At 50.6% G+C, this 70215-nt stretch overlaps 2 protein-coding genes across 2 annotated transcripts; both read right to left on the reverse strand.

Moving 5' to 3' along the window:
• Positions 1-8942: 8942 nt before the first annotated feature.
• LOC132080766 (hydrocephalus-inducing protein homolog) lies at positions 8943-34284 on the reverse strand. The gene is made up of 16 exons (XM_059484050.1): positions 34255-34284; positions 33749-33876; positions 32329-32497; positions 30690-30889; positions 28965-29089; positions 27487-27691; positions 26113-26302; positions 24927-25026; positions 23581-23699; positions 22258-22481; positions 20274-20407; positions 17874-18106; positions 16016-16116; positions 14634-14769; positions 14022-14186; positions 8943-9068 (listed from the first exon to the last, which is right to left on the reverse strand). The coding sequence occupies exons 1-16, from the start codon at positions 34282-34284 to the stop codon at positions 8943-8945; spliced, it is 2385 nt and encodes a 794-aa protein (XP_059340033.1).
• Positions 34285-59293: 25009 nt separating this feature from the next.
• LOC132080767 (PHD finger protein 7-like) lies at positions 59294-61136 on the reverse strand. Its single transcript, XM_059484051.1, has 7 exons — positions 61094-61136; positions 60678-60769; positions 60491-60592; positions 60061-60185; positions 59822-59984; positions 59626-59732; positions 59294-59411 (listed from the first exon to the last, which is right to left on the reverse strand). The coding sequence occupies exons 1-7, from the start codon at positions 61134-61136 to the stop codon at positions 59294-59296; spliced, it is 750 nt and encodes a 249-aa protein (XP_059340034.1).
• Between the last annotated feature and the right edge of the window lie 9079 nt (positions 61137-70215).

Here is a 70215-nt window from a genome sequence, read left to right on the forward strand (position 1 = left end):
TGAACCAAGGAGATTGAGAGAGGAAAGATGGGAGCCTTCTGCAACTGGAGGGGAAAAAACTGGAAAGTGTATCAGCCATTTTCACTAATAAAGTGTTGCCAACTGTTGCTAATGGTTGCTAACGGTTGACAACTGAGATTAAGACTGAGTGTGCTTGTGGTCTCTGCTTTATGTCATGACCGCCTCGACTGCGACAGAGCCTCAGTAAGGGTTTGCAGAATTTGTTGAAAACACGTCATTTACAAGGAAATAATTTTCATCTGCCTTCAAGCGGAGTTGTGAAGCAGGTAGAGATGGAGATGTCTCAGACACTGAGTGTGCTCCTTACTGACAAAATGACACTGATATTACCAAGTATTAGAAGTGAAAAACTTCCGTGATAACTCAGCCCTCCAACACAAAACACCCTCTCCCACACTGTCAGCACTTGTCTGAAATCATTCCCCTTGGCAGGAGGCCCTGCATGGCCTGGGGACTTCTGCACTTCAGAAATTATTCCCTGTGGAAAACCCAGAAGTATCTTTATTTCTTTGCTTTTTCTGCTTCTCCTCCACAAGCATCCAAAACTTCTTTTTGGTGTGGTCATCTATAATTTGCATTAATATGATTTCTGATGGGGGCTTTATTTACCCAGCACACAAAGACCTCACAGCTTAAATCCCCAGGGATTTAAATTTGGGGCTGAAATTAGATTTTAAAGAGAGGAGAGCCAGGTGTTCCTAACTGTCACTGCTCTTTTGGCTATTTCTGGGACCCACACTAAATGCAGTCCCTAACGTGCCCACTATGGCCATGACCATGGGGTGCAGATAAGCAGAGAGCACCAGCCATAAACCCCATCTTGCAGTAATCCCTTCCCTTTTCCTTTTATCTTTTGCATTTTAAATTATTTTTATGAGTTTTATAGCACACCATTTCCTGCTCAATTCACCTGAGTTACCCAACTTACATTTTTCTCCACTGACATAACCAACACGGCTCACGCTCTTAGCACTGAATTTTCATGACCACATACATGGCCACAAGAATTATGATGTTCTATTTAAGTAGGTCAGGCTGGCATTAATTGTAAAAGAGAGCTGTAATAAATTATTGCAGCCCAAAGCCAGAATCAAGTTTCACAAAGCTCAAACCTGCTTTTGCTTCTTTTCCTTCTGCTTTTCCCTCTTTTCCTTACAATAGTTGATGATATTAACTTTGTACTCCACAATGTCTGTTGCCCAAAAGAGTGTGGAGAAAGAAGCTGGTTCTGTGTAATTGCACTGGAAAACATAGTTCCAGGAAACAGATTTCATCTGTTTTGTTGCTTTGGGGTTTTTTACATTGAGCATTGTACAAAATATTAGACCATTTCTCCAAAACATGATATTAAGGTGAAGATGAGTCATTTCACTGTCACAACACACACAAAAGGGAGGGGAAACCAGAGTGAACAAAGCAGCAAATTCATTCAGCGGAAATTTGCACTCCATAACCCTCTGGTGATGAGGCTTTTAGGCCAGAGGAGCTCTGCTACTTAAGCAGACAAGGCAACACATTAAGCTGTTGCTTAGAGATATTGGAATATATTGCACAGAGCCTGCTCCCCGGTGAGATCCCTGAAGGGCTCCTGGTGTTTTTCCAAGGATGCATTATAGCCCTGTTGCAGTGCTGATGTTTGTAAAGACTCACAGCTTTTCCAAGCAGGTCAAGCAATGACAGAAAGGGTGACTTTTCACAAGTGAAAGTTCAGATGGCATTAAAAAAGTCAAAGTGACATCTCCTCTCACTTGGACGTGGCAGATACCAAGGGCTCTTAGCAGCTGTGTTACAACCAGCTTAATGGCAACTAAATAATGTATATTCATGCCAGGAATGCTGATGGATCACAGCCCTGCAGGACACCCTCATCTGCCAGCAGCACAGGAAGAACAGGGATCCAGGGAAGAGCTGATTCCTACATGCTGACTCATGCTAACTTTGGGCAAAAAATATCCTTTTATTTTGATTTTGTTCTCATCCTTTCAAACTAGGATCCCTCCTTATGTCTTAATCTTCAGCTGTGCTGAGGAACCCCCTTGCACACACTCTGTGCACATCTGATAAAGGCAACCAGCAGGAAACAGAGCCCTGTTAATAAATCCATGGCCAAGAGAACTCCAAAAGGAAGAAATCAGCTGTACCCCAGAGTACTGCAGCACCAGGTCCCATCACATCCAAGGCTTTTTCCTCACAGGTCCCACAGGCAAATTACACAAAAGCTGTCACTCACATGGGCGGATGGAAGAACTCTGAGATAGGGAAGCACAAAAGCTCCAAGTCCAGAGGACTAATCAACCCATAGATTGATGGAGCAGATTAGCTTCTCCTGCTTCCAGAGTTCAGAAGGATGAGGCAGCGCACCTCTGGCACAGTCAGAGCCATGAGACAGTTTTTGCCCACTCTCGTGGCAGCACTGACACAAGGGAAGCCCCAGCCACTGCCCTGAGCCCCTCACACCCCACAAAGGTGATGAGCAGCACTGGAAAAGGGGAGAGTCCATTTCCAGAAACCTCCATCTTCCAAAGGGCTCTGCTTTCAGCAGACTGAGCTGGTTCAGGGCAGCAAACCAACCAAAGTACACCCTCACTTCCAGCCCTGGAGAAAAGCAGGAATAAATGCTGGAGAGCAAAAGCATCCTGGAATGGAAGCAGATTTTAATTTCACTCTGGAGCAAGGCTGCTCAAACCCAGACCAGGGAGAGGAAATGAGGGTGTTAAAAGCAGCATTTCCTCTGCACTCAGATTCTCACAGTTATGTATTAATTGCAGCAAGACTGGCACCGTGTCCTTGCTCCCACTGTCACCAGTACTCTACCCGAGCTCCCTTCATTAACACATCTGCCAGCACAGCTCCTGCTGGCAGCCAGGCAGCCTCTTGCAATGCCACTTGCCCTTCACGACTGGTGGGGCTGGGGAAGGTGTGGTAAAAGTGCCAGGGTCTCCAAGAAGTGCTGGGAATGGGGGTAACCCATTGCAGGAGCCTCCCAACCTCTTTCCTGGCTGGCAGGGAGCAAACAGCTCCAGCCAGCCACCCACCAGCTCCCAGGGATGCAGCTTTTATTCCCCATCACAGCTGGTCTGAAGAAATTGCTGCACGGTTTGTGTGGATTGCTCCCCTGCAGAGCCAGACGGGGCAGTTATTGATATGTGCTTTCCCTGACAAAAACAGGCTGTTTATGGACTCCCATTTTCTTTAAATCACTTCCTGAACCCCTTTGCCTTCACTGCAGCTTTCAGGCGGGCAGGATGTGTCACCAGCCCCTGGATCCAGGAAAATTATCACTGTTCAAAAGCACTTTCTTTGCCACAATTCACCACTTTACCAATGGAGACATTTGCCCTGTAGCTCTTGCCTGGTTCCCTGAGGTGTCCGACAAGGTGAGCACCATCACCTGCCTAAGCCAGCCTGGCTCAATAAGGCCTGGAAGTTTTGGGGGGAAGCAGAAGGACATCCCAGCTTTGTGGGTGAGTGTTATCCTACAAATAGCCTGACCAGGCACACTGACCTTGCCAGAAGCAATTTCAGCCCATTTGATGTAATCAGTTCTGGACATTTCTCAGGACAGGAGGTCCTGTTGTGGCAGGACAAGGGGGAATGGCTTTAAACAGAAGTAGGGTGGATTTAAATTAGATATAAGAAAGAAGTTTCTTTACAATGAGGATGGTGAGGCACTACCACAGGTTACCCAGAGAGGTGGTAGATGCCCCATCCCTGGGAGCATTCAAGGTCAGGTGGGATGGTTGAGTTCTGAGCAATCTGATCTGGTTGATGATGTCCTTGCTCATTGCAGGGGGGTTGGACTAGATGACCTTTAAAGGTCCCTTCCAACCCAAACTACTCCCTGATTCTATTATTAACCTGCAATGCTTTTAAAAGCCTGAACACTTCATACAAATAAATCACCTTAATAACCAGTGACTGCAAGACAGCCAGCCGAGAACATTTTGTTTTGGTAAACAGGTTATTGATTGTATATCTGTGTCCTTGGGATGAACTTGACTCCTTGACAGCAGCAGGAGCCCAACAAAACAGGTTCTCCATAACTCCAAAATGGTGGATGGCCTTTGTCTGGAGCCAGCAGCACATCAGCTTTAGGGAGGCAATAAAGCAGCACTGATTTAGCATTGGCAGGGATTTCCCCTCCCTAAAACGCTGCCTTTTCTTTGTTTGCACAGCTGACCCAAGCTGCACAGTGTGAACATGGGCTTCAAGAGGCAAAGTCCATCTCCATGGCATGGATTTGCCAGGAATAAAATCTTTGTCCATGCTGCCCTGTGCTGATGATGGAGCTGTTGGCACAAAAGTAGGTCCAAGCAGCTCGTGCCCTTTGTAGCAGCATCTTCAAACCAGTGCTTGATTTCCAGGGCTTTATGCCGCTGCCATATTTATAATCAAGGGATGCTCAGCCAGAAAAGACAAGAAGAGTAAAACATTCTCTCCAAGCACTCCTCATCACTCCAATATAAATAGACCTGTTTCCCTTGTGCACAGCTTCTGGCCCTGGTCGAGCCCAGAGATGCACAGAAGAAATATTTTCTCTGTTGATAGAACAATTCCTACTGCAAAGCAATTTCCTACATGAATTTAGATCTGTTGGCAATTGTCCTCCCCAAAGCAAACAAGTTTTATTGGAGAACCAGGCAAGGAGCTCCAAAAGCAGGTGCCAGTAATTTGTTTGGGGCATATAAGCAAAAGCCCCTCTACCCACACCAGGCAATGAGTTTTAATTAGTCTCCATCTCATCTCTGACAGGTTATTTTAATCAAGCACATCCTAACCAAGGCACGGAGAGCATGTTCACTACGGATAATGAGGAGTAAGGCACAAGACAGAAGGGTAAAGCACAAGGGAGCATCATCAGCACCACAGCTCCTGCAGCCCCCTCAGCTCCCACCCCTCAAACACACAGCACCCAGGCACACAGAACCCGTGGCCATGGCAGCATGATGCCAATACCAAGATAATATAGTTTGGGAAGAGAAAGAACAGCTTTTAAACTATCCCAGAGACCAGAGATATACTTTATGCTAAAAAACAGAAAGCCTCTAAGGATTGTGAATGAAAAAAACTTTAAAACCCTTTTGTCCCAGGAGACAGTTTCAAATGAAATGCAATTGAAAAAAGCAGAAAATCGGGAAATTTAGTGTCTTCAAAAAATAGGCTGTGAGGAAATCAGCTGCATTGCAAAGGAACAAAACATTCCAGAACTAAGCTCACCGATGTTGCAAAAGCAGGGGAAAAAGTCAAGGAGGAAGACACAACTTAGGGGGGCAAGATATGAGACATGGCGTAAATATTTAAAACAAAAAAAAAAAAGAAAAAAAAAAAGAAAAAATCTTTCCCAAAGTAAAAGCCATCAAAATGCAGGCAGGCCATACGCCAGCAAGTGCAGGCACATGCAGCAAAGCTTGCAAAAATTGATCCCCACTGAAGGCCAAAACAGAAAAGAAGGACCTACAAACACGCTGGAATGGAGATCCATCAGAGGAATTGCAATTGGAGGAGAAAAAAAGAAAATTTGGGAAATTTAGTGACTCTAAGAAAATGGCCCGGGATTATATCAGGTGCAGTGCAAAGGAGCAAAACATGCCAGAACTAAGCTCACAGATGTTGCAAAAGCAGGGGAAAAAGTCAAGGACGAAGACACAACTTAGGGGGCAGGATATGAGGGACAAGGCATGGACACTTCAGAAAACATCCAAAAAAAGATAAAAATCTTTCCCAACGTCAAAGCCATCAAAAGGCATGGCATGCCATCAAGGGCAGGGACATGCACCAAAGATTCCTCTATTGGTCCCCATTGAAATCGCAAGATTCCTTTTCCCTTCCCAAAAGGAAAGGAAATTTCCTTTCGGGAAGGGAAAAGGAATCTTGCGAATCCCAAAAGAAAGGCTTACAAACACTCTGGAAAGGAGATAGGTTCAAATGAAATGCAATTGAAAAAAGCAGAAAATCGGGAATTTTAGAGTCTTCAAAAAATAGGCTGTGAGGAAATCAGCTGCATTGCAAAGGACCAAAAAATGCCAAAACTAAGCTCACAGATGTTGCAAAAGCAGGGGAAAAAGTCAAGGAGGAAGACACAACTTGGAGGGGAAGATATGAGAGACTTGGCATGGATACTTAAAAAATAAAAAACAATAAAAAAAGAAAAAAGCATTCCCAAAGTCAAAGCCTATAGTCTGGGATTTTCCCCATGAACAAATTTAGAACCCAGCTGAGGTGGGGAAATATCTGAAAGAGAAGTACCAGGATGAGCCTAAGGAGAGGAAATAATGAATCCTGAAATAAACATGTTCTTTCCACCTCTCTCAGAGGAATATTTTTCCCGGACCAGTTGCGGGGAGGGCTTGTGTGGGTTTTTCTTTCTGGAGGGGCCCTCCTTTGCAGATTCTTTAACAAGTTTGCCCTAAACCAGCACAAAATATTGGTGCCCAAATGTGGGGCTCGAGAGAGAATGGAAAAACCCTGTTTTGACTGCATTTTGGTTGCTATTACTCTGTGTTTGTTTAAATCAGCTAATAGCCATGCTTTTTGGATTCATAATGTCTGTTGGGGTGAAGGTTTGCATGCATTTCTGGTCCCTAGGGTTTTTTGAGATTTTAACACCCCAATGGTCCCTAGGTTTATTTTCTTATCCAGAAATAGCTTTAGTATTGTCCCTAATACGTAGTTCTTACATCAGAGGGGCAGTGACCAGAGTAGCTATCTTGCTGGGCTTGGTGGCAATGATGTGCAAGAAGTTTATAAACATGCTAGGGTCTGCTCCAGGTATGAATGGTTCATGGCTATGGTTATGCATCCAGTTTGTTGCAGGAGCAGCAGGAGGGAATGAGGTTTTTCAGCCTCTGCTTTCCTTCTTCTCCTCTGAATCAGTTGCATCACTAGTGAAGTTTCCCCTTCAATGTTAAAGAAACCATCTTTTTGGTATTCAATCTGGTAACCTTCTTCTATACAGCCTGCTGCTTCTCTAGAATGAGGGCTGAGATTTCTAGATGGGCTGATGAGACCCCTGACTCAGGAGTAGACCCCAGTGTGGAAAATCCTGAGTGGTGTGGGAAATGGGAGGATATGGGCCAAATCCTGAAGGTATTCTCTGACCCTATAGTCTGGGATTTTCCCCATGAACAAATTCAGAACCCAGCTGAGGTGGGGAAATATCTGAAAGAGAAGTACCAGGATGAGCCTAAGGAGAGGAAGGTCATTGCAGTGAGCTGGGCCCTGGCCTATGCTTATCTCACACTGCTACATATTGTTGGGCAGCAGACAGAGGCAGGGGGGCAGGGAGATAAATCAGCTATCCCAGTCACTCAGGCTGCAGCCAACACTCCAGGCTCGAAGCCAGCAGCCAAACCAGATAGTGAGCCTAAGCCAGCATCTAAACCCATGGCTATTGCTACCAGCACTAGAACTGGGAAATGCACCAACCAGACCAATCGACCAGTGGATGATGATGATGATGATGATGATGATGATGATGATGATGATGATGGAGGAGAAGGAACCTCAATGCCTCCTGACATAAAATCAGGATTCAAAGCAGCAGTTGCAAGATCAGATGCAAATATTGAGTCCTTTTCCCTGAAGGACCTTCGTGGCCTAAGGAAGGATAACACCTGATGACCCGATGAATCCATAATTAGTTGGTTGGTCCGTCTCTGGGATGCTGCAGGTGAGGCTACAATTCTGGATGGCACTGAAGCGAGGCATTTGGGATCCCTGTCACAGGATCCTGTCATCGATCAAGAAATGATGAGGGGGACTAATCCACACAGCCTCTGGGCACGGGTCTTGAACAGTGTTGCACGAAGATACCTGTGTGCAGATGATCTCTATATGCAACAAACTCAGTGGAAGACCATAGAGCAAGGGATCCAACGCCTGAGAGAAATGGCAGTGGCAGAGATTATCTTCTCAGATGATGTAACAACTAGGAACCCAGACTTAGTACCATGCATGTCTGTGACGTGGCGAAAACTTGAAAGACTTGGGCCACATGAATATGCTTCTGCTTTAGCCATAATGAGGAGGGATGAGAGGGATGTGACTGTGCTTGACAAGGAAGCTCCGAGCATATGCAGATGCTGTACATGGCCCGACACATGCCAGAATCGCAGCGGTAGAAACATGTCTGCAGAACTTAGAGGATAAGATAGAGGAAAATCATAAGAAGCTTAGAGAGGAGATTAAAGAAGACCTTGTCCAAATTTCAGCAGTACAGATTAGAGGTTCTGGTATTCAAGGCAGACATCTCCCAGATGGTGAGAGAAGGTACACCCCACAAACTGAGCTGTGGTTCTACCTGCGTGATTGTGGGCAAAACATGAGAAGGTGGGATAGGAAACCTACTGCTGTTCTGGCACAACGGGTGCGTGAACTGAAGGAAGCCACCAGGAGGAAAGCAGCTCCAGTTGCCCGTAGCCAAACCACCAGGTATGATGATGATGACATGTCTGATCCTCTCGAAGGAACATCCAAAATATATGCCCAGGGAAAGGATAACCAGGCTTAGAGGGGCCCTGCCTCTAGCCAGGTAGAGGCCGGGGAAAACAATGTTTTCTGGTCTGTGTGGATTCGTTGGCCTGGCACATCAGAGCCACAAGAGTACAAAGCTTTGGTTGATACTGGTGCGCAATGCACATTAATCTCATCAAGACATGTGGGGACAGAGTCTGTTTCTATTGCTGGTGTGACAGGGGGATCCCAGGATTTCACTTTGGTGGAAGCTGAGGTGAGCCTGACTGGAAATGAGTGGAAGAAACACTCTATTGTGACTGGCCCAGAGGCCCCATGTATTTTGGGCATAGACTACCTTCGAAGTGGGTATTTCAAAGACCCAAAAGGACTCAGATGGGCATTTGGAATAGCTGCTGTAGAGACAGAGGGCATCCAGCAATTGAACACCTTGCCTGGGTTATCTGAGATTATCTGCAGTAGGATGCCTGACGGGAGAAGAGCAACGAGTGCCAATTGCCACTTCCATAGTGCATCGACGACAGTATAGAACCACTCGAGATGCCGTGATCCCCATCCATAAGATGATCCGAGAGCTGGAGAGACAAGGGGTGCTCAGCAAGACCCATCACCCTTCAACAGCCCCATTTGGCCTGTGCGAAAATCTGAAGGAGAATGGAGATTGACAGTGGACTACCGTGCCTTGAATGAAGTGACTCCACCACTGAGTGCTGCTGTGCCTGACACATTAGAGCTCCAGTACGAGCTGGAGTCCAAGGCAGCAAGGTGGTACGCCACTATAGACATTGCCAATGCCTTTTTCTCCATTCCCCTGGCAGCAGAATGCAGGCCTCAGTTGCTTTCACATGGAGGGGAGTGCAGTACACCTGGAGCCGACTGCCCCAGGGGTGGAAGCACAGCCCCACTATCTGCCATGGACTGATCCAGGCTGCACTGGAAAAGGGTGAGGCTCCAGAACACCTACAATATATTGATGACATCATTGTGTGGGGGAAGACAGCAGCAGAGGTGTTCCAGAAAGAGGAAAATTTCATCCAGATTCTCCTAAAAGCTGGCTTTGCCATCAAGAAGAGCAAAGTCAAGGGACCTGCCTGAGAGACCCAGGTTCTAAGAGTGAAGTGGCAAGATCGACGGTGTCAGATTCCCAACCAATGTCATCAACAAGATCACAGCAATGTCTCCACCATCCAGCAAGAAAGAAACACAAGCTTTCCTAGGTGCCATAGGTTTTTGGAGGATGCACATTCCCGAATACAGTCGGATCGTGAGCCCTCTCTACCTGGTCACCCTTAAGAAGAACACTTTCCACTGGGGCCCTGAGCAGCAACAAGCCTTTGCACAGATCAAGCAGGAGATCGCTCATGGAGTGGCCCTTGGCCCAGTCAGGACAGGACCAGAGGTGAAGAACGTGCTCTACTCTGCAGCCGGGAACCATGGCTTGTCCTGGAGCCTTTGGCAGAAGGTGCCTGGGGAGACTCGAGGCCGACCACTGGGATTTTGGAGTCGAAGCTACAGAGGCTCTGAAGCCAACTACACTCCCACAGAGAAGGAAATCTTGGCTGCCTATGAAGGAGTCCAGGCTGCCTCAGAGGTAATAGGCCCTGAAGCACAACTCCTCCTGGCACCCCGACTACCAGTACTGGGGTGGATGTCCAAAGCAAAAGTTCCCTCTACGCACCATGCCACCAGTGCTACATGGAGCAAATGGATTGCTGTTATTACACAGCGCACCCGTATTGGAAAACTGAATCACCCTGGGATTCTGGAAATAATTACAAACTGGCCAGAGGGTGAAAACTTTGGTCTCGCTGATGAAGGGGAACAAGAAGCGACACGGGCTGAGGAAGCTCCACCATACAACCAACTGCCAGCAGAAGATCCACGATACGCTCTCTTTACTGATGGTTCGTGCTGCATTGTGGGAATGAACCGGAAGTGGAAAGCAGCCGTATGGAGCCCCACACGACAGGTGGCAGAGGCCACTGAAGGAGAAGGTGGATCAAGCCAACTTGCTGAACTCAAAGCTGTTCAACTGGCCCTGGACATTGCGGAGAGAGAGAAGTGGCCAAAGCTCTACCTCTACACTGATTCATGGATGGCAGCCAATGCTCTGTGGGGATGGCTGGAGAGCTGGAAACAGGCTAACTGGCAGCGTAGAAGAAAACCAATTTCAACTGCTGAAGAGTGGAAAGACATTGCTACCAGGGTAGGGAGGCTACCTGTGAAGGTCTGCCATGTGGATGCTCACGTTCCCAAAGAGTAGAGCCAATGAGGAGCACCAAAACAATGAGCAAGTAGACCAGGCTGCAAAGATAGAGGTGTCAAAGATAGACTTAGATTGGCAACATAAAAGAGTTATTCCCAGCTCGATGGGCCCACGATGCCTCAGGCCATCAGGGCAGGGATGCCACCTATAAGTGGGCACGAGACCCAGGGGTGGATTTAACCATGGACAGTATTGCTCTGGTTATCCATGACTGTGAGACGTGTGCTGCCATCAAGCAGGCCAAGCGAGTGAAGCCCCTCTGGTACGGTGGGCGGTGGTCCAAGTACAAGTATGGGGAGGCCTGGCAGATTGACTCCATCACACTGCCCCAGACACGCCAGGGCAAGCGCTACGTGCTGACCATGGTGGAAGCCACCGCTGGATGGTTGGAAACCTACCCTGTGTCTCATGCTACAGCCCGGAACACCATCCTGGGCCTGGAAAAGCAAGTTCTGTGGAGACGTGGTACCCCTGAGAGGATTGAGTCAGACAATGGGACTCATTTCAAGAACAGCCTTATCAACACCTGGGCTAGGGAACATGGCATTGAGCGGGTGTACCATATCCCCTACCATGCACCAGCTGCAGGAAAAGTAGAGAAGTACAACGGACTGTTAAAAACCACATTGAAAGCATTAGGTGGGGGATCTTTCAAAAACTGGGAGCAGCATCTGGCAAAAGCCACCTGGGTAGTTCACACCCAAGGCTCTACTAACCGAGTGGGCCCTGCCCAATCTGAGCCTTTGCACAGAGTAGATGGAGACAAAGTCCCAGTGGTACATGTCAAAGGTTTATTAGGGAAGACAGTTTGGATTAATCCTGCCTCGAATACAGACAAACCCATTCGTGGGGTTGTTTTTGCTCAGGGACCAGGTTGCACGTGGTGGATAATGCAAAAAGATGGAAGAACACGATGTGTACCTCAGGGAGATCTGAATGTTGGATAAAACCTCTGTAAATATCACTGTTTGCTGAATGTTATTACCATTGTCTGTGTATAGCTGTATAATGGATGTATCATGTATGTACTTGTAGAGTTAGAGTTTATATTAGTTTTAGTAGTGAGCAGATGATATGGGGATAAGGGGTGGAATGTCCTGGGTTGACCATATGATGCTTTTATCCCCAATCGTCTCATTCTGTTTATGTTGAATAATAAGTTTTGCACCTTTAACAGTGCTCCAGAGAGTGAAGGGGGGAGAGAAGAAGCGCGCAGTTTGTTTTCATACACTGCACTCCACTCCCCCACATTCCTGCTCCTGGACTGTTGTTGTCGCGGACAGACAGCGGGACCGAGCTCTTCTTTGGCTTTTTAGTTAGTGTTAGCTAGCTGAGGCAAAGAAGTTCCCTGGACTGTGTATTTTCTTTTCTTTGGACCTCTTGAAACCTGCTCTGGACTGAACCCCCAGGAGAGCACCTGCAGCTGCACCTGTGGCCCACCGGGCCGGGCCTGGCCTGCGACAATTCCAGCACCGGAGGGACTGATCAGAGACTGAGTGAGCTGCAACCCAGGGACGGGCTTTTCTCAGTTTGTCATCTTTTTTAGAGTGGCAAGGGGTCTCATTGTTTGATATTGTTTTGGTTTTATTGTTTAACAAACAGGTTTTTTTGCACCTTTCTCCAGGGAGGTATTTTTTCCTGCTGGACCAGTTGGGGGGAGGGGCCGATTGGATCTGCTTTTTTCCCACCGCAGCTTCTTCGGGGGATTCTTCCCCAGATTTGGTCTAAACCTGGACAGGGCTCTGGCTGCCTCCTCCTGCCCAGTCCTGAAGTGCCTCCATCGAGTTGCCGGGCAATCCAGACTGGTTCTCATCTCCTTTGGTGGCTGGGGTTTGAATTTAGGTGGGTGGAGCTCATCTCTGGAAAATAAATAACTATGAACAGGAACCTGCAGTGGGAGAGAGGGAGGGAGGGACACCTGCACGAGCAGCTCCTGGCCAGGATGCAGCCCCTGGCTGGGTGCTGGCTCGTTGGACTGAGAAATGGTTTGATCCAGCCCTTCCCAATCCAGGCTGGGGCAGGTCTGTTCTAAAGGCAGCCCAGGGATGGCACTGAGGTGCTGCAGCAGCTGCAACGGCTCGCATTGAGCAATTACAGAGGACAGGCATTTACACCTGGTGGGGATGCAAAAAGCACAGTGGGAGAGGAAAAGACAGAGAAGGCAGCAAAAAGGTGAGATTGGAGACACCGAGGGGCAGACCCAGCCAGTGCCCAGCCAGCACAGCCCACCCAGTGCCCAAGGCCAGAAACTCTGGTGACTCAGGTCGCATTCCCCATCCATCCATCCTTCCATCCATACATACACAGGCTGTGGTGCTGGGATCCTGCCAAGCTCTGCCAGCCTTGGGCTTGGGGAGATTTCTGCCAGCCGTCCTGAGCTCTGTAATTGTGCTCTCTGTTCCAGGAAGCAAGCAAGAAAGATTTTAAAAAACCCAAAACAAACCACAACAGATAAGCCTAAAAAACCTTCAACAGCTCAACCCTGCTCAAGTTATTTCTTTAGGGACAGCTACCACTCTCCAGCTGAAATGCTGGGCTTTTGGGGATAAAGAAAATTACATGTTCACCTCCAAATTGAAAAGGATTAAGCTAAGAGAACCTTTCAAACTAAAACTTACTGTCCGAAAGCTTTTATCTTTGCAAGAAATCTCTAGGTAAGACCAGCCTGACAGTTAAACAACTGGTTCTTCTGGTGGGGAGAAACCCTCCTCTTTAAGGGAAGCAGCCTGATAGCCAAAAGCAACTGTTTGCTCAAACTTCAGGCTCCCTGGCACAGCCTGCATTGCCTTTCCTTCCTGTTCGCTGATTTACAGGCAGTGCCACGATGGCCCGGGTTCAGATGTTTGGTGCCATCCAGGGAATTTGGCATTGCCATTTCCATATGTTTTAATCGAAGTTTCAGTCCTTGCAACCACTCTTCAAATGCCAGCTTTCCTTTCTTTTACACAAAGCTCAAGGTTCCCAGAAGACTTCTGACATCGTCTCTTGCGCTCAGAGAGATGACATTTTCAAACAGATGTTTCCAAAGTTACCAGCATTTGAAAGAATAATGACCTCAAATGCCCCTGGATTCCAGCTTAGCCCAACTCCATTCTGTGTCAGACACTGAGATTCCCCCCTCTAAGGCAGGAGCTGTTTGTGCCCCCGTCCCTCCTGTCCTTCTCCCCAGCAGCCTGTGCCTGTTTTCCCCGGCAGAATCCCTGTCCCTGTGCACCCTGCCAGGAGCAGCTGCACACAGGCTCACATCTCCCCTTGCCCTCACCAGGGGGTTTCTCTCATCCCCGAACACGCCGATGAGAACGTTGGTGCGATGAGTGCCCAGGGCCTGCACTGCCACCACAACTGGGATCTCTGCTGTGCTCTGGGGCTGCACAATCCCACAGGGCTTGGGGCTGGAGTAGAGCACAGCAGAGTCCTCCTTGCGCTTCTGGAAGGGACACAATGAAACGCAGATTCAGAGGGACCTCTCAAGAAACTGTAGGCTCCTTAACATCCACCACAACAGCAGCTTACACACACCTTTAAAGCTCCCCAGGACAAAGGTCAAAGGCACAAACAAGATGCAAGAATTGTAGGGTTAGCACTCCCAGGGGATCCTGCAAGGAGGCTGCCAGCACAGGCACTGGTGTCTGTGGGTGCAGCAGCTTTTCACAACCCTCTAAGATCTCCCACAGGAAAACACCCTGAGGACTAGAGCATCAACTGTTTCCTCAGGAGCTTAAACTGCCTCCTCAAGTTTACAGTTGGGTAGGATCCTGTTCTCAGCAGATCTTTAAGACTGAATAGAAACCAGCAAACTCTTATCCAAACCCTTTGTTCCCCTAATAATCTCCTCAGGAATATTTGACAGGAGGAGGTGGATGTGATGCCAAACCTGGGGAATAAGCCCGTAGCAGCCAGGAAGGTGGCTGGGATTCCTAATGAGGATCTTTCTCTCGTAGGGCACCTTCAGGTGGCACTCATCACACAGCACCACTGGGGAGGACACTTGGAGCTCAGGAACGAGACATCTGGGCAAAGAGATGAGCCCAGGACAATCAGAGATACTGAGAGAATGGAGAATGCCTACCCCCAAAGACTGTGAAATGGAGCAGAACACATTGGTCACTGTCAAATGCACATTGAAGAGCCCTACAGGGATAAATTGCCTTCTACCTCTTCCCACTCCCACATGTCTTGTCAAGGAGGGGCAAACCCTGAGAGGCAGCACCCAGAGGCTGCCAAGTGCCCCAGGCAGAGCACTTTGCCCCACAGCTGCCTCAGCCCTTCCTTTACCCAGGAGGGCTGGCAAGGACTCCTGCAACAGTGCCAGTGACCCACGAGCTCTGGGGGAGCCTTCCCAACAAGGATCAGTGCTCCCTAAGGCTCAAGGAACACACAGCTCCAGGGTCTCAATAAAACTGACTCCCTTCTCTGCCATGGTGCTGTTGCCCTGCCTGAGAACTCAGCTCTTTGCCCCAGCCCTGGAGGGCACGAGACAGCAGCTGCCCCACAGAGGGGCTGATCAGCCCCTGCCAGGCCCTGCAGCTCCCTGGCTCCTTCACTGCACAGCTCCAGGCACTGCCTGGCCCCAGCTCCACCTGCTGTACACAGTGGCAGCCCAGGCACTGCCTGGATGGCTCTGCCTGGCACAGGGAACAGCACCAGGGAGCTGCATCCCTCTGGGCATCACACTGACACCCACAGCAGCACAGCAGCATGGAATTCTGCTGCAGCAACAACGACTTTTGCTCTCAACTCTGACAACATTAAAGCTCAAAATGGGAAGCAGAGGGAAGGACAAAAACTGGAGCTGATCTGCCACATCAAGGGCTGCTTTCCCCTTGTCACACCTTGCCCTCCCCACTCTTGCTGGGAGCCACTTCCCCTCTGCCATGTGCCCTCATGGACAGAGGCAGAGCCTGACTCTCAGCAGCTGCTTGGTGTGGCCCAAACCAGTGCACGGTGCTCACAGCCAGCACAACTCCACCTCTTGCAGCCTGAAGGAGAGGAGGCCCTCAGGAAATTTGTTCCACCTCAAGCACCAAAAACAAGGCCAATTAATGATATCATTCCTGGTGCCTTTAGAAGAGGGCCCAGGACCGTGCTGGGCTGCGAGCAAACGTGCTTTTCACCACAGGCTGCTGCCCAAGCACTGCTGTTCTCGTGTCCAGCTGGCACAACATGAGGGCATTCAGCAGCACTTCTTCTTGGCAGCTGCAGCCAGCACAGCCTGGGCAAGGCAGTGCCTGGGGGAGGCCAGGCAAGGGCTGGTACCTGGCTGTGATGATCAGGGATGCCACTCCCTTGCCAATACCCTCCAGGTCCACCAGCAATCTCCGGTAGAACTCCATCACCGTGTTGGAGCACAGGGTCACCTGGTGGAAGAGAAGAACAGTCAATTCTTCCTTCCCAAAGCTCATTACCCACGGGTGATATCCTCCAGTTCCTGAGGGAGGATTTGCCCTTCATTCTTCTGCTGCTCCATGTGTACAGCACAGTCTCAGAGTAACAGAAGCCTTCTGGCAATACCACATTTGTTAAACACACCTTGCTATCAGGGCACAGGTCAGTTACATTAAAACATTAGACTACAGCTCCATGCACCTCTGCATTCAAATTAAGGGGCCAATTTCTCATCTGACTACAAAGACATCCATGCCGAGGAAATCTGACTTGAGCACAATGAGTTCAGCTTTACAGCAGGAGGCTGAGGGCAAAGTGTGGCCCAGCAGGTGCTGGGCAGTTCATGGCTGCCCTGGGACCCCGAGCCCGGGCTGGCTCTGAGAACTCCGGCCCCACGCCAGGAGTGGGGAACTGCCCCAGGCTGGGCATTGACCACAGGCAGAACCCTCAGAACTGCCCCAGGGTGGGCAATGACCAGAGGCAGAACCCTCAGAACTGCCCCAGGGTGGGCATTGACCACAGGCAGAACCCTCAGAACTGCCCTAGGGTGGGCATTGACCACAGGCAGAACCCTCAGAACTGCCCCAGGGTGGGCAATGACCAGAGGCAGAACCCTCAGAACTGCCCCAGGGTGGGCATTGACCACAGGCAGAACCCTCAGAACTGCCCCAAGGTGGGCAATGACCAGAGGCAGAACCCTCAGAACTGCCCCAGGGTGGGCATTGACCACAGGCAGAACCCTCAGAGCCTCTTGCTCTACACTGCAAGAGACAAGCCACCAACGGGACCAGGCACAGGAGAAAGGAGGAGGATCTGTGTCTTGAAATTACACAAGAAAGGTTTATTCCAAGCAAAAGGATCAGAGCCAAAAGAGCCCTGGACACTCCTGTGCAAGGGCTTTTGTACAGACACAAATCAGGGGGTGGATACAAACAGCAAACCAAAAGGGAATCCTCAGGGAAGCACTGAGGGGATTACATCAAGTGTCTGGGGCCACTTTGGGTAGGAGGGTGGGGAGGATGGCTCACTTGGGCCAATGGGACCTCCAGGCACAGGGGAATTCCAAAAGGGGCGTTGCAGACAGGGATTGGCTCCAGGTTAAATTGGCAAAGAAAGTTGGGGAACAAAAGGGGCTGGGTTTGACAGGCAGGGAAAGAGCTGGAACACGGGGCAGGGAATGGCATGAGGGACAGCTTTGAGGGAGGCTAAAACCCAGGGGTAAACTAACTCGGGGACAACACGGGGTACAACAGAACAAACCACTTAACAAGGAATCAGTACAATAACTTTGAACCGCTACACATGGCTGCAGATTTTTTTGTCTCCACTGGAGCTTCCTGCAGTGAACACAAATCATTCTGCTCCCCAGGAGGGGGGAAATGACACCAAGAAGAAAAGCTCACTGCTTGATACAATGACATCTCTCTAACAGCCACCTTCTGCCCTCATCCTTGCTCTGCCCCGTTGCAATCAAATCAATTGCTCTCAAAAACACAAGAATGGTTTCAGGCCTTGACCATAAGGTCTGTGAGCTCAGCATATGATTTTGGAAAGCAAACAGTGCTCCTTGAGGAACATCCCAACTAAGCCAGCCAGCAGAGGCCTCCCAGCAGTGCAGATCTCTCCGTGCCAGGATGCTCCAAGCTGGCACCAGAGCTGAAGCCCTCCCACCCTGCAGTGCAGCTCCAGCCCTGGTGCTGCAGCGGCTGTGGCTGGGCTCTTGCCGTACCTCGATGTCCCGGTGTCCCTGGGGGAGGATGGTGCCTCCGCTGGGATTGATGGTGAACTCCCTGGGCTCCACACGGAAATGGATTCCCTTGCTCCAGGCCGGGTCGGTGTCCCTGCGGATCTGATCCACGCTGTCCACAGCCGGCTGCGTGCCATCGTCCGACATGCGGAGCTGGAACGTCAGGGGCACCGCGGAGCTGTTGGTGAGGCGGCAGCGCTGCGTGTAGGGAAAGCCTGGGCAAGGACACAAATATCCATTCAGGCACCCAGCAGGCCATGATCCTGGGGGCAAGACCCTGGCAGGATCCAAGTGGCATTGGAGTGGAGCTCTTTTTTTTCTGAACTACAGCTCACCCAGAAGCTGCATGAGGAATTAATCGTGACTTAGTTCCCTTTGACACAGATTCCAGACTGCAGCCTTGAAAATGCCCACTCCTAGCCCTGCTGAACACTGCAAGCTTCTCTCTTTGTGATGGGGCCAAGCTCCCTCACCTGCCCCAAACCAGCACCAGTTCTCTCTCAGTGATGAGTGTGCACCCAGACCCAGCATTTACTCTGAGAATTCAAGCTGTCCAATTCCCTGCTCAGCCTGCCAACACTCCCACCTTTTTCAAGACATATAAAGAGTGAGTTGTCAGTGAGAAGAAGCTACAGCAAAAGAAAGTGAGGATGGGATCAGCAACTAGAACGTGATGCAATGCTCCCTAATGCAGCTTCTCTCTGCAGGATCCTTAAGGCATCTCTTGCTTTGGGCCAAACAGACTGAGCACGTGACAGCTCAGAGCCCACTCAGCTGGGGGCACAGCCGAGCCTTGCTTTGAGATTAGCAATCAGGAACCAGGTCCCACCTCAGCCCACAAACAGGGACATCACAGCCGTGCTGCTCACTGAGAGTGCTGCCTGCAAGGGTTTACCTCACTTTGGCTCTGAGATTTGCTTTCCATCCTGCAAAGCCAGAGATACAGCCACTCATGGTGGGGATGTCCTGCAGAGCGCGCAGAGCAGCCACAGCCTGCTCTGCACTGCACATCTGGCTGGGCGGGCCAGCTCTGTGGGGAGGAGATTTCTCCCCAGGCCTGCTCACCAAGAGTCAATGGGACACAGATGGGGAGGAAAAACAACTGCAGCTGCAGCCCAGAGCTTCTCTGTGCCCATCCAAGTGACCACTGCCAGCTCCAGCAGGGACTCCAGCAGGGAGGCAAGAGAGGCACAAAAAGGACAAACCCAGACGTCAAAACCTCCAACGAGACTGAGGCCAGCACATGCAGACAGCAGTCAACAGTTACAAAGAAGCAAAGATACAACAGCTGCCTTCAGCCGAAGAGCCCTTAGGCATGAAATTGGATTCAGCAGGATCAGTCTCCTGCTTCACACCCATATTTCCATCTGTTGCCTTTCTTCTTTCATTCCTTCCAAAGTCAACTTGACAAGCGCCTCCGTGGTGATGCAGGCTGGGGAAGAAGCAGCTCAAGAAAGGCAATGAGTTTCCTTCAGAAGTTCATGAACTTCATTGTTCTGGCTTTAGGCTTGGCAGCGAACGTTGCCCTGGGTCTGGGAAGGGGGACAGGGGTTCTGGGGGGTTTGGGGCGGTTTTGGCCCTGGGCTGGGCTTTTCCCTTGGGGGTTTTTGGGAGTTGTGGCGTGATGCCGTGGGCGGCTGTGCAGTGGGAGCTGAGGCTGGGCAGGGAGCGGAGCTTCCCTTCCTCCCGCTCGGGGGTCGCAGCTCGGCCGCTGCTGCTGCGGGAGGTTTGTGCTTGGCCCGGGGCTGCCCTGGCTGCAGCTCAGCGCTGGCACCGACCCTGCCTGCCTGCCCCGCTGCTGCTGCTGCTGCTGCTGCTGGGCACTGCCCGCATCCCCCTGCCCTCTGGGGCTTTGCAAAAGGAGCATTTCCTCCTTCCCTTCCCTTCCCGCACCGGCTGGGGGGGATCCCTGCCCTGCCAGAGCCCACAGCTCCTCCTGCTGTCACCAGAACTCCACCAAAGGGGAAAAACAGGACCTGGCATCTGGGAAATGTCTGTCCTTGCCTTCTTGTCTGTGCTCTCCTGTGACAGTCTAGCAAAGAACTGTTATTCCTTTTCCCACAGTTTTGCCTGGGAGCCCTGTCATTTCAAAGCGATAATCATTTGGAGGGAGGGGCTCATCTTTCCTTTCCAGCAAGATTCCCACCTTCCTTGGCAGACATCTGTCTTTTTAAGCAGCACAGAGACACCAGAAAATTCTGCCTTTCTATTCCTTGCTTCCATTGGATCTCACAATGGCAAAATGCCCCCTGAGGCAGCAGCAGCAGCAGCCCTGCAGTTCACAGCCTGAAGAGGCTGCTGGGGCAGGGCAGGAGTGAGGGATGCTTTTCTGTTGGAAAGCACACATCCCTGAGGCTGTGTCCCAGCCCAGGGAACACTCACCAAAGGAGATGTCCCCGAAGTCGAGCTCAGCGAGGTCGAAGTGTAAACTCGGTGCAGTGACGCTGCCCCTGCAGGCCGAGGACAGAGCAGGCAATGGCTCGGTTAAAGGCATTGCAAAGGTGCGGCTGTCGTGGCTCGGGGGCACAAAACCCGGGCTCAGGGCACCCTGGGTTTCCAGCCAACACAGCCCCGTGTGCTCAGCACAGGGCCCTGGGCACAGGAGGCAGCTCCAGCCAAGGGGCAGCAGCCAACAGCCCCTGATGGGCTCTGGGCACAGGGCAGGCAGGAGAAGCCCCCGGGTTGCTGGGGGTCCCATGAAGGACCCTGAACACACACCCAGACATGGCTCCGTGCCTCAGTTTCCCCATCTGCAATGGCATGGACATCAAGGTGTCCCCACTAACTTCTGTAAGCAGCCCTTCCAGCCACAGCTTCCCTGCTTTGCTCCTTCTGAGCTGCAACTGCTGTTCCCATGGAGGAGCTTTCTCAAGAGAGTTTGACCCACACAATCATTACAGACACTGTTCTGAGACACGAATCCAGGGCATTGCCAAACATCCTCTGAAAAGAGCAGCAACAGTTCTACCCAGGGCACAGATGAATCCTAGAGGAAAGGACCAGCTTGTCAGCAGTGCACCAGCTGGCACAGCCAAGAGCAAGAGCTTCAACAACCAAACTTGGCTGTCCTGAATCTAGCACAGCACCTCACCTGCCCTTGAACTCAGCAGACACACTCCAAAAGCCACCAACATCCACTGAAATCAGCACTTGAAGCTGCACAACATTCACCAGTTGATTTCATGGTTGATACCAATCAGTGCCCACTCTGCCTTTTGGTTCAAAATCAAGAACCAGTGAGCTGTGTCCTCTATTGTACTCACAGGACTGCCCCTGGCTCTGCTCTGCACATCTCAACAAGAGACACCTGCCCCTGCTCAAGGAGAAAGCTGCTTATGCACAAACACCCCATGGCCATTCTGGGGGAGGGACAGAGGAGAATCAATTATTTGATGGTGAAAGGTTCCCTCTGGATTTCCAAATGAAAAAAGCAGCACTTTTCCTCCAAAAACAAAGGCAGCATCATTGTTTCTCCACTATGGGCGCACCTGCTCACCACTTTTCTCTTGCTAAGGAATAACTTCCTTGTTCTTCTTTACCCGTCTCCCTTATCTCATTGGTATCATCCAGTGCAGATTGCTTTCATTTCTTCACTGCCTTGAGCCAGTGCTGCCCAAGAGCAGCAGCCCAGCTCCAAAGCTGCAGAGCAGCCAGCATCAGCTCTCCTGCTTCCACTCCATTATCCTGCAGCACATGGCTCAGGCTGGCAGGGACAAGGCCTCACGCTGCTGTGGTGCTGAGCACTGAGCTCTGCCTCCCCTATGATCCGCCCTTCTCCCTGTGGCTGGGCCAGGATTGTCTCTTGCCATGGCACCAGCCCACGGGATGGTGCCCAAGTCCTTGGCACAGTTCCTGACTCCCACATCAGTGCTTTGCTGGCTGTGCAAAGGAGGCACCAGAGCCCTCTGGGCACAGGAGCTGGGGGCACAGCTTGTGCCCCACAGCATGGCCATGAGAGGTGAGCTGAGGCTGCTGCTGCCCATCTGGCAGGGATTATTCACACAAGGTTTTACAAACACTGCTGCTGCTGCTGCAGAATCAGCCAGGCTGGCCCATCTGCAAAGCCCTGGGGGCCTTGCTGGGTGTTCAGGTGGGACATCCCAGAGCAGCTGCTGCCCAAAGCTGATCCATCCCACTGCCTGCCATGGCCCAAGGCACAGGGAGATCCCTGCAGGGACGAGTCATTCCAGCTCCCGGCTACCACACAGGGCAGGAGGCAGCCTGACACTAAAGCAATGCCAGCGGCAGAGCAGAGATTCAGACCTCAGGAAACACCTTTCTCCTCTGCTCCACCCCAAAAGGAGGCAGGTGGGGGATGTCACAGAGACAGCTACAGATGTGCCCACCCAGCTCCCAGGGTCCTTACTTGATGGTCAGGATGGCAGGCACAGGAGATCCAGCCACACTGAACCGGAACTCCTCCTCAAAGCTCCCCAGCACGGTGGCACTGAAGGAGATCTGCACAGCCTGGCTCCCACCTGCTGCAATGATGCCCTCCTCGGGGGCAAACTTGAAACACAAACCCAGGTTGGTGGCTGAAGGGAGACAGGTGAAGGGAGCATCAATAGCTCCTTGGTTCATCAGTTTCACCTGCAGCAGCAAGAAAGCAAAATGGAAATACGTGTGGAATCTTCCCTTCTTGTGAGTTATTGTCTAATGATGCAATGAACACCCAGAAAAGGCAGAAGATGCTTTGTGCTGCTGAATGGCACAAGTCCAAAGATACAACAGGACAAGTTCTGCCTTTGGGTTTTCATGCAGAGCAGTGGCAACTCCACAGAACTGCAGTCACCCTGGGCTTATCCCATGGGCACAGAGCAGTGCCCCTCTGCCCAGCAGCACCAAGCACATTGAGAGCTGGCGCTGAGAGCAACGTGGGCTGATTGCAGCTGCCTAGGAAATCACCCCAGAGCTGCTGCTGCCCCAGTGAGCACAGCTCCAACAGCACCATCTGCTCATTCACCTTTTCCCAGACCATGAAAACAATACCTTGAGAATGAGGCATCAGCATCAAAACGTGCAGACAGCACCATCTTTTGGTGACAAAACTCAGCGTGTCTTTCCCATCCACAGCCAAGCTTTTCAAAGTGTCTGCCATGATGCAGTGCCTCATGAAGTTTTGCAAGCTTGACTCTACTGGGGGAGAGGCAAATAGGTAGAAAACCCCTTTGCTTTATTCCCAGGAACACTTTTCTCTTTCTAGAGCCAGAGATGCACCGAGGCTGAAGTGTGGTGAGGGACTGGTCAGCAAGGGAGAGAACTCCCAAGGATTTCCTGTGATTGCAGCAATAAGCAGAAGACACTTGGCTGGCAGCTGTTGGCAGTGGGCTGAAGCTCAAAGGCAGCCACTTTGGTGCAGCTGCTTCTGCAGAGCCCAGTCCAAAGGTGCCTTGTGTCTGGCACTGCCACAAAAGCCTCTGAACATGCAGCTTTGGGAGCCAGTGTTGGTTTCATGTGCCAAGGGGTTGTTTTGCAGGAAGCCTCCCAGCTGATCCCTAAGGAAGGCTGCCCAAAAGCAGGGACTGGGGCTTCAGGAACAACTGACACACCTTTGTGACCCCCCAGATTTGAGCAGTCCATCAAATATTCCCTGCTCACAGCTGCCCAGGTTGGCAGCAAGTCCACAGCTGCACCAGGCTTGCTGCTGCCTCAGGAGCCATCAGGATCCATCCCAAGCCCTGCTGCTCACCTCACAGACATGGGGGGTGTTGACGAAAACGTTCCCAAGGTTCAGAGTAGGAGAGCTGAGTTCAACCAAGGGTCCTTGGCCTTCCCCTCTGAGCTGCAGGGGCAGCCTGCTCTCACAGCCTGGGGAGAGATGTCCATTGCAGTACAATCATTCCCTCTGCTCCACTGGATTTTCCAGGCTGCCTCAGTGCTAGACCTTGACTCTGAGCTGGATGCAACCAGCTCCTGATGCTGCAGGAGAAGATATGGACCCTTCTCTTCCCTCAGGACATATCCCCGGAGGCTGACTTGCAATTTCTAACCCATTCCCTGGGCTGCTTTCCAATTTGAGCCACCAGTTTGCTGAGTTTAAAACATCTCTGGTGCCTGTAGTGACAGGTCAAGGAGTAATGGGTAGAAATGGAGAGAAAGGAGATTTAGGTGAGATATTCGGGAAGAAATTTTTCCTGTGAGGGTGGTGGGGCACTGGAGCAGGTTCCCCAGGGATGTTGTGGAGGTTCCAGCCCTGAAAGTGTTCCAAGCCAGGCTGGATGGGGCTTGGAGCTCTCTGCTCTAGGGGGCAGTGTCCCAGCCCATGGCAGGGGCCTTGGCACTAGATGATCTTTAAGGTCCATTCCATCCTTACCATACTGTGATTCTGTGGTTTCCTTCCCATGCACCTAGAGGAGCTTTGAAATCCATTCAGTGCAGGCACAAAGCTCCAACAGGGTTTGGCAATTGCCAAACTCCCTGGCCCAGGAGCACAGGACTTTGTTGCCCAAGTGCTCCCCTTGTGACACTCAGCACTGTCTTCTATTGCCACAGACTGAGAGCTGCAAGGTGACAACTGCCACACAGGGAGAGAAGCAGCTGCTGGCCAAGGCTGCTCCCTCTACCAACAGCCCGGGCTCAGTGGGCTCAGCCCCCTCTGCTCTGCTGCTGTCTGGGCACTGGGAGGTGGTCCAGGCTCAGGGAGCCCATTTCTAACTCAGCTCCTGCTTCCTGATGATGGATCCATGGCAAATGGAGCCATCCTGGAGGCCAGGGGCCTGCAGGGGCTGAGTGCTTGTTCACTGAAGCTGTTCTGCTCTGGAGCTCTCTGGCCTTTGAGGGAATGCTGGCAAAGCCACGGCATGAAAACCTCTCCCTGCACTGCCTGGGCTGTTCTGGGATCACTCAGGCACACACAGCATTCTGAGCCCTGGCCTGGCACGGGAGACTCCCTGGGAGCTGCAGGGCCAGGGGGGATGTGCCAGCACTGCCCTGCTGACCAGGGACCCTTCCCAGCACTTCCATGGGAGCCCAGTGGGCTCAGGCTGGCACCATGGCTTCACTGAGGGGGAGAGAGGCAGGGCAAAGGAGCTGCACCTGAGATGCTGCAGTAAGCCACACTTCCATACTCCAGTGCTTCCAGGGGTTTGAAGGTCACCTTGATTTCAGCTGAACAATTCGTCCCGATTTCTCCCTCCTGCAGCAGAAAGAGACAGCAAAACATTGCTGTGCAAACTTCACATTGCTTGTTTTCACCACCCTCCTGTAAGCCTTTGTTTAGAGCATCAGTGATGAGTGAACAGCACAAGGAGCCAAGGAAACACTCCAAACCCAGCCCAACACAGCTCTCAATGCTCAGCTGATCAGCTCCCACTCTCCACAATATTCCTGCTGCTCTGACACAAGCTCTTGGGCACATCATGCTGCTGTCAGCTACAGTGGGATGCAACTGCCACTGTGCCCTGCTGGCTCTTGGCCTTAGATGGGCCATAGCTGTAACCAAGAAGAGAACATGATCCCCTTCCTTGGAAATAAAAATATTAGTTTAACCTCTACTGAAAGAAAGCAGAGGCTGGGATTATTCTAGGGTTTACTCCAAGATGAGAAGGATGTTCCACTGTGCAGACACCAGGCATTCATCATCTCTCACAATGCCAGTACTCAGAATCAAGGCTCTGGTTGATGGGAGCATGTGGCAGTTTGCTTGCACCACCAGAAAAGGAAAAGGTTTTCTGTCCCTGTGTGCAGGACAACTCCAAAGGCCCATTTCAACCTTCCACCCTGGTGTCCAGGCTCACAGATGACACTGGAAGGGACACTCAGAAATAGTGCAAGGCATGGTTACCGGAGGGCATTTCTGTCATGAACCTTGGGCTGAATTTGGCCTCCTTTTGCCAGGGAACAATTGCAAGCTTCAGGTCAGTGTGTGAGCTGGCAGTGCTCCAGCAGCCTCTGCTGAGCCCCACGTGTGGGGGGAGCCCCTGCCTACAAGAACTGCTCCCTGGGACACTGACAGGGCATGCAGGCAGTGCCTTGAGCTCGAGCCTGGCAGCAGAGCTGGGCTTTGTCAGGCTCCCAGCCCTGCCTGGAGCCTGCAGGGCACAAATGCTTTCAGCAGCAAGCCCTGCACCCTCACCAGAAACTCCATGTCCTCCCTGCCAGCACATGGGGCCAGCTGAGGATCTGCCCAGTGACCGCAGCCGGGGAAGGGGTGGGTGTAGGGAGTAGGGTGGATGGGAGGAGGAGGAGGAGGAGGAAGAGAATGTTCTCAGCTATCACTTACCATTGGCTCAAGGAAAAAAATGTCATCAGAGAACAGCATGGGGTCTTCTTGCACCTTTACCATCTTCTCCTGGTCCATGCTGCTCAGGAGGGCACTGTGATCCCCACATAAGCCCTTCACCTTCTCTGTTTCTTTCTCCTCTGGGAAGTTTTCCTGGGACACCTCTTTGGGCGGCCGCAGCAAACACTGCCTGCAGCCCCAGGGAGAGACAAGGCCAGCAGATGGTTTCATGAGCCACAGATTTGCAGAGAGAAGTGTGAGCACAGGAGAGCAAAGCACTTGAGGAGGAGCAGCAGCAGCAGCTCCCCAGCAAAGGCTGAGCCCAAGCCACGAGGGTCCCACAGGGATCAGAGGACAACTTGCTGTTCCCTGGCCCAGCAGGGAGTTTCACTCCACCCTTGCAAGCTCAGCAGAGGTTTGCAAAGCCAGCATCCCTCCAGAGAGCCTCCTGCCTCAAAGCCTCTGCCACAGCTGAGGGAGAATCAACCAGCCATTTCTAGTGGCTTTTCCTCCCACTGAGCTGCTCAGGGGGGCACAGAAAGATCACAGAGCACCCACTGCAGCATTTCCCTGGCAAGGGGAGACAAAGCTGGCTTGCAGCTACGTGTTACCAGCATCACTCTTTGTTTCTTCCAGTTTGGACCTGCCCCGTTCCCTACTCTGCCTTTCACAAGAGCATCCCAGAGCACTTCCACAGGAAATTGATGAATTCAGGCACCGATTCCTTTCGGGGACATTCAAGTTTTTATATGCAATATGCATGAAAACAGAGGCTCTGAGAGGGGAAGGAACTTTGCTGTGCAGGAGGGAGACAGCAAACTCCTGGAGAGACCTTTTCATGAGCCAGAGCTTTTTGGATCCCATCCCAGTGCATGGCACTAGAATGTCCTGAGAGGGAAAGGATCCTGCACTATCTTCTCTCACAAAAAATCCTCTCTGCTCTGAGAGCTCAAAACCTCTCTGACAGCAGCACAGGGACACACTACCAGCCCGCATGGGCAAGGAGCTTTTGAAGGAACTAAAGGGAAAAAAGAGGGTGTATCACCTTTGGAAAGAGGGACTGGCAACTCAGGAAATGTCTAAGGATGTTGCCAGGTCATGTAGAAAGAAGGTTAGAGAGACAAGAGCCCAATTAGAAGGTGAGGAAATCCAGTCATCCCAATCAACCTTTCCTTCCCAAAATGCCATCCCTGGTTGGAGTATAAATGAACTGGAATGCTGAGTGCTGAGCTCCTGAAGCCCAGGGACACACACCCCAGTGCCGGGCATGGTTCACTTGGCCTAAACCATTCAAAAGCACCAACATCCCCTGAGGCCACACGTTAGTTTCAGTCTTGGGCCTGTATCTCACTGAAATGCATCTTTCAAACCAACCTCCTCTTCGCTTCATTCTCTTCTTCCTCAGTAGCAAAAGCCTTCCACTGGAAGTGGGCTGTGATGTTACTCCTGTTTTCAATGAACAGAGTTCTGTGGCTTGACATGGTGGTGAAAGTCTTGTCAAGCTCCACGGAATTTGTGCTCAGCCCAACGTTGACATCTACAGCTTCTCCCTGGAGCTTTGTGTGGATTCTTTCTTCACCTGGAACAAAGCAAAGGGGAGTCTTTGCTCAGCTCACTGGCTGATGGAAGCACAAGGGACAGAGCAAAGCACAGGGCACAGAACAAAGTGTCCCAGTTTTGCGCTGAAGGAGCACTTCTGTGGACCACCCCATTGATCACATCCTTCAGCTCTGTGTGTACAGCGTGAGGATGTCCTGGGCACCTCCTAAAACATCTTATTTCTGAGGGTGTTTGTAGAGATTTGGCCCCAAGGGGACAGGATGGAGAGGGAGATTGGTCCATGTGCTCCGGTGACCCACTCAGATCACCAGGATTTCTGCATCCAAGTCCTTCAGGTGACAGGGCTGAGGAGCCCTGCTCAGTCCCGCCTTGCCCAGGCTCTCCCCGGGCATCCCAGGAGACTCCTGTCTCTCCTGATCCCTTGGATCCCTTCTTGCTGACCAGCAAATATGCCTGGGGGCAGGTGGGCAGCAAAAGGAGGCCCAGAGGAACAAGTGAAGTGACAGCCCACAGCAGGAGGGGACACAGGTGAGGAAACACAACCAGCCTGGCTCTGCAATGTGACAAACCACTACAGAATGAGCACCGTGAAAATCATCTCCCTGTCCAAACCCACAGGCACATCAGTCTTTAAATATTTTATATTGTTCTGATCTGAAAAACCAAGCTGGAGCATTTCAAATCAAATAAGAAAGGGACAAAAGGAAAGATTAGTGAGTACAGAGCAGTTTCTACATTCTACTGAATGGGATCCCTCAGTCTAGAAATCAAATGGGAGATAGATGTGAGAGGTTTGCAACAGCTTGAACAGCCTGGGAAATGGGGACAGGGAAAAACTCATTTTGATTTGTCACAAAAAAGGAACTTGAGGGCCTGAAAATGTTGTTAGGCAGAAACTACATCTATGTGTAAGGGCCACACAGAAAAAGGGCCTGTGACAAGCCAATGGAGAAGCAGCATATGGGACAGAGGTGTGCAAGAAATCCATTGCATTGGAGAGAGTCTGATGGAGACCTCACCTACAGCACTGCCCAGGAATCAAATAAAACTTCACCCAGGCATAGCCACATGGTGGTGGAGAATCAGAGTTCCTCCTTCCTCCACTCAGCAAGTCCCAGCAAAACAGCAGTCAAAAATCTTTGCCTTTCTCAAGCCCCTAAACACCAAGGAGTTCTCAGTTTGCTTTGGGGTAAGGCTGAACAGGGGAGGCACCTCTGGAGGCAATGCAGGGGATGGGACAGCAGGGAGCCATGTGCAGAACTGTCCTGTGCCCTGCAGGGCCCAGCACTCACCTGAGCTGCAGCACACGGCCAGGGAGCCGCAATGGGCACCGCTGGCCAGCGGGTGAAATGCCACTGTCACCTGCACGGTGTCACCAGCGCCCAGAGCTCCTGTGGCCGGCACCACGGAGAAAGGACTGCAACACAGAGAGAGGGGTCAGGCCTGGGGACGCCTGGCCATGAGATTCCTGCTGCACTGCAGCTCCCTGCAGCTCCCTTGGGCAAGCAGGGAGCAAACCAAGCACAGGCAGCACAAGAGACAGAACAGACAGGATCACAAACAGCCACTGAGCCACTGCTGACAAGATCCAGCCCTCACAAGACCCTGGGGGTAAAATGGCCTCAGCTCCCCATACTCTGCATCCAGCTCTCTGCAATGAGGCTCAAGGCTCCCACTGCCAGCAATCCCATCAGAGATTGGTTTGTGAAAAGCACAGAGAGGGTTCAGAGCTATTTGCATGCACAACTTGACACTGACTGCCTCAGGAATTTCTCTTTTCCTGCTGCCTACAAATCCCATCTCAAGAGATGCAAATGGTAGGGCACTCCCTGTCCTGGGAGATTACAGCCTAGGAATCAGACAGGGAGAAGGAACTTTTCTCTGAAGACCAAGGAATAGTTCCTGTTGAATTTGCAGTGTGCTTCTTTGGTTTATTTTACCTTGAAAACACTGTGATTTAGCCTAAAAAGGGCAACTTTTGAAGGCATTTCAATGAAAGCTGCTCTAAGAAAAGGAGTAATCAAAACTCTGAAAGAGTGCAAATGCAGATTAGAGCAATACAGTGACATGGAAACCCAAAAGGATGATGCCATTTACAGTCTGAAGGGTCCAATCCCAGCTAAATGAAGCACCACGAGCAGCAGCACATCAAGGAGGCAGAACCGGAGGTTTCTGTGTGTTTACCAGCAATGCAGTCTGGGACTCTGGGCTGTCATGCAGGCTGGTAACTGTTTGCTTGGCCCAGCAGAGAAACTCTGTGCAATGTGTTGGAAATAATGATGCAGATGCGTTGGTGCACTTTGGATTTAACAGGAGCAATCAGGATTTAGTCACCAGGTAAACAGCTCTTGCCTGATAAACACAAGACTCTGTGCTTTGATGCTCAGGGACAGCTCAGGGGAAATGTGCTTCTGCCCAGCAGCTGCTGGGCTTTGTGCCCTTCTACAGCCCCAGTGAGGAAACCAAAGTTCCTGGCCTTGGTGCTTTGTTGCTGGTCAATCTGTCACTTCAAATGTGTTCTGGGGACTTTGCTGATGAATGCATCACACACAAAAGCAAAGAGAACATCTGGCAAGCTGAACTTTGTTCATGTCAGTAGTAACAGCTGATGAACTCGCTTCAGGTTCTGCTCATTAAGGACCTCTTGCTGTAATTATGGGCTGATCTGTTCCCATTGCCACTGGTGAGGACATCACTGCTGGCTGATGGAGAAGCCTTGGGCCAGCAATGTTCATGTGCTGGACGTGAGACTTTGGAGGGAGGGGAGGAAAGACAAGGCCCCAGCAGCCCCAGAGCCAGATCAGTGCTCGTGCTCCTGCATCTGCCCCCTGCTGTCCAGGGAATCTGGGACACAGAAAGCTCCAAGGCCACTGAAAGCAAGAGCAGATGCCTTCCATCCTGCTCACTTCCAGCCAGGCTGCAGGGCAGCAGATCCGGTGCTTGGTTCCTTCTGTAGCTCTTTCCCAACTCTGCTCTCACCCAAAGCTGTTTGCACAGGGACAGATGAGCTGCCTCACCTCTGCGTGCTCAGCTGGTACCGAGCTGCCCGGGCACCGACATTGTGCACCAGCAGAGTCTGCTGGGTGCTGACCTTGACTGGACACTTGGAGAAGTCCAGCTGGGCAGGGAAGTCCAGCACAGCTCGGGCACCAATGGCCCGAATTGGCACAACGATCCTTTCCCTTGCAGTGAGGCACACCAGCTCGTGGCAATAATCCTGCAGGAAAAGAAACTGGCTCAGCACAGGACATTTAGTGCCATCCCCATGGCAGAAGAAAAACCATTTCCTATACCCCTTCAAGGGCATCCATTTACCTATTGCACCCTCACATGAACACTAAGTTCTACTACTATGTCACATTTTAAAGGCACCTGCGCACTTTGCAAAATCCGTCTCAGTGGCATTCAGCTCTTGTTTCACTTGGGTCATACAGATAACAGCCCTAGGCCACCATCATTTTTACTCTAAACTGTAATGATGTTAAAGAATTCCTAAGCTCCTTCTAAGCAACATGGAGCTGGGGAACACAGGACATTGCTCTTTACGGTTCTATATTCCCACTGTCTGAGAATAGGACAAAGTATTCAACTGACTCTAAGCAGCAAAAGGAAGAGGAGAAAACAGCTGCACCCAAAGACATCCTGCACCTCTGGCCTGGTGCAGAAACATCAGTTGGCTCACAACTCCCCTCTAACTTTGCCTGTCCAACCAAGTCAGGAGAAGAACGGTGCTAAGAGGTAGCAGGATGCTGTTGGAAAGGGCCTCTCTTTGTTTCCCTGCAAGGCTTCCTCCCTTCCATGCCATGCCCTCAACCCTTCTGTATGAACAAGCCTCCAGATCAGAACATTGACCATCCAGATCCCAGCACTGAGATCAGACTTGCCAGGGCCTCAGCACTGCTGTGCAAACCTCCCCACAAAAGCACCTTTGGCACGGAATGGGTGCCAGCTGACAGAGCAAGCACAGGGACAGGCATGAAGACAGAGCCCCAGCAGTGTCACTGCCACGGGCTCTGGGCTCACAGCTCTGCCTGCAGCTTGTACCTGCCCTACACCAGCTCCTTCAGGCAGGTGTCCAAGTGCCCTGCAGCTCAGCAACCTCCTGCTGACCAAGGGCACCCAGGGCCCAGTGTGCCTGTGCCAGGCCGGGCTCATGGGCACAGCACATCCTCTGCCCTGGCCCTGCAGCTGTGCCATGCTCACTTGTGCTCTGGGACAGCACAGCTGACAGGCTGCACAACAGAGGGGGTGAAAAAGCACTGGCTGTGCTCCAGCCCAGGGGCAGGCAGGGAAGCTGTTGGCAGTCCAGGAAGGAGGAAAGCTCTCTGACCTCTTTGTTCCTCCGGTGTTTTCCATCAGAATGAAACCCCTTCCACTGGACCTAGAGATGGCCCAACATCTATCAACAGCCCTCTGTCATTTTCATCCTGTTTCCCATGCATCTTCCCTTGGCAATGCTCAGCAGTGTGCAGGGAGGGCAAGCAGAGCCTGTCAGGCCTGGCTGCAGTGCCTGCCAGCAGTGCCAAGGTGTGACTGGCTGCAGGCTGCCTGCCCACGCCTGGAGCCCAGCTCACAGCATGCAATGGGCTGGAGCCAGAGTGCAGGGAAAACAATGGCTGTGGAGATCATTGTGTGCTTTGGCTCCTCCAGCCTCACCTTGTTCTTGCTGGGGGTGAAGCGGATGCGCACAGGGGCAGAGGCGCCCGGCGGCACGGCACGGTACGCATCGCTGGAGCTCACCAGCTGGAAGTAAGGTGAGCTCTCCATGGAGACCTTCACCACGTGAAGAAACTGCAGCAAAGACATGAAATTATGATTTTGCCACCTGTGGAAACAGGACGAGGGGAGACCTGTCCATGCCCTGCTAACATCCCTCCCCTGCCCCTTTTCCAAAGCACTTCCAGCTGAGCAGGCACAGGCACATCATTCACAAGGCTGAACTTGAATCCCTTCTCTCTGGCTCCAGCATTTTGGCCAGGGGCAGTAGGGCAGCGCCTGCTGGGAAGGAAGGGCCGAGCAGGTCAGCACCAGCAGGATGGAGACACAGCACCTGAACCAAGTCACCTGCATATTCAACAAGGCCAAAAAACCTGCTGGCTTCTGCCTGCGCACAGCCATGAAGTGGTCATGTTCCTGAGGGGGAATGTGCTACCTAAAAGCAAACCAGCCCATTTCTGTGGGGGAAGGAAGAAATTCCCTTCTAGCAGATCAGGTTTGGGTAGGGACCTTCTGGGGATACAGTCAGGCAGGCAGAGCAGCAAGACAGGAGACCAAACACTGTGGTCTTACTGGGAATAAAAGCAAACCTGAAAAGCAAAAGAAGGAATGAACACAGCAAGACAATCCCTAAAACAAGGAGATGGCAAAGAGAATTTAAATGGCCAGCAAAGCAGCAAGGAAGAATCATAAAACCATGAGAGCAACCAGCTTGCCAAAAGTGACAGAAACACAGACAGGCGGTGTCTATTGACCGTGGGGCTTCAGAGGCATTTTCTGCCTGGAGAAACAGGACCGGCACTGACTGACAGTGTGGTTCCAGTATGCAAAGCCAATCTTGGCTCTCCGGGGCTTCCTGCTGCCTGTGCAGGCAAGCTGGGCTGCTGGGCATTCCTGCCTGCAACCAGCAGGCCAGGTTCGGCCCTCTGGGGTACACAGACACAGCACACATGCATTTTCTAGCACACTGATATCATCAACCCCTGAGCACCAAAATGCTCTCCAAAAGTCTAAACCAGATGATTTGGACTCCCTCCTCTCTCCTCCTGCCAGCCCACTCTTGGCACAAGCCTCACTTGAGAAAATGTTTCCCAGACTGAAATTCAAATGGTCTCAAGTTTTCCTCTTTACAGTGGAACACAATTGACGTTTTTCAACTTTTTCCCTCTCAGCTCTCTTGGGAAACTGCAAAACAATCCCAGTTTCTTCAGGTGAAGGTGGAAACCTCCAGGAGCACATGGCTTTGGATGTGCTGTGCTTCTGCAAAGGGAAAGCAGAGCACCGTGTTGCTTCTGGAAAAGCTGAGCAGAGCTGGATGAAGCTGAGCAGGAGCCTCAAGTGGCACCTAAAGGCCTCTCACTGCTTCTGCTCCATCACTCTGATTGCAGGGCTCTTGCAGAACACGGTTCCTGCAGGGCCAATGCCATTAATGAGAAGTGATTCCAGCATAAAGTGCAGAAGGCTCAGCCCCTGAGCTTTGCCTGTGAGCTGCACAAAGGGAGCCAAACTGGCTGAGAGAGGCAGAGATTCCTACCAGGAGCCAAGATTAACCAAGGACACACAGGGTGTGCTATAGACCCAAGACAAAGCATGAGAGCAGGTAAGAACTGTACAGCCCTCAACATTCCAGTCAATCCAGAGCTTTCAAGAGAAGGAAACTCCTTTGGGATAGACACCATCAACGCCTGGCCAAAATCTGGGGACAATTCCCAGCACAGGAAGATTTCCACCATCTTGCAGAAGAAGGTGCTGAGACATTTGCTTCTGCATGTGCTGCAGCAGATAACTTGCTTTGCTGTACACTGAGGGAATGAGAGCACTCTCCTCTTCCAGCACAGCGTTAAAGCTCTGCGTGCCAGCACTTACCTTGTCCTTATTCATGAGAGACAGCACCATTTCCGACACCTGCCGAGCGACGAAGTTCTGAAATACCAGCTCTGGTGGGGAAACCCCAAACCAGCTCTGTTTCGGGGCAGCTGACGGCAGCTGGAGAGGAGAGAGAGCAGGGAGAGCTTCAGCTGCTGTGAGGAAGGTTCATGCAGGAGAATCTTCCACTGATCCCCAGTGAAGTACAGACTCTGGGGGAGCACGTCAGCCCAGCCCACACTGGGCAAACAGTGGCTCACCCACCTCTGCTCTGAGCTCATCCACAGCTGCTGGGCCACACAGAGCAGGCTCAAGCCAAGCTTCTCTTTTGGCATGGATTTCTCCAGGTTTCTTTCTCCAGAATGCCAGGCAGCACTTTCCTAAAACACAGCCCTGTGCCCATGCGGTCACAGAGCTCTGGGGCACTGACTGAGCCCTCATGGAGTAAGTAAACCCATGAATTTACAGGAGACTCCATGGGAAAGGATTTGGGATGTCTTTTACTCTGAGACAGGGAAACCGAGGCCCACACAACTGCAAATATCTTTTTTGCTCTAGAACTTAGACTTCAGTAAGAAGAGCACAGGACCAGAGCAGGTGTGAGAGATGAGGTGACATTTGGCTGAAGCCAAAAGGTTATTAAGCAAAAGAATGGAATTTGTTGGTTCTGTGTGTTATTTGTGGTTTGTATTTGTTCAGGTTGGTTTGTTGAGTGTCACAGTGAGAGGGACAGGGTTGAAGACCTGACCAAAAGGAAGGAGGACGAGAAGGGAGCGGACAGAAAAGTTGGTGCTCAGTAGAGAATGGAAGCTCCTGAGTACCCATCCAATGGCAAAGGGCACAGGGACCGCCCCAGCCGGGTACAAAGGGGATACAAAGATTGCCATTTTCTCAGAGGGTGTGTGTGTGCCCTTGGCTCTCAGGGAGGGAGACATCCCCAGCTCAGCTGAATCCTTACTAAGAAACACTTTTCTTTTGCTTTGATGATTTTGTTCCTTGTCATTGTATTTAAAAGTTAGTGTGTTCCAAAGAGAGGAAAAGGCAAAAATAAAAAGACAAATGAGCTGAAAATAAAAAGACAAGTGAGGTGAATGCTGAATGAGGATAAGTTTCAGTTATTTTCTCAGCAACTTGGGTAAAAGCAGAGTTGGTATCTCCTTTTTCAATGGCCTGTAAATGGGTGCTTTCTTGTCATTACTGCAACCTTATTTCATGCCATTGTAGAGGCACGTCTGGAATGACACAACAACAGCAAATGCTTCTGGAGCAGAGACATTGCTTGGAGAAAACTCTGCCCTGCTTTGTCTGCCTTCTCCAGCCACACTGCTGTCACCGCAGAGACACAAGCAGGTCTCCCCCTCTGTGACTTCACAGCAGACACATTCCGCTGAAGCCACTGAAGGGAGTGGCTGCAGCACACTGTCCCTTAGCTGTGCCCTTCCCTGAGGTGTTCCCAAGGCCCCTCTCCAGGACAATCCTTAACCTGGATTGTGTTCTGTGTCTCTTGCTGCCAATTTCCTGCTCAACAGCCCACCTCAGTCACCTACCCGTTTGGACTGTGCTTTATACCGAGCTAGTCCTGCCAGAAAAGCAGCTTTAAACACACCTCTGAGTAGGCACTGATCCAGACAAAGGACATCCACTCCCCTCTGCCCAGGGCCAGTCCCCTGTACATCTGGCAGCCTGCAAAATCTAACACCCCGTCAGGCTCCAACACATTGTTCCAGCCCAAAGCACTAATGCAATTTGTTTTGTTCCATCTGAAGGAATTCCTGCAGATCCTTGGCCTTCAAAGGCCAACGCTGCCGCTCTGCAGGGAATCCTGTGACCCCGAGCATTTGATGGTGACCACACCAAAGCAAGAGGTGGCTCCTTCAGCAGGAGAATGGCAAAGGGTAATTTTGGGCCTCTGTGTCCCCAGCCTTCCTCCCATTGTTTTAGCAATGGCAGCTGCACTCCAGCACACCCCAGCAGCTTCAGCAGAGGGTATTTGTGTTGGCTTAGTGCAGATCAGGACTCCCAGTCCACCACTCCCAGCCCCTTGCAATGACAGCAGGACCTGGACACTGAGGTATTTTGCTGGAGGCAAGCCTGTCACAAGCACACACCCTCTTCAAACTTCATGTGAAACAGAAAGGAAAAGAGCAGGAAAAGGCTACCTTTGGGCGAGTCTCACTCCTGTCTAGAAATGGGCCAATTCTGGGCAGAATACTCCCCCCAGTGCTGGCCTCCTTCTTCCTGCTGAGAAACTTCTCCCTCTGGAACTTAGAGGGAAGCAGCTGAAAGGCAAAAATAAACCAGCTAAAGCCTCAGAGTTGTGCTTGTTCAGAAAGGCTTTTCTTGAACAAGTGGCACTGGTGAATAACTTGTGATCACAGCCACTAGGACATTCCTGGAAGCCCTGGGAGTTTCCTGCTGAAATACTTAGCATCAGTGAATTAATAATACAGAGTGGAACACACATACTCCAGCCATATGGCTCTGTCCCATTGGCTTCTCCATGACTGGATGGGACATGGTTGGGGACTTCTGCTCTTTGGGCATTTGTTTCCTCTTACGTTTCATTGGATTGAGGCAGTGACCTTTCCAGAGAATGGGGAGGAGCTCTCAGAACTGCCTGAACTCCATCCCTGCACAACACCCAGAACTCACAGCAAGGAGATATTGCTGCTGGATGAGTCCAAGAGATGCAAGAAAGGAACGCTGTACCAAGAGTGAGGTGCACAGCAATGTCTCTAGGTTTTAGTTCTCCCTGTGAATTGTTTTCTCTGTCTGGGCTGACAGAGCCCTCCACAGAAGAAAACAGAGGCATCTCCTTGACAGAGCCTCAGCAATGGGGCATCTTCAGCCAAGTGAGCTGCAGACAGCAAGGGACCTTTGTGGCCCTGGCTCCAGCACTGCCTGCAGGCCTGCATCTGTGCCCACACAGGAGCTGGGAGAGAGCAGCTGCTTTGGAAGCTCTTCCAGCTGGGACCAGCCGTGGCTCTCAAGGCTTTGGGCAGAGTTTGAGCTTCCCCCCACCAACACGCCCAGGTGCCCAAGGGCAGCATGGTCAGAGCAGCACAGGTGAGTGCTGCCCAGCCTGACAGAAGGAATTCCTGTGGCACAGGGAAAGGGACAGAACACATGCTCAGGCCTTCAGCTGTACATTGGTTTCACTTGGCTCTGCTGGCACAGCCAGGCAAGACACAGCTGAAGCATCCCACAGTGTTCCCTATTGCACCAGGACAGCCCCAGCAACAGCAGCACAGCACAAAGGGCTGGGCAGGGGCTCTGCAGCTTCACAGCACTGCTGGACAACAGGGGCAGGGAGAGCAGGGACACCAGGGCAGTGCCAGCCTTAACACAGCCCCAGGGGGTACTCACAGTATTAGGCTTCAGCCCTTCCCTGGACAAAAGACGAGGGGTCGGTGTCTTCTTTGGCAATCCAGACGCCATTTCCAAGGGACAGTGTCGCAGGTGAGCGACAATGCCTCAACAAAACTGGAAGGAGCAACAATGGAACTCTGAAAATCCACAACCCAATTCATGGCAGATTCAAGGCATATTCTGGTGCTAAAAATCTTACATTACTTGAAAGTAGCTAAGTGCTTGTTTGGTGTAAGCAGCTAGTATAGTTAGGCCTCTAGTTGGACTTTTTTTGAACACTATGTCTACCTTGTGCAATTCAAAGTTAGATCATACTGAGATCTGGAGCTAAAAATCTGAACATTAATAACAGTTCGAACAGACAAAGCTGTAGCTTAAATATTACTCAAAAATTGCTAGAGTGGGCCTCCTCTTCTTTAGGCTAAAGCACCCTTGCTCTCTCAGCTGCTCCTCACAGCTGAGAGACTAATGAGAGACTGGAATGTTATGGCTAATGGCTTAAATATCATTCTAAAGGACTTTCTGCCCATTGTGACAAAACTCTATAAAGAAGCTGCGACCACCCAAGCCCACCCCTCCCTGAAAATGCCTCCTGACTGGAACTTGGCACTGTGAGTTAAGCTGCCTAAGGGAACTTGAGACAAGATCAAGGTGACACTATTGTCCCATTAGCTCAGGTCTGGGGAGAAGTGAACAAGGCTGAGGAGAAAAACCTATCCACAACAAAGCCAAACCCAGCAGCTGTCCTGAAAATCAGCTCTGTCTGGGTTCAGGCTGGGGAAGTCAGAGCTACAGACTCTTCTGCTGAGGCCAGGTTTGCACACAAACCTCCCAGCAAAGACCTCCACAGTGCCTCCAGACCCATTCCTGAAGCCTCGCACCAGACGACTGCAGGGCATGCAAGCTAACAGAACAAATCTGAAAATCCAGAACCCAACTCATGGCAGACTCAAAGGATATACAGGTGCTAAAGATTTTATATTATTTGAAAGTAGCAAGAGACACAGTCCAACTTGCCCCACTCCTGGGAGGTACCTGGGCAAGGTATCACCTTGCCCAAATCTGCATTAATCCATTGGAGTCTTACATTTTGCCAGACCTCACCACACAGAAGACCAGAAGAGGATTTAATGGTAGGCCAATGGGATCCAGGGAATGGTGATATTTTCTACTAAACCTCTCTCTGTCACTCTCTTTCTCCTCCCCCCCTTCCCAACCTCCATCCCCCTCCCACTTTTTCTTTTCTTTCTCTCTCTTTCTCCCTCACATTTACTGTTCCATAAAATCCAGACCATTGACTTTGGCATATGGTCTCCTTTGCACCTCAATACAGAGGCATCTCCCTAAAAATTTTAAAACCCAGATGATAAAAACCCACTGAAACTTGAACAGAACTCATTCACCTTTAAGCAGTTTAAGCACTTACCATAGGAAAAAAAAAATGTATAGACTACTATCTTTAGAAAATGTTGCATTTCTTCAGTAAAAAAAAGCACAATCAGTAGTCCATTTATTGTTCATCCTCTCAGGTGTACATGTCACTGAACTACTGTGCCAGAAGATCACATCCTCTATTTCCCTTTGGCATTCTGTTTCAGAGCACAGATGAAACAAAACCAAAAAGTTCAACTTTAGTCGGTCTTTACCTTCAAGTGAAATTCAGGACTCCCCAGCAGACACCAGTGTTCTGCACGCTGCGGAGCTTTTCGCAGAGGCCAATGCTCTGCACCTTTAGCAATTCTCTACGCCGACAATTCACCCGGCGAATGGCCCGGTGCAGCCGCCTGCAGGAGCCCAGGCTGCGCACACCCAGCCAGGGCCGCGCTCTCAGGCAGCTGAGGCCGCGCCGCTGTCACAGGCGCTGAGGGCCCGGGCGCGGTTACCGGGCAACCGCGGCGCCGAGTGCGGGGCCGGGCCGGGCCGCAGGGCTTTGCAAAGGACATTGTCACTGCAGCGACTGACTGCAGTTTGGGGCTTCCCAAGAGTCTTTCTGTAACCAATGAAAGGTTAAAATGTGGTGACAAAGGCACCTATGCCAGGTCTGTACATTGCTCTTTGCAGCACTAGTATCCGACCCTGGCTGGAACAGCAGGAGGGGCTGAGGCAGCAGGGAAGGGGGCTCAGCCTGGAGAAAAGGAGGCTCAGGGGGGACCTTCTGGCTCTGCACAACTCCCTGACAGGAGGGGACAAGCGGCTGCTGCAAGCTCAGGCAGCGCCGGAGCCGCCTGGCTCCCCCTCTCCTCCCCCGTTCCGCCTCTTCCTCCCTCCCTCCTCCTCGTCCTCCTCCGCTCCCGCAGCCCTCGCAGCCCCCGGCAGGGGCGGGGATGGAGCCGGGACAGGTCGGAACGCAGAGAGGCCTGGGGGGATGCCAGGACTGGGAGTGACTGGGCTGTACTGGGATCATCCTGGGAGCAGCTCCTGGGTGACTCAGTTCTACTGGGATCATCCTGGGATCACACTGGCAGTGAGGAGGAGCAGCGCGATGGCTCCAGCGCTGGGGCTGAGGGCGCTCCTGGGGGGCCAGGGGCGAGTGGGACCCCCGGCACCGGGACCCTGAACCGCCACTGCCAGCACCGGGACCCCCCTGCTCCCCTTAGCCTGCACAGGGACCCCCTGAATCCCCCTGTTCTGGACATCAGGACCCTCTGCTCCCCTTTTCCCGGGCATCCCATGGCTCCCAGCCTCCAGACTTGGCGTAGGCCTGACTCTGGGACAACCTGGAAGGCCTTGGTCTCCCATTCTTGCCTTTCCCAGGCACACCTTTCTGCAAAGGCAGAGACAGCCTGAACTCCCCCTTTCCGAACATCCCGGGTGTCCCCACTCTGGTCCCCCCTTTTTGGGAAACCCTGGACTCCCCTTTCCTGGGCTCAAGGAGCTCCTGGAACTCCCTTCTACCTCTCCACGTCCCTGCCCACCCCCCCCATTCCCATGACCCTGAGACCCCCCTGGCACCTCCATTCCTGAGAACCCAGATGCCATTTTACCCCTTTGCTCAGTACTGAGACCCCCCCCTTTATCTGGCACCAACTCAACCTTTTCCCAGCCCCTTCTTCGTTTTTTGAAGCACAAGACTACTCTTTCTCTGTTCGAACTTCTCATGGAATTACAGCTATTTTAACGTCTGCTTACTTTAACATAGAAGCCTTTATTTGATATCAATTTGAATACTTTAATCTCCTTATAGTTTTATGCGTTATGAAGAAAAGGAGTATTTTCTTGTTGTTAGGAAAATTAATCCAGAAACACCAGAGGTTTATGTTCACAAAGAAGACAGAGGAGTCCTTTCTGGCTTTATTCCAAGAAAGGGAGAGGCCATGGGGCATTCCCCTGGGATCTCTTGAATTTTTGGAGGATGCAGCCTTCTTTTTATCCTAATTTCCTGGCCACATTTCCCTTCTCTCTTTCCCCTTGGCTGAGGTGCTTGAGAGGTACAGATGCCCTGATACGCCTGACACCGAAGATTTCCCTCTAATGTATAACCCTCCCTTTTAGTTTTTAATTCTTACGGAGTTTAGGGGTTTTTCTTCCCCATTGTTTCTTTCATTTCTCAATGGCTTATTTCGTTTATCTGCAAACCTAAAGTGTATTTGTAAAAGCAAATATCTTTTTCCATTCATCGATCAGTGGAATCCTTCCCATTGTTTCTTTTATCTTCCAGAGCTAGTTTTATCTACGAGCAGACCCACAGATTGTTAGTAAAAACAGATCCACTATTCCTCTCCTTTACAGCTTACAAGAAGATTTCAGCTCTAAAAACAAAGCATCTTCTCAGCCCTCTCATCTAAGACTGAACTTCTTCTTTATTGACTTGAGTGTCTTCATATTGTTTTTTATATACTTGCATTTTGTTTTTTTCTCTCACTCAGAAGAAGACTGAAGTACTGAAAAACTTAACATCACGCATGAGGCCTACCTAACCCACCAATAACTTGTAACAGAAAGCTGTGGCTCAGTTGTGTTCAGATCAGCTTTATAGTTAGTGTTTAGTTTTCTGCACCAGCCACAGAAGTCTCTGGTCTCAGCCACGCTAAGAAGAAGAAGCAGCAGCCTGACAGCGAGATCTTCACAGCCACAGCCAGCCCTGCTCTGGCTAAAGCTCCGCAGCCTCCCCTGTCTCCTTGCCCGGCAGCTGCTGAAGCCCAGCCCGGCCAAACCAGAGCCCATGGAGAGAGAAGCCAGCAAGCAGCCCAGAAAATAGAAAAGAAGCCCCGCCTGCAGCAAGACTGCCAGCCCAGCCCAACCCAGCCCAGCCCGGCCCAGCCCAGCCCAGCCCAGCCCAGCCCAGACACAGAGCAGAAGCCAAACCCAGCAGCTCCCTGCCAACCAACAAAGAAAAAAAGTTTCTGAATTTTTTGGTCTTTACCATGTGGGTTTCACACAAGCACGTCTAGCTTTTCAGCAGCTCAACAGACTGTCAGATACACAAAAAACTTTGCATCACTTCCCTAAATTTCCTCCCATTCCAAAACATAACACAGGGGCCACTGGGAGCAACTGGGATCAGACTGGGAGGAAATGGGAGCAACCAAGACCATACTAGGAGCAACTAGGATCATCATGGCATCAGAGTAGGATCATACTGGGAGGGACTGGGTCTGTGCTAGAGGCAACTGGGATCACACTGGGAGGAAATGGAACTATGCTGGGACAAATGGGATCATACTGGGAGCAACTGGCACCACACTGAGGGTGACTGGGATCCTTCTGGAATCATACTGGAAGTGACTAGGAGCAGGCTGAGGGCAATTTGGACCATGGTGGAGCAACTGGGATATACAGGGAGTGACTGTAATCATGCTGGAGGTGACTGGGAGTGGCTGTGAGCAAATGGAATCATACCGGAAGCTACTGGGAGCAACTGGGAGTGAGTGGAAACACATTAGGGACAACTGGGATGTGACCAGGAGTGACTGGAATCACAAAAGAATCATAAAGGAAGTCACTGGAATAATACTGGGAGTATCTGGGATTGACTGGAATCCTACTGGACATGACTGGAATCCTACTGGGTGACTTGGAGTGACTGGGACCATACTGGGGGCAAACGGCACCGTACTGAGAGTGACTGGGTTCATCCTGGAATCATACTGGGAAGGACTGGAACCATACTGGGAGTGCCTGGAACTATAGTAGGGGTGAATGGAAACACCTGGGATCATACTGGGATCATGCTGAGAGTGACTGGGATGATACTGGGAACATCCTGAGTGTAACTGGAAGTGACTGGGACCATCCTGGGGGTGACTGGGAGCTACAGGGCCCATGCTGGGAGTGACATGGGGGGAACTGGGGGAACTGGCCCAGCTGGGGCTCAGGGTTGTTCTCCCCCAGGGCTGCCCTGGCTCCTGCTGCTGTCCCTGGCCCCACAGAGCCGAGGGACAGGGGACAACTGAGGGACAGGAGACAGGGGCAGGGATGTGGAGAGGTAAAAGGGAGTTCCAGGGGGTCCTTGAGCCCAGGAAAGGGGAGTCCAGTGTTTCTCAAAAAGGGGAGACCAGGGTGGGGACACCGGGGATGTTTGAGAATGAGGAGTTCAGGGGGTCTCTGGTTTTGCACAAAGCTGGGGCTGGGGGCTGGAAAAGGCAGGAATGGGGGACCAAGGCATTCCAGGACATCCCAGGGTCAAGCCAATGGCCAGTCTGGAGGCTGGGAGCCATGGGATGGCCAGGAAAAGGGGAGCAGGGAGCCCTGATGTCCAGAAATGTGGCGTGAAAAATGCCTGTATTTTATGATTGGCTTTTCCAAATATTAAAATGAATATTATGTGTTGTATTAGAAAGCAATGCTGTATTAATTTTCTTAAGTACTGTGTTAAATGTAGTTTTAGGTTATAAAAATTGTTAAAATAGAAACTATGCTATGTAAGATGCTTTGTTTAAAAGAAAGGGCTTGCAGCGAGATAACAGCCACAGGACACCTAGATCTTTCAGAGAAAAAGAATTTATGGCCTTCTTATCAGAAGAAACGAACTTCTTCCCACCTTGGAGGCACTATTAGGATTAGAGGGAAGAAGTTGACACTGATCAGACAGAATCCTGTGTTTGAATGGAATTTATGCATCATGTATGAAGTATATGAATATGCAACGGGCTATTGTTTTTAAGGGTTAATCCTTTGTTACCGGGAGTCCTTTTTCAGGCTCGTGCTGCCCAGAAAAGGTACCCGAACGTCTGTAACTCTTTGTTTTTATTGTCTCATATTGTCTTAATTCAATTTGTCCAAATTGTTATTACTCTAATTGTGTTACTATATAACCATCTTATTAAACATTAAAATGTTTAAAAACAAGTGATTGGCGTTTTTCACAATTTGGTAGCAGAGGATGGTTGCTAACACCTCGCTGCCGGTGCTTTAGGAGAGTCAGAGTGGGGAAGGCGCGCCCTGCCCTCTTTGGCAGCCTCGCTCTGCTTCCCCTGAAGTGACCGACAGACGCAGGTTACGATCTGTGGACAAAAGGAGACAATAAAACAAAGAGAACGGGAAAAGGCTCCCTACAACTGCTGTAATTTGCCCCCTAAGAGTAGTAGTGCGCACGAAGAACCCGGGAAGGAAAAGGATTGGTAAGTACTTCTGGGGGGGACAGGCACGGGGGATGAATGCGTGTGAATGAGAGGAGGGCTGCTTGTCCCAGACCTGCACAGTGAGTGCGGAGTCTCCCATGCTGCGTTTCCGACTTTTCGCTGGAAAAGCGGCCAGTAAAGAGACAAAGCGACTCATAAGAGAGTGAAAGAATCCCCCGGAGTAACTGGGACTGGGTCTCAGGGAGGGGTTGGACCCCTCGGAGGTGGGGAGCAAGGTTTCCTAGCCCAATCCACTAGGAAACAGGACCTGCTGGGTTGAGGGACTTATATTCCAAGAGCATCCAAGAGCAGGGTTGAGCAGAATTCTGTCAGAGTGAGGATATGCCCGAGAACACTCAGGGTGGGACAACACCGCTAGATTGGGGGATAAAAAAATGCCCAAGAACATCCAGGGTTGGACAACACAGCAGAACAAATTAAATGCCAAAGAGCATCTGTAGTTGTACCACACCGCTGGGTTGAGGGACAGAAAATGCCCAAGAGCATCTGGGGTTGAACAACACAGCTGAATTGAAGGAAAATTACCCGAGACCATCTGGAGTTGGACAACACAGCAGGATTGAGGGAAAAATTGCCCAAGAGCATTTGAGGTTGGATAACACAGCTGGGTTGAGGGATATCCAATAGCACCGGGACTGGCCAGTAACACCTAAACTTGTAATAGGTGATGTGAAAGTAAAAGGTACCTTATTGCTGTTTTGTGGTGTGTGAGAGTGAGACACACACAGAGTCAGCCTCAACTTCCCGGGCGGGTGGGAAGGGGGAGGCAGCGGAAAGAGGAGTGAGTGACCTGCACACCAGGCTGTAGCTCCCGGGTGGGTGGGGGCTTCTGGGCCGAAGAGGAGTGAGTGACCTGCGAACCAGGCTAGCGTTCCCTGGGCGTGTGAGGGGCCGTAGCTGAAGAGTGTGAAAGACACGCAGACAGCCTCACAGGGGAACGGACACCAGAGGCAGCCAGAGTCAGGGCCCTTCTAGGGGGCCTGGTGACACTGAGACCTGGAGGTAAACCCCAAAGCAAAAGAGGGGGCCACAAGGACCTGTGATTTTCTAGCAATAAGGATCCACTTTGTGTCTTGAGAGTGTGAAGGAATGTGTGAAAGTGAATGAGAAATAAAAGTGAGTGAATGTAGATGAATGAAAGTATGGGTAATGTCGATTGTGCATTTTAAGCCTTACCATATCTCGTTGGAGGGAGGTGGATTGTATTGAAAAGCAGTGTGAGAAAAAGGGGTTTTTTTTGGGTGTAAGTAGTTGAAAGAAAAGTGGTATTTAAGTTGTTAGTAAAAAGTGAAAAACAGAAGCAGGGGACGAATAGATAGAAAACTGAAAAATGAGACAGAAATTCAGTAAGGTGGATACAGGAAAAGAAAAGCAGAAAAAAATTACCAACAGAAATACCCCAAGACAGCACTTTGGGAGTTATGTTAACAAACAGAAATACAACTCATTGCAAAATACAGGGTATGCAGAAGTTGATGAGAAAAAACATGCAAACTTGTGAATTATATACTTAAAAACAGCATTAGAAAATTTAACATAAAAGAGTTATATATTGATTCAAGGTATGCCTTTAGAGTAGCACGTACCTTAAGAAAAATTTTAAAAGGGAGATTGCTTAATTAAAGAAGAAAAAGATTAGTACATGAGAAACTTATTTTCGAGGTTTTAGAGGCATTAAAATTACCTAAGAGAGATAGCAATAGTACATATTAAAGGACACCGAAAGGTAAAGACCTAGAAATAAGAAGAAATAAAATAAATAATTGGCAGATCAAGAAGCTAAAGATGCAGCAGAAAATAGAGCTGAAAGAGTTAATATTAACTCCAAATGAAGAAAAAAAAGAGGGGGGGGAATTAAAACAAGATCGTGGCGAACAAGATAAATCGGGGAAATAGAAACATCTTGATATGGAAGACAATTAGATAATAAAACGCTTACGAGGGAGTAGCAGAAGACATGTATCAAAAAGCCCGGTGGGATACACAGGCTAGGTGTGATCATTTTTTTAAAAGAACTATGGGTGCATTGAGACTTTTAGAGTAAAAAAACAAGTACCTGAAACATGTATAATTTGCCAAAAGATAAATAAAAGGGTGATAAGAAAAACAATATGAGAAGGTCGTGAGTTAGCTCGTCGACCATTTCAAAGTATCCAAGCAGAAGTTTAGATTTGTTAAGCTCTGGATTTATTTGTAAAAACCGTTTAAACCAGAAGAAAAAGAGTATACCACATGCTGGGGAGGGGGGAGGCTGTAAAAAAATAACATTTTTGGAAGTCAATAAAAGCAAAACGGGGAAAGTATAAAGCTGAGAACAAATTACCTCATCCATTCCCGTTCGTTCCCCCACTCGTTCGCACCAGCCCTCCCAGCCCCTGTGCCGGCTCCGGCACACTCCGTGTGTCCCAGTCCGTGTGTCCCAGTCCGTGTGTCCCAGTCCGTCTGTCCCAGTCCCGCTCCGCAGTTCGTGCCGGGGCTGGGGGTCTGTCCTGCCCTGTGCGCCGTGGTTACCGCGCTGACCGCACCGAGGGGGGTTCCGTCTGTCCCATCCCCGGCTGCCTTGATTCTGTCGGCTCCCGGGGTCAGTCCCGGCTTTGTCTCTGCCGGATCAGCCACCGTGAGCCGTGAGGGGGCGATCCCCGCTCCAGCTCGGCCTGCACCGGAACGGCCCCTCGGGCGATCCGAACCACAGACCCCGCCTTTGGAGCCCCCAGACCCTGAGCTGGGCCGATCCCCTCGGGCGATCCGAACCACAGACCCCGCCTTTGGAGCCCCCAGACCCTGAGCTGGGCCGATCCCCTCGGGCGATCCTGGCTGCAGACCCTGCCTTTGGAGCCCCCAGACCCTGAACTGTGCCGAGCCCCTCGGGCCATCCCGGCTGCAGACCCCGCCTTTGGAGCCCCCAGACCCTGAGCTGGGCCGAGTCTCCCCGTCCTGCCCTGATCTCCATTCCCTTGGTAACAACAGCTCCGGCTGCTCAGGGAAACTCTCTAAAGGAATCACTTTATCGAAACACTAAAAATTCAGTTAGAAGAAAGCCCTCTCCTGATTCTTCCTAAAAATACGTGAGAAAGGCTGTAGAAGATAAAAATCCAAAAAGAATGGGATAAAGAGATTGGTCTATTTCCATTAAGAGAGGTTCTCAAAGGGGGGTGATGGATCAGAGTTTGTAAATGCTTCTTTGACTTTGTCTGAGGTCTGAAATTTTAAGAAATAAATAAAAGAGATATTTGGAGAATCCCATAGGCATAGCTGAACAATTAGACCAACTTTTAGGTCCAAACATGTATACTTGAGAAGAGATGTGGTTGGTAATGAAAATAATATTTTTCTCAGGAAGAAAAGCAATTAATCAGAGCAACTGAAATAAAAGCTTAAGAAAACAATAATCCACAGGGACCCCCAGAGAAGACAAAATGCCAACTGTACCTCTTGAATGGGGTTAAAATAATGAGGAGGGGAGTAAACACATGAACAGTTATTGTAATTACATAACCAAGAGAATAAATGAGACAGCATATCAAAGGCGAAATGTGAAAACAAAAGATTTTTGAGAGACAGCTTTTAGAGGGGAAAGAAAAAACTCCAACTAAATAGATAAACAAACTTTAGAGAAAAAGGAAAATGGTCCTAAGTAAGCAGAAGATCTGAAAATCTTTAAAGAAATGGGCCCATAAAAAAAAAAAAAAAGTCATAGGCTCTAATTTTTTTGGGGGGGAAAAAATACCATCAGGAGCCTGTGATAACTTTAAAAGTGGGTCCCCAAGAAGAAGAATTGGAATTTGTTATAGACACAGGGGCAGAGAAAACCTGCCTGTTAAACGTTCCAAAAGGTTATAGTGTGAGCAAACATATAGTGAAAGTAACAGGGGCAAAAAGAGGAAGTTTTACATTTCTGGTCATTAAAGATGTGGTAATTGAGGGAAGAAACTAAAATTTAGATGGGAGATGTGTTATTGGTCCCAGGGGCAGGTAGCAATTTATTGGGAAGAGTCTTACAAGTGCAATTAAGAGTAAGAGTTATATTAGAAAATAAGAAAATGACAGCTAGAGTTTTGAAATTAAGCCAAGAGGATGAAGAAAAAAAAAATCAACAAAGAAGTTTGGGCTGGAGAAAGAAATAGGGGAAGAATAAATATCGACCCCATAAGGGTTACAACTGAGAGAGAAGGAAGAGAGAAGTTGAAGTAGAGAAGTAGTTAGGAAACTCTGAGATGTTAGAATGTGAAGTGATGACATCTTGGTGCTCGAAGAGAGCAGAAGTGTGAATGTAAGTTTTTTGCATGAAAGGCAGAGAAGTGTCTTAACACATGGTTGTTAAGAGGTTATTCAATGCCTCACTGGGGTCCGGAAAAGCCTTAGCAGAACGGGCCCTCCTTGAAGAGAAAAGAGGATAAGTTGACAAGAGAAAGAGAAAGATTGTCAGGAGCACCTGGGCACGCCAAGTTTGGGGTTGTCAAGGCTGGAAGGTGTCTGAGCGCTCCCTACGAGCGGCGGGGTCTCGGGGGCTGCGGCAGGGACCGATCCATGGAGGTGCCCCGGGCGGTGCTGGCAGCAGAGGACACAGGTTTGCGGCCAGGAGCGGGCTGGCTCCGGGGCAGAGCTGCCGGGGGGCTCCCAGACTGTCGGGGTCCCGAGTCCAGGATGGCAGCGTCGGCCCGGGAAGTGGGCCGAGAGAGAGAAGAAGAGAGACAGAGAGAGAGGGCAAAAGAGACCCAGGGCAGCCCCCAGGGTCCCCATGCCCGGGGCTGCTCTCCCCGGCTCCGGCCCTGCAGCCAAGGGGCCGCACCGGGGGAAGGGCCAAGAACAGCACTGACAGCAAGGCCGTGAAGAGAGGGGGAGAGGGGCTAGCACTCAAAGATAAAATCAAAGCGGAGATTGATGACTCTCCAAACCTCACATAGCGGTTTGTTTTTCTTAAGTAATAAGTTTTTTGTTGTTTTTTTTCTTTTGTGTGTTTTGTTTGCCGTTAACGAGAAGGATTTTTTCCTGAAGAAGAGGCTGCTGTAGAGAAAGCTTTTAGCTAAACCCAGAAAGTTTAGAAGGAAAGCGAATAGTAAAAGTTAATGCAGTATTATCTTTCTTTTATTACTATGCTATTAAGAAGTCCTTTCCAGGTACTACTGAAGCAACAATCAAAATCACGGAAAGAGAGTGAATTCATGCCAGCAGAATCAAAGGACTTGTGAAGAAACTTGAGGAAGGGACTATCACATTTAAACCAGGTGATACTGAATGGGGACTAAGTGGTAATGGTTTGAGAAAACCCAAATGATCCAAAAAATGTACAAAGAATTACACTGAATTAAGAAATAAGATAATGCTTATATCACTGGTTTTGAGCACTACCTGAATAAAACATCTCCTTGGGGGAGGAATACCTCAGATAGAAAGATCAAGAATGTTTTTGTATTCTGACCTTAGCCCTAGAATTGTACAAGGGAGAAGGGGAATTACTATTTCCATCAGTAAACTTTACTTGATTCATTCCAATACTGGACATGCTAGGTGGGTTATAAGTAAATGCTTAAATTGTAAGAGTAATTAGCGTTGTGATGCGCAAAATTTATGCTCTTATTGCAAAAAGTGTTAAAGTACTGACTTGGTTTTGTGGATGGGAATTATTAGTGCCTGTTAAATGAGAGATACCTGAGGAACAGTAAGAGACCACAGTTAAAGAGTGTCAAAAAAATTTTGCCTAGCAATTAGTTAAGAGAAAGTGACAAGGAAATAGAGGGCAAGACCAGATTGGCCTCTGTATTTTGCCACCGAGAAGATCAAATACACCTGCTGTGGGTTGCAGGCTCACAGGCATGAGAGGTGGGAGTATAAGCCGTACTGGCCCTCTGTTATTCCTGTTTCCGGCACTCATTTGTTGCCTTTTCCCTTTCGGGATACCAGCAGGATTGTGTCACAAATGCTACAGAACGCATCACATAGAAAGAAACCAAAGTTCCTCCTTTATTACACACACCTATGTCAACAGCCACTGTTATAACCCATCCAAATTAAGAACTTGTAGGCAAAACAGAGTAAATTATTGGATTACAAGAAACTTAAGAAAAAGTGGCAATAGATTTAGAACTGAATGTCCAAAAGGAGAGAGATGGATTTGTTTTAAATTTAATCTTGAAGATGCGGTTCAAGATTTGGAAAAAAAAAAAACCAAATAATAAAGGAAAAGGTAAAACCAGCACAGCAATCTAACTCTGTATTGACTCCAAATTATCTGTTGAATTGTATTACAAGACTCCAAGCAGTTATAGAAATGATAGCAAATAAGGCTGCCCAGGCATTAGAGTTAAAATTAAGTCAGCTAAGCCAAACAAAAAAAGTAGGGTATCAGAAAGGTTCGCTTTAGACTATTTATTGGCCAAAGAAGGGGGTGTTTGTGGAAAGTTCAATATATCAGATCGTTGAAAATTGATGACCACAGAAAAGTCATTCTAGCAAAAGCAAAAGAAATCAAAAAGAAAAATATATATGCATATAATAACCCAGGTACCAGTCCAAAAATTAGAAAACAATGTTAAAATCTAGCTGGTGGGGTAATGTATTAGAAGAAATTAAGATCTTTCATTTGTGTTACAACTGTTTTTATATTTCTTTCTTGTGTAATCCCGTGTTTTATTTTACCAGCATAGTCCAGAAGATATAAGTAGGAAAAAAATATTGCTCAAGCCAAATGATTTACAAAGAACAGGAGTGGGGATTGTGAAAAATGCATGTATTTTATGATTGGCTTTTCGCAAATATTAAAATGTTAATATTAAAATATTAAAATATTATATGTGTTGTGTTAGAAAGCAATGCTGTATTAATTTTCTTAAGCACTGTGTTAAATATAGTTTTAGGTTATAAAAATAGAAACTATGCTATGTAAGATGCTTTGTTTAACAGAAAGGGCTTGCAGCGAGATAGCAGCCACAGGACACCTAGATCTTTCAGAGAAAGGGAATTTATTGCCTTCTTATCAGAAGAAACAAACTTCTTCTCACCTTGGAGGCGCTGTTAGGATTAGAAGGAAGAAGTTGACAGTGACCAGACAGAATCCTGTATTTGAATGGAATTTATGCATCATGTATGAAGTGTATGAATATGCAACAGGCTATTGTTCTTAAGGGTTAATCCTTTGTTAATGGGTGTCCTTTTTCAGGCTCCTGATGCCCAGAAAAAGGTACCCGAACATCCGTAACTCTTTGTTTTTATTGTCTCATATTGTCTTAATTCAATTTGTCCAAATTGTTATTACTCTGATTGTGTTACTATTTTTATAACTATTTTATTACTATTAAACTTTTAAAATTTTAAAAACAAGTGATTGGTGTTTTTCACACTGACTGTTCACCGCTGCCAATGCTGACAGTATTCTCCTAACACACCTGAGCTTCCTGTCTTTCAGTGAGAGAAAGATTCAGCTAAAGTCAAGGAAACAGGGCAGGGGAGATGGAAACCTTCCCTTGAGATGCTTTTGGGAAGGCCTGACGGGACCCTGCCTTCCCTTGGAACAGAGGTGCTCACCATGCATGGTGTTGCCTGACCTGCCCTAGGTGCTCCTCTATTCCAGAAGGACTTTTGCCCACTTCATCACTTGTCTGTCCCTCCAATTCCAGGGCCTCAAACCTGCTCTGTGAGATACTAAACCTGTAAGTCAGCTGTAAGTTTTCAGAATATGGCACTGACCATGGCTCTAAGTAAGTTTTTTAAGTCAGGCTTACAATATATTTTGAGAAGAAGAAGGAACAGAAGGGGTAGATACCACACAAGAATCCAGCACAGTCTTCCCAGCTTTTTTGTCTGGGTTCTATGAAGCACACTGCCCAGTGCTTGTATTTTGCTGTCTTTTCATGTGTTCTGGTGACCAGAACCATCCCATGGCCAGGCCCAGGATAATTTGGGTGCCAAAGTCCCATTGCCTGCAAACATCACACTCTTTTTTACCCAGCTGGTGCTCAGCTCAGCATATTTGCTGAGACGACTTTAGGACTGTTTTCCTTAACTTGGCAGTTCTAGCAGATGTCCTTATGACCCCTAAATTCTGCATCCTTTGTGTCCACTATCAGTGGGCATCCTTCTTCCCAAGCTTTGTCAACCTCCCTCTGGGTCTGAGATCAGTGAAACGGGCCCAGCCCTGAGTCTTAAAGACAATTCTAGCAACAACTACTTTGCTTTTCTAACACCTGGCCATCACTTCGAGCTTGTAGGCTGCTATGTGTGTCACAGGTTAAATGTCTCTTCCTGTTGATCAGGCTTGGAAGCATGGACAGCCCAGGCATGACAGGACATGTTTTCTTCAGGAAATGGGACGTAGGGCCCAGTTTGCAACAGGTCCAGGCCCGCGCCTTCCAGAGCGCCAGAAGGTCCGCGGCGCCATTGCAGGGCTTAGGGCGCCGCCTTGTGGGCGAGAGCCGCCATGACAGTGCGGGCGCCGCGCGGCGGGGCCAGAGGGCGGGAAAGGGCGGGCGGGTGTGAGGGGCGGGGCGGTTCGTGCCCAGAGCCGAGCCCGCGCTGTCCCTCGACGCCTTCCCGGCTCGGTGTTGGGAGCGAGCCGCCGCTGCTCGGGCTCTGGGAGAAGCGTGCGGCCGCTGCGGAGTCCCAGCCCGCAGATCTGGCTGCTGGCCGAGGCTGCAGTGCAGAGCTGCCATGCCAGAGCTGCCGTGCGCCGTGGCGCTGCCAGAGCCCCTGGCAGAGCCGGGCTGGAAATGCCGACAGCTGAGGGAAGCCCTGCCATGGCAGCGCCCCAAGCTCTTGTTTATCCCACAGAAAGAGAGGATCAGCACCTGGAGGTGACTGCGTCATTCCTGGAAAGGGACTATCTGCTTACAGTTGCGATGTCTGGCAGCAAGCAGGACGGCGCTGGTGCCAGGGAGCCAAGTGAGGGCAAAGCAGCCCTGTGACAGCCTGGCCCAGGGGCTCTTGTGGCAGCAGGCAGCGTGGGGATCAGAACAGAGGCAGTGAGAGGCAGGAGCTGCTCGGCCATGCTGGGGCTGGGAGCCTCATTCCTGCCCAAGTGGGACCCAGCTGGGCCAGGGGGCAGCTCCTGGGACAGCCGTGCCCACAATGGCCCCTGCTCTGCAAGGCCTCCAGCCCTGCCCATCAGCCAGGCAGGGACAGAGCAGCCTTGGGGCCGATGCTGCTGCAGGCTCAGAGCCCCGCAGAGCTGCTCATGCCCGGTGCCATTGGCTCTGTCCCCTGCAGCCTGCATGCTGTGTCGCCGTGCCGAGGCTGAGCCCTGTGCCTCCCCTGGCCCTGGCAACTGCTCCTGTGCTGCTCCTGCACTGCCCAGGGCACCCACGGGCCCTGCTTGGGCCGCACGCAGACCAGAACCAGCTGGGGCTGTGACAGCTCTGCTGCTCTGGGCCCAGTCCTCGGGCACAGCACCCGCCTGTCCCTGGGCTGGGGGCAGTGCCCAGGCTGGGCTTGGCAGAGCCCGTCCGCTCCTGGAGGGCTGGGGGCACTGCTCTGGCCTGGCCTGGCCCGGCCCTGGGGTCCCTTGGCATTCCTGCTTGCCCTTGCATCCACCAGGGATGGGCTGCAGCTCAATGGCCCCGGCCTGGCCGCACACTCAGGCCTGGAGCCTTCCCGTGGCTCCCCAGGGCACGAGAGCCTCAGCCCCAGCTCCCAAACACGACCTAACAGGGTTTGCTGATATTGATCCCTGTTAGACCTTTGAAAGCATTTTGAAAGTAACCTTGTTTGGCAACTCCTTCAAGGAACAAACGTGACTCGCTTCTAATCAGTAAAAACTTTATTGGTTTGCTTGCACTTCCTGTAGGGTATGCTAATGCTTCCTTTGGCATTCCAGAAAATAATGAAAATCTAACAAATTCTAAAGAGAAGTTCTTGAATCCACTATGAGGAGAAGTCTCTACATTCACTATCCTTACATACACTTAAGTAGCTGCTCCTGTAACACACAAAGATGTAGTGGTTTACCTGACTGGACCACACAACATGATGTTATACACACCGCTACACTAAAATCTTCTCTTCCCTGTTCATCACAAATTTAAAGCTCTTCTCGAGGTCCTGACTTAATTTTGCATGCACATTCATACCTGCAATCCCTCCCCATGCTCAGTTTTCACCTGGACTTACCAGGGAACAGATGTTCCATACTCACCTCAAGCAATAATCTACGTCTGTCTTCCTAACCCTCTTTTTCTTCACTGACTTCTACTAATCTATAAAATAACTGTGGACCCTCTGCACAAAAGAAACATCCAATTAATAGCCTTAAACACTTGTGATTGTGTTGCTGCTTCTAACAATCTTGACCAACACAGCACTAAAATCAGAAATCAATTCTCACATCCTTCCTGTTCTCCTGCCCCCACCACACCTTGGCTCCAGCAGAAATGTTCCCTACTGCAGCCTGGTGTGCTAAGAACAATCAAAGGCAGCAGCACTTTTCCTCAACATGCTGCAATCTGAATTGCACTGAAATTGTAGCTGTTGCTTTAGAAGCTCAGCACCAGCACCCCACATCTTCCCCCAGAACTGAGGCCTGAGCTCCCCATTTCAACACACGCTGTAAATCAGGCTGCCTGGAAGATTGCAGGCCGGGAACTGTGTGAACACAGCAGTGCATTTCAGCAGAGTTATGGAATCAATCTCATGGAAGGCACATCCTTTATGCTTGTCTTAAGATTCTGTTCTACAAAATCTAACCAGCAACTGTTTTGGTGGCCTGTGCAGGTTTTGGGGACTGTGCATGTTTCCTTTGGATGTTGTTTTCTTTGTTTCTAAATACAAAATTCACTGGATTCAGAAGCGAAACCCCAGATTCATTAGAACAAAGAACCACAGGGACATATGTGGCTGACAAGAACACTCAACATTCCTAACAGTAACACCAGAAAGAGAGGAAAAAGATAAAGATGATTTAAATACCTGAAAGGATCCAAAATGTCTACGTAAGCTGTCAAGTGACTAAGTTTTTGGTAAACTCTAAAAGTCCAGATTCCTATTCGGTAATTGTCTGAAAGAAAAGAAAGCCAGAAATCTGGTTGACCTTCATTTTGCCAGGACTTTCTCACGGGATTCTACCATAACTTGGATCACAAGTGAGGGTGGCAAATTTTGACTAGAAAACTTTGACAACTAGGAAGCATTTTTTCCTCCTCACTGAATTACAGGAAGGCTTTAAAAGGAAAAAAAAAAAAAAAAGAGCACAAAGAAATTCTATCATACCTCTTAGGTGTTCATCATCTTTGGAGAACAAAAAAAAACAAAACTCTAGCACTTCCTGTGCATGGTAAAGAAAGAAACCTGGAAAAGGACAAAGGGATTTGAGCATCCTAAATTGTACTATCAAATTTCATGAACACAAGTTAATCCTGTAGTGCTTCAGAGAAATGCCATACACTGAAAAGCTTTATTCCCTAGAAACCAAATAGATCTTTTTATTTTCCAAATCCTCTTTTAAAGAGAAAACTAACTGTGTCTTTGGCTTTTGGCCAAACTCAGTTTGGAGTTGGTCAAACCAAAATGACCCAGTTAATTTCCTGTGCTCTGCTCTTTCTTTCCATATTCACATTCACATCCAATGGGTTGCTGGGAGTTTTGACTCTGTTCAGCACAAACGGTTTTCCAAGATGACTTTCATTGCTCAGAGGTGTGAAATGTCAGTTTCCCATTCCCTGAGTGCTGCTATTAATATTCCCACAGCATCCAACTACTACAGCCAAGTAGACAACAAAGAGAAATGGAACTTGCATTTCTTGGTCCTGTTCAATTTCTGACATCTCAGGCTCATCGTCATCCTCAGAACTGCTGTCCTGGAAACGTGGATCCTCTTGCCATGTGGCTTTTACCGGCTTTATTGTCCCAAGCGCGTGAGGCTCTGCAATGACAGCACCAATAGAGAAAAAAAGTCAAAACCAGATTATTCCTCTAATTGTCAGGAAAAATGCCTCCTTTCAAGTGAAATACTTACAGTGGAGAAGAGAGATTTAGGAAGGACAGAGTCTGCCCCTGCCAGATTTTCTAAGCTACATTTCTGCTCCAGTATTTTCCACTTTGTTCCAGGGATCCCTTATGTATTCTTAAACATTTCTCATTGCATTCAGAAGACACTGAATACCTTCTCAGTTCAGCTCAAGTCTGGGGGGCTCATTGCTTTGTACTGTTGTGTTGGGTTTTTTAATATTTTGGGTAACTTCATGGGGTTTCTTTTCTCTCCTACATGACTGGGACTCGAGTTAATGTTGTTTCATCTTCATTTCAGACGGCCTCATTTTATCTAAGGTTAGGACACCCCAATGATCATGTGTCATTCCATTTCCTTTTTCTAAAGGTCCAAGAGTAGAATTCAGTAACAAACAGAATGTTCATGGATCTTGGGGCCAGCTCTCGGACTTTGTTCCTCCCTCTACATTACCGCACATTTCCTTAAAAGCCTTGTGAGTTCCTATGAAACTTGATATGACTGGTGTGTCACCTTTTTCCCTGTTTGAGGAATTCAGGGCATGAGAACAAGCTTTTTCACCACTCAGCAAAAACCCCCAATGCCTTCTCAAAGCATGCCTTTCAGAATTCCTGAGATGCAAGCATGAGGCACCTCTCAATAATCTACCACAACCCTGGCAAGCAAAAATGAAGATCAAAATGCTTCTGCCTAATTACTGACTTCTGTTGCTGAAAATCCCCTGCATCCTGACCTTTTTTACACCATATTGCCCTACAGTGCCTGCCAGAAGCTCTTCCTTAGCAATGGCACTGTTAGATGGGTTCTGCTGTTACCTTCTTTGATGCCCAGCTCCTCTGTGACTCCAAAGAAAGAAGAAAACTTGAAGTAACTCGTCTCCTGAGCTGCGTCATCCTCAGGCAAAGGTCCCAAATGGTCATCTGGGGCAGAGTCCTGTGCATCCTCTTTGTCCCAGGGTATTTCCTCAGTCTGTTCTGGTTTGTTCTTTGAAGGTCTTTCAAAGAATAAACCAGAATAGACGGAGGAAATACCGTCTATTCTGGTTTGTTCTTTGAAAGGCCTCTTTCAATTCCGCAGCAATGGTGTAGGAGTTGTCTTCAGACACATGAGGCAGTGTCTCACTCTCTTTCTTCTTTTTTTGGCTTTACTGAAATGAGATTGTTCAAGGATAGCAACACAGCACACGTCCTTTTCGGACACAGCTTCCCTAAGAGCCACCTTGCTCTGAATGTCTCCCTAAGCATATCCAAGCCCATTAAGGAGTGGTTCATTATCAAGGGTAAGCAGTGGGGAAACATCTGAGGTTGAAGTCTAAAGGCAGGAACAAGAGTCCTTTCTAATTAGCCACATCTTTAAGTGACTTTTCACTGAATACAGTTACACAGAAATCAAGGTATTTAGCCCAGACTTCTTCCTGCCAGTAGAAACATCAAGAGCTAATAGGGTTTGCCCACAGAGCTGCACATCTCAGGGTCCCTGCACTGACCGTTCTCACCTTCACTTCCGGCAAGGAACACACGGCCTAGAAAGAAAAGATGACGGCGCTACGTGCTGCTGTTGGAGGTCCCAGTTGAGGTCTGACGTCACTGGTGGGAGCGGCTGCTCCTACGGGATGTCCCCGACCATGTCCCCCTACGCCTGGGCCTCTCAGCACTCGCTGCTGTCCTCCTGCTCCTGTCCTGGCAACTCCTGGACCGCACAGTTTGAGTCGAGGCCCGGCGCTGCTGGCGGGAGCGGCTGCGTCTGGGGGATGGCCCTGACCATGTCTCCCTTTGCCTGGGCCTCTCAGTCCTTGGCCTTGTTCCACTGCTGCTGCCACGGCGACTCCTGGAGCGGACAGGTGGACTCTGGGCCCAGCCTTGCTGGCAGGAGTGCCTGCGTCTGGGGGATGGCCCTGACCATGTCTCCCTTCGCCTGGGCCTCTCAGTCCTTGGCCCTGTCCCTCTGTTCCTGTTATGGCAACTCCTGGAGCGGACAGGTGGACTCTGGGCCCAGCCTTGCTGGCGGGAGCGCCTGCGTCTGGGGGATGGCCCTGACCATGTCCCCCTACGCCTGGGCCTCTCAGCCCTTGGCCTTGTCCCACTGCTGCTGCCACGGCGACTCCTGGAACGGACAGGTGGACTCTGGGCCCAGCCTTGCTGGCGGGAGTGCCTGCGTCTGGGGGATGGCCCTGACCATGTCTCCCTTCGCCTGGGCCTCTCAGTCCTTGGCCCTGTCCCTCTGTTCCTGTCATGGCAACTCCTGGAGCGGACAGGTGGACTCTGGGCCCAGCCTTGCTGGCAGGAGCGCCTGCGTCTGGGGGATGTCTGTGATGGTGTCTCCCTTTGCTTGGGCCTCTCAGCCCTTGGCCCTGTCCTACTGTTCCTGTCACGGCGACTCCTGGACCGGACAGGTGGACTCTGGGTGCAACTTTGCCGGCGAGAAGAGCTTCTCCTGTGGCCGGGCCCAGCACGTCTGGAATGGACCCTGTCCTCAGGGTCAGGGGACGTGCTGCACGTTGCCCTTGATCTGCTGATGCTGCTGGTGTCCAGTGAGGAAGATGGCAGCGCCTGCTGCCATGCTGCGTGTTGGGGCCTGCTGTGGCTGCCCGTCTCTGGAGATGGAGGTGGGGAAACCAGCACCAATGGCACAGGGCTGTGGGAGCTGGGGCTGATGGCCTCAGGTTCTGACCAGCCATGAGCAGATTGTAGTCCTGACTGTCTGGCCGGCCTGGGGCCATTGAGCTCTGTCTCATCCCTGGTGGCTGTAAGGGCAAGCAGGAATGTCAAAGATCGCCCAGGTCCCAGCCAGGCCGGGCCAGAGCAGTGCCCCCAGCCCTCCAGCAGTGGATGCTGCGCTCTGCCAAGCCCGGCCTGGGCACTGCCCCCAGCCCAGGGACACCGGGGACTTTGACTCATACATGTTCCGAGCCCAGCACAGCTGTCACACTCCCATCTCTGTGTGCTGTTCCTCAGGCCAGAGCAGCGCCTGTGGGTGCCCTCAGCAGCACAGGAGGAGCACAGGAGCAATTGCCAGGGCCTGGGGAGGCAAACAAGCTCATAGCACTGAGAACAAAGTGTACCAGCACGTGGTTGTCTAGCCAAGCGCTTCTGCTTCTTCCCACTTTGAGCCCTTGCCGAGACACAGGTTCCCTGCAGAGCCCCAGGTGCAGCTTCCCAACTTACCCCTGTTCCTCTGCCTCCTCCCTGCCTCTGGGGTAAAGGCAATCCTTGGCGTTGCACTGGCCGTGCCTCACTCCTAGATCTGCGAAGGCATCGTTGTCCTCCCATGTTGGCTGTCTGATGGAGAAAGGAAGAGATGATGAATTTCTGCTGCTCTCCCTCACGGAGGTCCGGGGTGTCCCAGCTCTTTCTCCAGCACTTTTCCAAGTTGGGGGTGAAGCTGAAGCCCAGACTCACGGGACAGAGCGGGGCCAGGGCTCCTGGGGCAGGGCCTGGCACAGCACAGCACTTGCACCCTCCTGGCTGGTGGGCCAGGCAGAAGGACACCAACCTGAAGGGGACTCGGATCCCCAGGATGAACATTTCAACAGGGAATTCCCCACTGTCTCTGCACAGGGGGCACTGGAAATACATAGCACCAGCGCGCAAGGCCTGTCCCTGCAGGGCAAACACAGGCAGGGTGAGTGAGGCCCTGCTGCTGCTGCTGAGCACCTGCTGTGCCCCGGGGCTGAGGGGAGGGCTCCTACCTGGATGCAGTCCCTGTGGAACCAGGCCCTTTTGCACGTTGGGCACACCAGGGTTGTGAAGGTCTTTCTGTCCTCCACAGGCTCCAGGCAGATGAGGCAAACGGTGTCTGGCTCAGGAGTCGCCTCCACCACCTGCTCTGGACGGTGCTCAGGGCAGAAAGAGCTGGGGGCAAAGGGATGGGGAAAGTGAGAAATGCTGGATCATTCCCCAGGGGTGGCCATAAAGAGAGATGAGGTACCTGAACGGAGTAACGTATACATTGACACAGCCGCCCTCCTTGGTACAGGGCAGGTGGAACCATCTGTCACAGTGCTCCCTGCAGCACATGATGGTTGCCCCGCTCTGGCCGCAGACGCAGCAGCGCTGGAAAGAGCCAAGCAGCTGCATCAGCAGCAGCAGCAGCAGCAGCAGCAGCAGCAGCAGCCTCGAGGCCTCCCCAGGCAGCCCCAGGGCTTCAGGCAGGGCGCAGGACGTGGCCGCTGCCGGCTCCCAGCCCACAGAGCCGCCAGCTGGAGGAGGGAGGCTCCTGTGGCAGGGCCTCTGTGCCAGAGCTGCTGGGAGCCAGACTTTGTCCCAGCTGTTGGGCCGGCCTTTCTTTCCTGCAGTCTGGGCTAAGCTCTGGCAAACCTCGCCAGGCACAAATCTCCCTGCTCTTGTCAGGCTCTCACCTTCTGTGCCGCCCGCCGCACTGCAATTAGGAGATCTCGAGGGAGAAAGCCCATGAGTCCCCCGCGGTCCGTCTCTTGCTGAAATAGTAGAGTGGCGAAGAACTGCAGCCAAGGGGAGAAGCTGATGACGAGAGGGCGGCAGGAGCTGCCCATTGCAAAGGTGGAGGGAGCGCCCGGAGCCACTCACCATGCAGAACACGTGGGCACAGAGCCCACCCTTCTGCAGTTTGTCACCGCACGTGTCCGGGTCAGCCTCGGCACGGCGACACAGCATGCAGGCTGCAGGGGACAGAGCCAATGGCACGGGGCATGAGCAGCTCTGCGGGGCTCTGAACCTGCAGCAGCATCGGCCCCAAGGCTGCTCTGTCCCTGCCTGGCTGATGGGCAGGGCTGGAGGCCTTGCAGAGCAGGGGCCATTGTGGGCACGGCTGTCCCAGGAGCTGCCCCCTGGCCCAGCTGGGTCCCACTTGGGCAGGAAGGAGGCTCCCAGCCCCAGCATGGCTGAGCAGCTCCTCCCTCCCCCTGCTTCTGCTCTGATCCCCACGCTGCCTGCTGCCACAAGAGCCCCTGGGCCAGGCTGTCAGAGGGCTGCTTTGCCCTCACCTGGCTCCCTGGCACCAGGACCCTCCTGCTTTCTGTCAGACATGGCGGCTGTCTACGTTGAGTCTGTCTCCTCGAGGGACGTGGTCACTTCGAGGTGCTGTTCCTCTCTCTCTATGGGAGAAAGAAGGGAGGGGGGGGAAGTTTGCAGAACAGGCCCAGAGCCACGAGGCTCTACTCCCTGCTCAGCCCTGCGTGAGCCCTGCTCCTGTCTGTTTCTCCTCCCGTCGTCGCCTTGAGGAACACTGCAGTGTCCTCTGGCTGTTCCTCCGCTGATTCTGTGATTTTGGGAAGGGAGAGGCAGGTGAGCCTGCAGCACAGGCCCAGAGCCCCAAGGTGTGGGGCCCCTCTGGTCCCTGGGCAGCCACATCCCCGCCCTACCTTCTCCTCCCGTTGTCAGGTCGCACTGACACTCGGCTTGAGCCCCGCGTTCCCTTTTGTGGCCTTGGTGGCACAGGTCACAATGGCCACTCTGACATCAGCGCCGTGTACCCAAAATCAGGGCAGCCATGGCCCCAGGTCCCTGGCAACCACTTGTGGCGGCCCCCTCGGGCACCGAGCTTCTGAGGTGGGTCCGAGCGTTTGCTCAGGGTGTAAGCAGGGCCGGGACTCCTGCAGCAAGTGCAGGGTCAAATGCCAGGCCCTGGGGCAGCCAGCCAGGGTGGCACTGTAGGCAGGGAGGTGCTGTTCAGGCACTGCCACGCCAGGGCTCCGGCCCCGGCCAAGGGAAATCTCTGCCCCTGGCAGGCGGTGGCCCAGAGAGCCCATGCGGAGTCAACTGCACTGCAGGGATTCTAACCCTGCTCTACGTGAACTGATGTTTTCATCAAGACCTGTCTGCAGAAAACTAAGATGAACCTGATTTGATGCTGCTGCTGATCACCATTGGGTACAGGAGATAAACCTGGACACCACCACAGCTGCCTCCGTTATCCTGCCATCATATGAACTAACAACTTTGACTTTCCATATAAATGGAAAAATTAGTATTAAGCTTCTGAGAAACCTCATCTTTTATACTGACTCAGCAGAAAGACAGCAAATTCACTGAGAATTTTCTGTGTACATTTGACAGGAGAGCTTGCAACTGTCCTCAACTCAAGCCAAATACAGGAGGATGCTTTTCCTACATTATAGGAACTTTGCCAGTTTGGTCCATGCTTTCCTACTAGAAAATACATTGGAAAAAATCAGGAAGAGAAGCACAAACAATTCTTGTCAATTTTTCTCTTTCGTGTCTCTGCAAACATGCTCCTGGAAATGCAGATCCATGACTTCTGGAACAATCAGTGGCATCTCTGGGAAGCAGGGCAGGGGCTGACAGGCAAGGACACCCTGCACCTGCCTGATGCTGGGGCAGCAGGAGTTTGCCCATTTTCCTGTCTCCATGGGAGAGCCACCTTGGCTGGGAAACGATCCCTTCACTGGTCTAGGAGGGAGGCACAGCCAGTGCAATGCCAGGGAGTGCCTTTACCCTGGAGGCAGGGAGGAGGCAGAGGAAGAGGGGGGAAGTTAGGAAGCTGCACCTGGGGCTCTGCAGGGCTCCCGGCCAGGGCTCGAAGCACAAGGAGCCAGAAGAGCTTGGCCAGACAATCCCGAGCTCTGGACACCTTGTCCTCAGCACCGGGAACCCGTTTGCTTCTCCAGGCCCTGGGCACTGCTCCCGTGCTGCTCATGCAAGTCACACACAGACACAGAGCTACAGAGCTACCTGCTCTGTCTCAACCCTCTTCAGCACTGAACAGCACAACACAGTAACATGTTCTCTTCAGTACGTGGTCTAATTATTAATAGTCCTGCAAAGACTCGCATTCAAAGCACACACACACAAAAACCCCAAACCCTGGTACAAACCTTGCATCAACACAAAATGCATGTTGCTGTTCAGAAACACAGAGCAGCACTTTTGGCCAATGATTTTTCCTATAAGATCTTTCAAAGGATTGCAAAAGTGACTTTGTTTGACAACTTCTTCAAGGAACAAACTAGAAATAGTTCTGATTCTTTAAAAATTTATTGATTTGCTTTCACTTTGCTTCTAGCATTCTTACACTTCTCCCGGCATTCCAGAAAATCGTGAAAATTCAAATAATATCAGGGGAAGTTTTTGAATTCTTTCATGTTTCTCTCAAAGGCTTTCTTGATGTACATACAAAGAACATACAGAGAAGCAGTGGTTTTCCTGAGTGGACATTAAAAGAAAACGTTATAGACTCCACTATACTAAAACACTTCTGTTGCCTGGTAATTACAAAGCCTGAAGCTCTTCTAGAGGCTTTTCCCAATGACACTTCATAAGTCCTTCTCTGCTCAACTCTCAAGCCTGTCCAGGTCTCATTGAAGGGCAGCAGAGGCTTGTGATGCCTCAGCCCCAGCTCCCAGTTCTGTCCCATCAGCAAATGCTGAGGGAACACTCCGTCCCTTCTGCCAGGTCACTGGGGAATAAGGCAAAAAAGGCTGGTCCCAGCAAGATCAAAACAGAAAAGAAGGAATTACAAACACGCTGGAATAGAGATACCACCAAAGGAATTGCAATTGGAGGAGAAAAAAAGAAAATTTTGGGAAGATGAGTGACTCAAAGAAAATGGCCCGGGATTATATCAGGGGCATTGCTAAGGAGCAAAACATGCCAAAATTAAGCTCACAGATGTGGCAAAAGCAGGGGGAAAAGTCAAGGAGGAAGACACAGCTTAGGGGGGAAGATATGAGGGACATGGCATGGACAGTTCATGAAACAACAAAAAAAAAAGAAAAAAATCATTCCCAAAGTCAAAGCCATCAAAAGGCATGGCATGCCATCAAGGGCAAAGACATGCACCAAAGATTCCTCTATTAGTCCCCATTGAAATCACAAGATTCCTTTTCCCTTCCCAAAAGCAAATGAAATTTCCTTTCGGGAAGGGAAAAGGAATCTTGCGAATCCCAAAAGAAAGGCTTACAAAGACTCTGGAAAGGAGATAGGTTCAAATGAAATGCAATTGAAAAAAGCAGAAAGTTGGGAATTTTAGTGTCTTAAAATAATAGGCTGCGAGGAAATCAGCTGCATTGCAAAGGACCAAAACATGCCAAAACTAAGCTCACAGATGTTGCAAAAGCAGGGGAAAAAGTCAAGGAGGAAGACACAACTTAGGGGGCAAGATATGAGGGACATGGCATGGATACTTAAAAAAAAAAAAAAAGAAAAAAATCTTTCCCAAAGTCAAAGCCATCAAAATGCAGGCGGGCCATACGCCATTAAGTGCAGGCATATGCAGCAAAGCTTGCCAAAATTGATCTCCACTGAAGGCCAAAACAGAAAAGAAGGAGTTACAAACAGGCTGGAATGGAGATCCATCAGAGGAATTGCAATTGGAGGAGAAAAAAAGAAAATTTGGGACTTGACTTTTTCCCCTGTTTTTGCAACATGTGTGAGCTTAGTTTTGGCATGTTTTGCTCCTTTGCTCTGCACCTGATATAATCCCGGGCCATTTCCTTTGAGTCACTCAATTTCCCAAAATTTTATTTTTTTCTCCTCCAATTGGATTTCCTTTGACGGTGTTTCCATTCCAGTGTGTTTGTAAGTCCTTCTTTTCTGTTTTGGCCTTCAGTGGGCGTTAATTAAATTAATAGCAAAACATGGGGTAAGAAAAACCTCTACTCTTTATTGGATGCAGTGGGGAATATAGTAACTAAAGATAAGGAGAAGGCAGAGCTACTTAACATCTTGTTTCTCTCAATTTTCGATATTAGGGCAGGCTGTCCTCAGGACAAGTGCTCTCCTGAGCTGGTAGATGGGCACAGGGAGCAGAACAGCCCCTGGAATCCAGGAGGAAGCAGTTGGTGACCTGCTGAGCCACTCAGATGCTCACAGGTGTGTGGGATCAGATGGGATCCATCCCAGGGGGATGAGGGAGCTGGTGGATGAGCTCCCCAAGCTGCTCTCCATCATTTACCATCAGTGCTGGCTCAGCAGGGAGGTCCCAGAGCACTGGAGGTGCCAGTGTGAGCCCATCCCCAAGAAGGGCTGGAAGGAGGAGCTGGGGAACTCCAGGCCTGTCTGCCTGACCTGGGTGCCCGGCAAGGTTATGGAACAGATCACCCTGAGTGCCATCACAGGGCACCCACAGGATGGCCAAGGGGTCAGAGCCAGCCAGCGTGGATTCCAATGTCTGCATGGAATGGTCTGGATGAGGGGATTGTGTCCAATATCAGCAAATCTGCAGATGACACCAAACTGGGTGTGAGTTTGGATCTGATAGAGGATGGAAGTAGGAGGGCTCTGCACAGGGCCCTGGACAGGCTGGATCCAAGGCCCAAATCCAACAAGGTGAGGTTTAACAAGTCCAAGTGCCGGGTCCTGCAATTTGGCCACAACAACCCCTGCAGCACTACAGGCTGGGGACAGAGTGGCTGGAGAGCAGCTAGGCAGAAAAGGACCTGCAGGGACTGATGGACAGCAGGCTGGACATGAGCCAGCAGTGTGCCCAGGTGGGCAAGAAGGCCAATGGCTCCTGGCCTGGATCAGGAATGGTGTGGCCAGCAGGAGCAGGGCAGGGATTCTTTCCCTGTGCTGGGCACTGGTTGGGCAGCACCTCGAGTGCTGTTTCCAGTTCTGTGTCCCCTGGGGTGGGGAATTAGAAGAAATTTGTATCAGGAAGAGTAAAGAAAGCCAAGGTGAAGCAAGGAAAATGCTCAGGGCATTTTGGGAGTGGCTGCCAGGAAGCCCTGGCACTGAGCAACAGCATCTGCAGTGGCACAGAAAACTCCCAGCTGATGGGAACAAACTTTCTGGCTGAGTGCAGAGGCCAGGACAAAGCTGAGTGGTTTCCCTGGTGTCCCCCAGCCCTTGCTGGCCCCAGGGGCTGATGGCATTTGAGCTCCCTCAGGTTCATGTCCCCACACCAACAGCATGGTGGTGCTGCCCCTGCTGTGTGCAATGCAAACAGGGGCTGCTGAGCCAGTGCTGCCATGTCTGTGCCTGCAAGGATGGGGCGCCTGTGTGAGCTGGGGGAGAGGCCAGGGCTGCAGAGGGGGGATGTTGTTGGCAGCTCCATCAGGACGCTCTGGGATGCTGCCCTGGGCTGTGCAGCGCACTGGGGATGGATCAGCCCCTGCTCTGCTGCTCCTTCCCTTCTGCCCCAGGGCCCTTGCAGAGCCCCAGCTGTTGCTGTCCTCAGCTGCCATGGCAACCCTCAGGACAAAGCGGTGCCAGGGCTGTTCCAGGTACAATTGCAGTGACACTCGTTGGTGCCACCAGGTGCCATGGCAACGTCCACGGGGACCGGTCCTTGGTTTGGTGCCATGGCAACCAATACCCGGCCCCATTGTGATGGTTGATGGCCATGGGAAGCTGCCCTGGGCCCTTGCTCAGGGCTGGTGTCAGTGCCCAGAGCCAGAGGGGATCCCTTGCTGGGGGCTGTGCCATGGCCACCTGCCCTGTGCCGCGCTGGCCGCTCTGGCACCAGGAACCAGCAGCCACCGGCACTGCCAGGGCCAAAGGCCAGGTCAGCCAGACAGAAAGGGGCAGGGCTGGGCACTGTTTCCATGGCAACCGGCACTGGGGGGACACCTGGGTCACCTGGCCTGGCAGTTGCCATGGAAACCCCTGGCAGGGACTGAGGGCACAGCCCCTGGCACTGAGACACTGCTGGGCCGGGTGCTGAGCACGGGCTCAGCACGCAGAGATGGTTTTGTTCTTGCTGAGCTGCAGCACAGCCAAGGCCTGTCCTGCCCCTCGTCCAGCCACGCTGGGGAGGGGCTGGGGCTGCGGGGGAGCTGGGCAGGGGACACAGCCAGGACAGGGGACCCCAACTGACCCCGGGCATAGCCCAGAGCAGAGCACATCATGCTCAGGGTATGAAGGGGGGAACAGGGAGGAAGGGGGGAATTTTGGAGGGAGGGCTTTTGCCTTCCCAGGGAACACTTAGGCAAGAGGGGGCCCTGTTTCACCAGTGGGCAGGGTCACTACCAAAGACACAGACACCAACTGAAGGAATTGTGTCATTTATATCATGCACAGCTGCAGAGATTTACAAAAGGATATGCTCAGCAAAGCTCATCATCATTAGCAAAGAATTACAAAAGAAGCTCAGCAATACATCATAACCCATCATTACATTTTGATGACCAATCCCTTGGTGAAACACCAGAGGTGTTTGTGGCAGACAAAGATTCTGGCTGATTATAAACGTACACCTTACAGACATCAGTAGTACTTCAGTGACACTGTTCTTCATTCTTATTTTTTCAATCTCATTTGAGTTAGGAACAAGAATTCTATTGTCCCTGGAGCTGGCACCTTTTTAATTCCAGAATAATGCCCCCAGGCCCTTTGCTGTTCAGCTTTACCATGCTGTCTGTGGCTAACAAGGCCTGGGGGGCCCTTTCCCCTCTGGCTGGAAGGGGCCGGGTCCCAGTCCCTGAGGGTACCCAGGCTCCTGGATGGAATTCCTGTGCAAGTCCCTCAGTGTCACAGCAGCTTTCCCATGGAGCCGGGTGGATCAGAGCATTTCCCAAAGGGGCCCTTGGGGGAAACAGGGAGATCTGCTCTGGCAGGATGTGTAAAACCATATCCTGGCAGATCTACTTGTTCTCACACAGAATCCTTGGCTGCAGGGACACATTCCCATTGTTCCTGCCCAGGGTTCAGGACTCAGAGTTGTCTTTCCTAGGAGCTGCTCCTTCAGCTGCCTCGGGAGGGCCTTTTGGCCTCTGGACCCACACTCTGGCTCCATTATTAGGGCTGCTGCCCACAAACCCTTTATCTCCACAAATGGTGGTGACTGGAGGTGGATCTCCTGTTTTCACAATCGTTCTTAAAATTGCAAAATCAGTAATTGTGCTACCCTGTCATGGGGTTGAACAATCCAATCTTGTTTGTTATTGTTTACAGAATTACTGTAATTTCTCCTTGATATTCTGCATCATTCCTCCTGCCATGACAGGAACACTTTGCAAGGCCAAGCTCCAAGGGAGCAGTTACCAAATCAAAGTGTCCTGAAGGAATCTGAATTCCTGTTTCAGTATTGATAGCTCTCATTTGCTTTGAATTTTTCCTAATGAATTCCAATGCATGAAGGCCCAGCCCTGCAGCCTCTGGGCTGGCCCTGCCAGGGGCCATCACAGCCAGAACAATTTCCCAGGCAGCCCAAGTCTCACTGCCCAGGGCTGGATTTGCAAACTGGGGGCAGCCGTGCACACCCAGGGGGTTCCATTTCCCCCGTGGGCCATTGTGAAGGGCATGGAGCACATCTGGGAGATGGGTTCTCCATGGGCAAAGGTTCCCATCTCCTCATTTTTCCAACTGCTCTTTTAACAACCCCTTCACCCATGCAACCAATCCTGCAGCTTGTGCATAATCTGGTACATGAAAAACCCTGCAGGCAAAATCAATGTATTTTTCACAGGAACAGACAAAGCACTCTGCATCACAGTATCAGCAAACCCTGCAAAAATAGCCAATTTCCTCCCTTTCTCCCTTTTTCATTGTATACAATCTCAAAAAGTTGACCACTGACATTAGGGTCCTGGCGAATCCTGTTCTGTAGAGTATTTAGTGTTACATCCCTGAGCAGCCAAAGCTACCAAATTAGTATTGTCAGCACTATTTCACATTATTATATAATTTTATACATAGATAGTGATATAGAAATATAGATAGATACAGACATAAATAAATATATAAAAATAGATATATTGAAGTCTTATTATACTATAAATACATATATAATTATTATGTATATAGATATTTCACTTGCACAAATGCATCGGAGCTCAAGACTAAAACCTTCTTCTCTTGCTCCATGTGGGATCATTCCAACCATAATTGTTTCTTCTGATGGTGCTGTTTCCTATGTACTCTTTCCTTTTCCATATGCAATTATTGGATGCATTTGAAGCCATCCAGGGGTGCAGCTTCTTTTACCCGACTGCCCCACTACTCCCACAGGGCTCCAACCTCAGCCCACTCCAGAGCCAGGGAACTCCAGGGAAGGGCTTCCCAGCTGGGAATTTCTGATGGGACTGATTCCTCACATTGACACTGAACAAGTGACATTTTATTGGCATCTGGCCAGACTGTGCCCGTTTTGTTTTACCAGTGGGCAGGGTCAGCACCACAGACACAGACTCCAGCTGAAGGAATCAGTGTCATTTCCTGCAGTTCAGAGCAGCAAAGAATCACAAAAGGAGCAGCTCAGCAATGCACCCAACCATCCCCACCAAAGACTGCCTGCAGTGATTAACAAAGATCCAGCAGCATTTACCCTCAGCCTTTACCATCCCCCAGACCCACACAGCAGCTGGGGAAGCTGTCACAGCCAAGGGCTGCAGAGCCACTCCTGGGCACTGGGAATTCCTGCAGGTGCCTCCAGCCCCAGGTGAGGCTCCAACCTCGCTGGGAGAGGGCCCAGCTCTGACAGTGCTGAATGAACAAACTGACAGCACTGCTAGTGTGGCCACATCTGCTTTCATCCTCCTCTTGGGTCCCTCCCAAAGCCTGGCCAGGGCTCAAGGAGGAACCAAGGGAGGTGACTTTGACCATACAGCCCCAAACAAGGCCAGATGTCAGATTTCATGGCCTTGTCTGGCTTCTAAATACACAAAGGTCAATACATGTTTCACTAATGAGTGGCTACATCTATCTCAGTGCTAAAAACCATGCACATTTCATTAGGGAGCAGATACAAAGATAACCTTTGCTTGGAAGGTTCATCCAGAGGCCACCTTTGGCTCAGGGCCTGCTGTCCAGGCCTCACTCAGGGCTCGTGTCCAGGCCTTGGCACTTCAGGGACGTGGTTTAGTGCTGGGCTTGGCACTGCTGGGTGAGCGGCTGCACTGGGTGAGCTCAGAGGGCTTTTCCAACAGAAAGGATTCTGTGATTCCATGATTATATCCACTGCATTCAGCTGGGGCTATTTTAGCAGCATTCCTTTGCTCCAAAAGCTCCCTCTTGCCCAGCTCCTGTGGCCTGAGGCTTCAGCTCCTGGTGCTGACCTGCTCATGCTGAAAGAGACGACTCGGAGAGAAGAACACAGTCCATGCAATCCCTTCTGGGACACGGAGAGGGGAGGCTGTGCAAACAGGAGCATTGTTTGCTGTGGCCTCTCTCTGCCCTTCACGCCTTTCAGCGCTTTGAACCAGCCAAG

Source organism: Ammospiza nelsoni, chromosome 17 (genome assembly GCF_027579445.1).
Source record: "Ammospiza nelsoni isolate bAmmNel1 chromosome 17, bAmmNel1.pri, whole genome shotgun sequence".
Taxonomy (NCBI): Eukaryota; Metazoa; Chordata; class Aves; order Passeriformes; family Passerellidae; genus Ammospiza; species Ammospiza nelsoni.

Bases quoted from the DNA above. Each gene is read 5' to 3' on its own strand.
- LOC132080766 (XM_059484050.1), bottom strand. From the start codon at position 34,284: ATGGTGCTGTCTCTCATGAATAAGGACAAG. The intron at 18,107-20,273 runs GTGAGTGTTCCC...GTCCTTGCCCAG, and splicing joins CTTCGGGGACATCTCCTTTG to GCTTTCCCTACACGCAGCGC. The intron at 16,117-17,873 runs GTACGGCAAGAG...CTCTTCCACCAG, and splicing joins AGGGACACCGGGACATCGAG to GTGACCCTGTGCTCCAACAC.
- LOC132080767 (XM_059484051.1), bottom strand. From the start codon at position 61,136: ATGTCTGACAGAAAGCAGGAGGGTCCTGGTGCCAGGGAGCCAG. The intron at 60,770-61,093 runs GTGAGGGCAAAG...TGTCCCCTGCAG, and splicing joins TCCTGGTGCCAGGGAGCCAG to CCTGCATGCTGTGTCGCCGT. The intron at 60,593-60,677 runs GTGAGTGGCTCC...CCTTGGCTGCAG, and splicing joins GTGCCCACGTGTTCTGCATG to TTCTTCGCCACTCTACTATT.